The 72,089-nt window shown below is 39.4% G+C and overlaps 3 protein-coding genes across 3 annotated transcripts in view; 1 reads left to right on the plus strand and 2 right to left on the minus strand.

The window, feature by feature from the left end:
* crx (cone-rod homeobox) overlaps positions 1-478 on the minus strand; it is a 10,803-nt gene extending 10,325 nt beyond the window's left edge. Inside the window, exon 1 of the mRNA XM_012968359.2 lies at positions 235-478. The gene's annotated coding sequence lies outside the window, so the exon portion shown is untranslated. The remainder of the gene's footprint in view (positions 1-234) is intronic.
* Positions 479-32,330: 31,852 nt separating this feature from the next.
* Positions 32,331-43,784, minus strand: selenow1 (selenoprotein W1). The gene is made up of 6 exons (NM_001304786.1): positions 43,631-43,784; positions 42,179-42,203; positions 39,740-39,793; positions 34,699-34,773; positions 32,619-32,735; positions 32,331-32,526 (listed from the first exon to the last, which is right to left on the minus strand). The coding sequence occupies exons 1-5, from the start codon at positions 43,654-43,656 to the stop codon at positions 32,658-32,660; spliced, it is 258 nt and encodes an 85-aa protein (NP_001291715.2). The 5' UTR covers positions 43,657-43,784; the 3' UTR covers positions 32,331-32,526; positions 32,619-32,657.
* A 6,754-nt stretch (positions 43,785-50,538) lies between these two features.
* On the plus strand, positions 50,539-54,906 carry LOC100485697 (homeobox protein Nkx-2.1). The gene is made up of 2 exons (XM_002939393.5): positions 50,539-50,932; positions 52,769-54,906. The coding sequence occupies exons 1-2, from the start codon at positions 50,677-50,679 to the stop codon at positions 53,311-53,313; spliced, it is 801 nt and encodes a 266-aa protein (XP_002939439.1). The 5' UTR covers positions 50,539-50,676; the 3' UTR covers positions 53,314-54,906.
* Positions 54,907-72,089: the final 17,183 nt, after the last annotated feature.

Below are 72,089 nucleotides of genomic sequence, written 5' to 3' on the forward strand. Positions count from 1 at the left end.
CAAACACATTTATCTGAATAAGTAACCTTTGAGGTTTTGTTTCTATCCCACTCTGCTGACCCCAACATGAAAGAAGTTAATCTAGATCAGAGCTGCAGAGCTGTATTATCAGGGGTAAGGACTTTAAATCATTAGTCATAATTTTATCAGGATGGCTAAACCTCTCTCTTTTAAATCTGGATCAGATATCCTGCGGATAGAAAAGTGGAAGGGGAATGAGAATTGGATCCTTACCTCAGAGAAGAGTGGACGAGGAACGAGGAGTGCAGGTAGAGCTGGGCTTGTCTCTTGGCTTGGAGGGTTTGTAGCATAGGAAGCTACAAGGCGAGGGTGTCAAAAGAAAATAAGTATCACCAAAGATAGTTGGGTGTCCATCTTTAAGCCGAAGGGGTTGTGATGTCATGGAGCATTGTATGAATTTCACTGGTTAATATGAGGAGTGTGGCAGTGGCTGGGGGTGAGGGGGGTGGAGTAGCTTTGGAGGAGGGAGAATATACCAGGATGGAGGTGACATTGTCAGGATGCCCATCTTGGCTCGTGTGCTGAGTGTGTTGACTTAATCCTGCTATGACATGCCTGGACCAATTAGTGCTTATCCCCCTAGACGGGATGCTGACACGTTGGCTCCCTAGCAGGGCCTGGGGAATAGACAGATGTCCCTGTGGACCAATCTGGTCCCCCATCTCAGTGCAACGCTAAAGGGCAGGTGGTCGCTACTTATAACTTGTGGGTGTCCATCTGGAATAGATAGGTGCTGGTAGAGAATATTGTTTGCATTGGCAGACCCAGGATGGGCCCCTATTTTCCAGTCCTGTTCATCTTTATTATTACCTTTGTGTAACTTCCCATTCTATTTCACCAGTGTACTATAAACCCATCCTATACCCCAATCCTTTCTTCACTAAATATCCCATGACATGAAGGAGCTTGTTTAAAACACTTGTGTGGGCCTGTCTTTCTCTTCTCTGTACTCCACTAAAACATTGCTAAATCTTTTTTAATTTTTTTTAACTTAAATGAGAAATCTAGCCTTGTTTCCTGCATTTACTGCAAGGCTATTTTAATCACCTACCCTTAAATGTGCCATACCACGTCTCTTTTGCAAAAAAATACTTTTATATATATATAGATTTATGCTAGCTTAGTTATCATCCAGTACAAGGTACTACCTACTTTTTACAAAGCAGTCTATACATTTTTGTTTTTTTTGAAACCCACTTCTTTGAATAGGACTATGGGATATAACAGTAGTTTGGAGTTTTCTTGGTAATGGGTTTCTGTTTAATTAACCTCATACCTGTATATACATTTGCATAATTTTTCCTCACACACTGTACAGTCTTACAAGTTATCAGTAAAAGCAATGGTTTTATTAGCACTGATAGTCACATCTTTTCTTTGGATGATTTGCAGAGAGAATGTTACTTTTATAGATTAAAGGTGTAAGCAGCTAATTTATACTTTCTTAATAGTATCAATCAGGTCCCGAGTTCTCTTATGCCTGGGATTTTAAATCTATTGTTGTTGTAAAATACAGTTACAGGGTAACTGTAAAAATAAATACAGAAGAGAATAAAATGGAGACTCCCAGCAAACCCATCCCCTTGCCCGATTTTTCTACTGATAACTTTTCTAGATCATAATAACAGCTTCAACATTAAAGGACTGGATCAAGAGCCACCTAGAGTAAATAGCATGCTTTGGGTGAATTGTCACATTTAAATACTAAATATTCCATTTATCCCCTTATAGGGTGTTTTAGTTTTTTGAGCCCATGAGGACACATACAGTTCTGGCAGCCGGTCACAACCCCTGCAGCATGGTGTAGCAATGTCACTGGGCAGTGTGGTGTCTGCTTGCACATCCCAGGAAAGTCACAGATAACATTTCTGTAATGTAATAGAATTTGGTGGTAAAATGTATCTCGTTCTGGCCAATTTTCAGCACTTGCCTACAGGAACAGGTACTGGTAACACACACGGGTACTGGTACCATACGGGCACTGGTAATAGACACAGGTACTGGTAACACACACGGGTACTGGTACCACACGGGCCCTGGTAATAGACACAGGTACTGGTAACACACACGGGTACTGGTACCACACGGGCACTGGTAATAGACACAGGTACTGGTAACACACACGGGTACTGGTAACACACACAGGTACTAGTAGCACATGGGTACTGGAAACACACATGGGTACTGGTAGCACACACGGGAACTGGTACCACGCGGGCACTGTTAGCACATGGGCACTGGTAATAAACACGGGTACTGGTAGCACATGGATACTAGCAAAACAAACGGGTACTGGTACCACACGGGCACTGGTAATAGACACGGGTACTGGTAGCACATGGATACTAGTAACACACACGGGTACTGGTACCACACGGGCACTGGTAATAGACACGGGTACTGGTAGCACATGGATACTAGTAACACACACGGGTACTGGTACCACACGGGCACTGGTAAAAGACACGGGTACTGGTAGCACATGGGTACTGGTAACACACACGGGTACTGGTAACACACACAGGTACTAGTAGCACATGGGTACTGGTAACACACACAGGTACTGGTAGCACACACAGGAACTGGTACCACGCGGGCACTGGTAGCACATGGGCACTGGTAACAGACATGGGTACTGGTAGCACATGGATACTAGTAACACACACGGGTACTGGTACCACACGGGCACTGGTAATAGACACGGGTACTGGTAGCACATGGGTACTGGTAACACACACAGGTACTAGTAGCACATGGGTACTGGTAACACACACGGGAACTGGTACCACGCGGGCACTGGTAGCACATGGGCACTGGTAATAGACACGGGTACTGGTAGCACATGGATACTAGTAACACACACGGGTACTGGTACCACACGGGCACTGGTAATAGACACGGGTACTGGTAGCACATGGGTACTGGTAACACACACAGGTACTAGTAGCACATGGGTACTGGTAACACACACAGGTACTGGTAGCACACACAGGAACTGGTACCACGCCGGCACTGGTAGCACATGGGCACTGGTAACAGACACGGGTACTGGTAGCACATGGATACTAGTAAAACACACGGGTACTGGTACCACACAGGCACTGGTAATAGACACGGGTACTGGTAGCACATGGGTACTGGTAACACACACAGGTACTAGTAGCACATGGGTACTGGTAACACACACGGGAACTGGTACCACGCGGGCACTGGTAGCACATGGGCACTGGTAATAGACACGGGTACTGGTAGCACATGGATACTAGGTACTAGCACACACACAGGTACTGGTAGCACACACAGGAACTGGTACCACGCGGGCACTGGTAGCACATGGGCACTGGTAACAGACATGGGTACTGGTAGCACATGGATACTAGTAAAACACACGGGTACTGGTACCACACGGGCACTGGTAATAGACACGGGTACTGGTAGCACATGGGTACTGGTAACACACACAGGTACTAGTAGCACATGGGTACTGGTAACACACACGGGAACTGGTACCACGCGGGCACTGGTAGCACATGGGCACTGGTAATAGACACGGGTACTGGTAGCACATGGATACTAGTAACACACACGGGTACTGGTACCACACGGGCACTGGTAATAGACACGGGTACTGGTAGCACATGGATACTAGTAACACACACGGGTACTGGTACCACACGGGCACTGGTAATAGACACGGGTACTGGTAGCACATGGGTACTGGTAACACACACAGGTACTAGTAGCACATGGGTACTGGTAACACACACAGGTACTGGTAGCACACACAGGAACTGGTACCACGCGGGCACTGGTAGCACATGGGCACTGGTAACAGACACGGGTACTGGTAGCACATGGATACTAGTAAAACACACGGGTACTGGTACCACACAGGCACTGGTAATAGACACGGGTACTGGTAGCACATGGGTACTGGTAACACACACAGGTACTAGTAGCACATGGGTACTGGTAACACACACGGGAACTGGTACCACGCGGGCACTGGTAGCACATGGGCACTGGTAATAGACACGGGTACTGGTAGCACATGGATACTAGTAACACACACGGGTACTGGTACCACACGGGCACTGGTAATAGACACGGGTACTGGTAGCACATGGATACTAGTAACACACACGGGTACTGGTACCACACGGGCACTGGTAATAGACACGGGTACTGGTAGCACATGGGTACTGGTAACACACACAGGTACTAGTAGCACATGGGTACTGGTAACACACACAGGTACTGGTAGCACACACAGGAACTGGTACCACGCGGGCACTGGTAGCACATGGGCACTGGTAATAGACACGGGTACTGGTAGCACATGGATACTAGTAACACACACGGGTACTGGTACCACACGGGCACTGGTAATAGACACGGGTACTGGTAGCACAAGAATACTAGTAACACACACGGGTACTGGTAACACACGGGCACTGGTAATAGACACGGGTACTGGTAGCACATGGGTACTGGTAACACACACGGGAACTGGTACCACGCAGGCACTGGTAATAGAAATGGGTACTGGTAGCACATGGGTACTGGTAACACACACGGTACTGGTAACACACACGGTACTGGTAACACACATGGTACTGGTAGCTCATGGGTACTGGTAGCACACACGGGTACTGGTAGCACATGGGTACTGGTAGCACACACGGGTACTGGTAGAACACACGGGTACTAGTAGCACACACGGGTACTAGTAGCACACACGGGTACTGGTAGAACACACGGGTACTGGTAGAACACATGGGTACTGGTAACACACACGGGTATTGGTAGAACACACGGGTACTGGTAACACACACGGGTACTGGTAACACACACGGGTACTGGTAACACACACGGGTACTGGTAACACACACGGGTACTGGTAGCACACACGGGTACTGGTAGCACACACGGGTACTGGTAACACACACGAGTACTGGTAACTGGGAGCCCAGTAACAAAAGATTATTTCCTGTGAAGGCACGGCCTGCTGATTCATGAACAATCATTTTTTGCTTCATAATAGTTTTGCCACAGTAACAGTGGCATATATATCCATTTCACCATATTGTCATATTTACTCATATGACCTCCCTCAAAGTTTGCTTGAATGGGACAGATTTATCAAAGTGTGAAGTAAGAGCTCAACACAGTATGGGATTTTCCGAGCTGTATTTATAAAATGGTGTTAATAAATGTGAGAAGAAGGAACACAGGATGATACAGATACCTCTGGGCAGGTAAAAGGGTGCAAAAGATGGAGAAGGGAGTTTAAACTGTACTGAAGAAAATATAGAAAATCATTTAGGATCACTCTAATAGAGGTTTTCCAAATGACTCATCCAAAATAATTTCTGGGACCCCACTACCAGAAGTGACCAGTGCCCTCAAACACAAATAGAAGCTGAAAAAGGAGCTACACAGGCACAGGCATAAGTGGCACCATACAACAGATCCCACTTACTATACAGCAGATCCTGTTATGCCACAGTAAGTAGGGCAGATAAGTGCTTACTGCAGATATCACACCATATGGCCTTCAGGCTGGGCTTTTAGAAATATATGAGAGCAATAAAGCATTCACCCCCAAATCATCTTAACTGGCTTATGGGCTGCCCCACATCCAATTCTTTGAGTGCCAGAGAATAGTGATTTCCTTGAACTTGTAGATGCTAAGTTCAGTACTTGTGCGTAACCATATAGAAAATAAAAATGGAAAGAAAATAGAGTGCATAGATTTGCTCCACTGATTATCAAATTTGTTAGGGGCAACAATATTGCACAGGGCACAATTAAAGGAGGATTAACCAACAAATTATAGAAAAGACAAGAAGGATATCAAATAAAAGCAATGACACAACTTCTGCAAGCTGTACAAGGGCATGGTTGCACTAAGGCAGTGATCCCCAATCAGTGGCTTGAGAGCAACAGATTACTCACCAGTGGCCCCAAAGCAGGGAGTTGTTTTTGGATTTCTGGTTTGAAGGCAAGTTTTGATGAATAAAAACAATATTTACTACAAAATAAAGCCTCCTGTAAGCTGAGTGTGCATAGAGGCTACCTAATAGCCAATCTTAGCCATTATTTGGCTCCTCCATGAACTTTTATGATGCTTGTGTTGCTCTCCAAGTCTTTTCACATTCGACTGTGGCTCATGAGTTAGAAAGGTTGGGGATCCCTGCACTAAATCAAGCTGTGTAGGTTAGTGCTTGCACAGATGGGCATCTAATATATTTTTATTTTCTTAATTTAAATAAGCTGATCTAGTATCTATGAATGTTCGGCCAATGCTGCTAATTTGGGTCTAATTCACTTGATTCACATTTATGGCTCGCATTCATTGTGCAAGTACTGTAAAGCCTCTATCAGAATATCCATTTTGGAAAAGCTTTGGAGTACAGACTCAAGAAATACACAGTGCATGAATTTTTATTTCATTATAATCTATACAAACTATATATATAACCATATATCAAAGACACAGTAACTTTTTGCAAGAAAAACAGCAATACATTAAAGGTCGGCATGTTCATTTCAGAACTGCCTCATACAAACAGTACCCTGCCAGTTCTCCAATGCTTGTCCAGTTTAGCACTACTGACTTCCACTGCCAGTCAACAATAGGTCATGCTATGCTTCTTCTGCTGCTAAACTACAGATCCCTGCAATTTATGAAAGAGAGAAGCAAAAAAAAGCTGGGATTTGTATTTTATCAAAACAATATTATGAGATTATCTGTCGTGGCTAATTTGTAAGGCTAACAGAAGTATACAAACCCTTCAATGATTAATTGCCGTCCAAAAGAGGAAGCTAACTTATAGCTAGGAACAAGAGGTCCTCTGCATTCACCCATTATTAATATATATATATATATAGAATTTTAAGAGATTTTGTGCATTCCTAGCTACTAGGAAATGTCCTCCCCTTTCAACAAAACAATGATTGTTTGTCCATATATTACACTATTTTTAAGCTGGCCAACTACGTCAAAGTCATCCCCAGACTGGCCAGTCCTACACTCACTCATCTAATTCATTGAGAATTCTACTGCTATAACTTATAGCATCAGCTACAGCCCTACTGCAAGGACTTCACAGTGCATGATGGGAAAGGTAGTCTATCTGCATATGTAAGTGATGAAAGACTGTAAATAAGGATGTCACAGTGCATTATGGGACATGTCGACACATTCAAATACTGAAAGACTTTAGGGGTCATTTAAGAAGACCCCAGACACAAGTGTTAGAGCACGAAATGTTGCAAAATAGCACCTTTTTAGTGCTGATTCTGAAAGCACTTAAGCCTGGAGTTGCAAGTTACAGGATGAGTAGGAAGCAGGAGGCGGGAAGCTTATGTGCCTCCCCGAGCCAGAACCTCATGAATACAGCTATACCTGATGCAGGTGGCACTGGAATTATACAGAAAGTGCAGGTGTTTGTTCTCCAGACCTGGGCCTCTGGGCCAGCGCTCAATCCATGGGGCAAGGAGAATAGAATAACAGATAGAATAACAGTTACATGCTTACACAGGGACCAATTGTTGACTGTGTTTGTTTTATTAAAAAGCATAATGTACCTCTGCTAAAATTTATATCACTATAAGAAATTGTGGTGATCCAGAGCACCTGGCTGCCCTGAGGCGGCTTTTTGGATGCTGCCGCCCCTGCACCCCGTGCTTACCTTTCCAAGCATTGTCACAGGGCGAAAGGTGGACCGCATCACTAGTACAGACAACACAATTGCACTTTCTGCACTAAAATAGCACAAAATTAGTAGCAGATTTTTCTGCTCTAAGTTTCTCAAAGTTACCAGGAGCAGCTTTTTGCCACCCCTGGTTTCTCAACCCACCTTATAACAGTAGTGCCCCTGAAAATAAAACACCTTGGAGTTGTGTATCCGATGCATTTTCTACTAATTAATATTCACTTAGCTTTCAATATACACTACTATAGAAAATCATGCAAACAGTATGCTTTAGTAGCTTACAGCCTCCAAAAGTAGCCGGCACTCACATTATTGAAGACACGGAAGCCCTCTGTTTAGTTTTTTTGTGATGTCCCTGTATGGTGACATAGGATGCACTTTCTTCCTGCCACTGAATGAATTTGTCTTATGAGTCACGAAATGTAGGTCTTCTCAGAATAAACACTGTTATATATATATATATATATATATAAACACACACATATCAGAAACACAGAGTAAGTAACTGAAAACATGGCCTTGGTAGGATAAAGCATGAAATTGGAAATAATTAGGTTTAGAGTTATAAAGAGCCTTGTGAAGTTTGTAGATTGTTTTGGCAATCACTGGGTTAAGCTGTTCGAGGGAAGGCTGGTGAAAGGAACATGTTCCTTGTACCCTAATCCCTGGACGCAAGAGAACACGCGCTTTTAATTAAGGAAGCAGATTAGCCCCATCTGTCCATCAAGATCGACTCCTCATCAAACTGGGGCAGCAGCCACAAATGAGGCAACACTTTGTTAGGCAGCAGCTTGGACCTGTTGCTCCACTCACACTGGGAAACCAGGCAAGAGACTTGTTACTTCCACTGTGGAATAGCAAGGTTTGGTCAAGTTTGAGATGGCATTGATTTATCTAGGAACAGATACACAGCTGAAAGATTGCTCCCTAAATTAAATACTACAGATTTGTAAATAGTAACAATATGTACACTTTTGTTGTTAGGAAGGCAATCAAACGATACATTCAGTAAAGCTTGACTTGCACACATTCAATTGTTTCTGACATTGTTACTTTATAAAATCCCCTGCTTTTCTATTTCTAACTTTTCTATGTATCAACTCTTTGTTCATAACCTGTAACCAGTATATTTCTATATAATTTATATCTATTTTTTTATTTAGCTGTATTGGCTGCATCATATCCTGTATCATATTCAGATATACTTCCTGTCCAACCAGGGTCGGATCCCTGTTGCCGCTTCCCCTGGCCGCCAATGTCCTCCCCTAAAGCATTTCACTTACATGTACCCCTGCGGGGGGGGGGGGGGTGCGGGGGAAACAGCCGGCGGATGCACCTTGGGGGGCTGGTGGGCCCCCAGTCCGACCCTGTGTCCAACCCATCTTTCATTTGCAAAAATGTCTTATTATAACTCCTTCATTATTCCATTTAACATTTTTTATTTTATATCTCTGACTTCTCCTATACTTCCACTATACAAATCCTTATTTCATTTCAAGTTTCCAGTTACAAAATGCACTAAAAAAAAGTACCAACTACAAAATGAGCAAACATTTTGCCTTTATAAAAATGCCATACAGAAATACTTAAGTTTAGACTAATGACATACAATGCTTTTTGTTCCTCTAGAAAGGAAAACAATAATTTGCCTGAATCCACTGATAATATCTACCATTTAAGGTGCTCCATGAAACACTTTAACCTTTCATATGAAGCCAACAATAGCTTCTTATATTACTATCACTCCTTTGAATTCCTCCTATTGTCCAAGGTATCACTCCCTTTAACTCCTCCTTTTGCTCCATATAAAACTCTCCAAATATAAAGCCTACAAATAACTCCTGTTGGTCCATACAACCTTCTGACTTTTTATATAAAAAGTCAAACTCCTCAAATGTCTCCTACTGCTTCATATATATATATATATATATATATATATATATATATATATATATATATATATATATAAAACTAGAAAGAATATGCCGCACACTCAGGTCTTAGATGCAAAAAACAAAAAAAATGTTTTATTTGGATCAAGGATATATATACAGGATATCGCTATATCTCATTATATTACTACATACAATAAAGAATCTCTCCATTTACACCACGCTTTCGTCAACGTATAAGTATTTATATTACTGTAACTCATGTATATATCTGCTGAACCTTCCTAAAAATTTGTACCATAGATCTACTAAATTTATTGTATGTATTTAAATGCTCTGTATATACCGCATTGCCATCATATTCTTTTAAATCAACCTACAAAGTTCTACCTGTTGCTCACTATTTATATTATTTATTTATTGTTATTTATACAGTGCCACAAACTTCTGCAGTGCTTTGCAGAGATTATACATCAGTCCCTGGCCCAGAGGAGCTTACAATCTAAGGTCCCTATCACAATTACACATTCACTATGGTCCATTTAGTCAGAAGTCAATTAACTTGCTTGTACGTTTTGGGAGTGTGGGAGGAAACCCATGTAGACACGGGGAGACCATATAGACTCTTGCAGATAGTGCCCAAGAACTTACTGTAGGACCCCAGCACTGTAAGACAGACATGCTATCCACCGTGCCCCCTACTATCTTACTCTCTCCATAATTTGTACTGTTTAAAAAATATATAATACAATGTATATAAATAAATAAATGTGGCCAGAAGTTTCCAGACACATACCTGTCCAACACCTCATGCAGAAACCAAGAGTATTATAGAGGTTATATTGGTCCTCCCAATATATGTGTGGAATAATTGCGACCCTAGGCAACCAGGTCGGCCACCTCACCCCAGCACCCTCCCCCACACGTGTGCGTTCGCGCGCATGTGCAATGCTGTTGCAGGGGGGGTTAATTGCCCCTGCTGCGCATTGAAAAGTGGCAGAGGTAATGACAAGGGAGCATGGACTAGGGGTAAGCAGGAGAGGTATCTTCCTGACACCCCCTGCAATGTTGCACCCTAGGCAGGTGCCTCTCATGAGGATATGCAAAGTCACTGAAAAGTTCCATAATACGGTAGAAGGCCAAAAGCTAAATGACTTTATACAGTCATGGAACTGCAAGATGACTTCTAATATTAAGAAAATTTAATTAAATTATCAAATTATCAAATTAATTTGATAACAAAAATTTCTGTAACTCATGAGACATACGTGATATTACTAAGAACTGATTATAATTAATAAGATTACTAAGCACTGGTTATGTGATCTATTTTACAAGTTATTCATATTTAACAATTCAGGCGAGGCTCTGAAAACACAAACACATATATATTTATCACTTGTCTATAACATATTGCTCCTTATAGCACTTTGATATAATTCCAAATGTTTTCTGCCAGTAACTCCTCCTGTTAACCGATCACTTACCTTTTAAAGATATACTGATCTGTAAAACCTGACCATATTAATTCTCCCATTGTTCCATATATTCCACAATAACTCCTCTCTCTGCCTTGCTTAAGCTCTCCATATATCTTTTGTTACTATTAATTTACAACTAGCCCCTTTCTGTATTCCTAACTCCCCTATGTCTTATTGTTTCTGATTCATTTACAAACTTATTGCAAAAAAAACATTACTGTTCTGTATAACTTCTCCTTATATTTTATTACTTTTATAAATTCTCCAGTGTGTTGCTTGGGGTTGGGAGGCAAGGTCTGTCATGCAAGCATGTCTGTATGTGGCAAATGGCGAGTTAAGGTAAAATCTTGATAACAGACCTCCGTTTCGTAATTGTTCCTAGGGGAAAATGAATAGAGAGTTAGTGTGCTTGTTAATCCCATTCCAATAAAAGCCACGTGCTCCTTAATTACATGGCTGCAGAGCTGAAAATAACAAGGGCACTGCCGCCCCCTCGCTATCCACCTTAATTATAATACACAAGAGGATTATGGACCTGCTCCACTAGGGCATTTCATTTATGGCCATTCCCTCCTCATTAGGCAAATGGATAGAGAGAGACAGTGTAAGTATTCTTAATTGGAAATCCCTTGTCTTGGAATACGAGAGGGATTAAAAGCCGCATTGCTTGTAGTAGAAGAGGCATTAAACAGGAACCAGACATATGGAGAGGAGACATACTACTCCTCTGAAGGGACTTTAGCATGTTTTAGCTTCCTGTTGTATCTATCAGTGCTCCTATCCATCTTTTTGAAATACCCTTTGTGTCACTAGAGACATTGTTAACTTTTACATATACAATATGGGATCCTTTGTAATTGTTTACTAGTTACCAAAATAGACTGAATCCCCTCACCAACAAAAAATAACTCCAAAAATATTTTCTGGCACCCTCACCAAAGAACCATTGTTTTCTGAATCCCCTTACTCAGGCTAAAGATGCTACTTCCACTCAATGTCCTTAATTGATAACTCCAGACCTCTCAAGGAAAGCTGGCCATACACGTTCAGATTTTAGTCTTCTTCCGTTGGGATATCAATCATACGTTTTATTGCAACAATCTAAAACTAACATTCCGTAGGATTAAAGTCCCTAGGGCCAAATGATTGAATTAAAATGGCAGGTATATGGGCTATTGGATCAAGGGCCACATCAATGAGCCATTCGGGACCCGATTCGACAGGAAAATCAAACCTGCCCAAACAAGATCTGACCACTTTTAGGCCAGATTTCAGTCGGGTAGGCTTGTTGGGGGTGCCTACACATGGGCAGATAAGCCCAGATCGCCAGCTGAAATCTGCCCATATATGACCATCTGAAGGCTGATGGCTCAAGGAGAGAGTTAGTTGCCTGCACTAGAGCTACCATGGGCAACTAACGGCTCTGAAATGCCTTTTCACTGAAAACAGTAAGAGTTGCTGGTGGAAAGGCCTACACATTGCTTCAGTTTCCCAAAGTCGTGCAAAATTGCCTGCATGTGTAAGGACTTCGAAAAGCCAAAGCGATGCAAAGGCCTTTCCACTGGCGACTCCTATTGTTGCCGGTAGAAAGGCATTACGGATCGGTTAGTCTTCTGCGGTAGCAGACATCTAACGGGGGCGGCTAACCTGCTCCGTGGGCCATCAGCCTCACACACTGAGCTACACACACATTGAGCCACTTGTTGTGGCTACAGAAATATACAATGCTGCTAATTTACTGATAATTTTCTCTATGTGTGTTTTAGCAGAAACAATTCTCAATATGGACTATGGCAAGGATATTTTCTGGCATTGACAAGTAGCTGCAACTAAAGGTCCCCATACACGGGCCGACTATAGCTGCCGATATCGGTCCCTTGGACCGATTCGGCAGCTAATCGGCCTGTGTATGGGCAGAACAGAGCAGCCTGGCCGACCGATATCTGGCCTGAAATTGGCCAGATCTCGATTGGCCAGGTTAGAAAATCCAGTCAGATCGGGGACCGCATCGGCTCGTTGATGCGGTGCCCGAACCGACTGCCCCATAACCACAAATGTAATAATTTTTTTTTTTGAGTTTCTTGCTACCCGATATTGCCCACCCGTAGGTGGGGATATCGGGTGAAGATCCGCTCGCTTGGCAACATCGCCAAGCGAGCGGATCTTATAGTGTATGGGCACCTTATGTAGCTACGTTTGTATAAGGGCAGTAGCACATGGGGAGATTACTCTCCTGCAATAAATTTTCGCTGTTGCGGTGCAACTAATCTCCCCGATATGCCATCTCACCAGCAAGAATGTAAATTGCCAGTGGGAGGTCGTATGTGTCACCTCGGTCTTGCGAAGTTTCCTTGTGAGGAGTATGCTATCCCATCTGTGATTTACACACGGAGCAACAGTACTAGCAGCTACTTGTCATGACAATGCTGATCTTAAGGGTGAAGACACACAGAGCTACTTAGTAGCAACTACTTGTCATGGCTACTAAGAGCCAGAAAATACCCTGCCATAGACAACTGAGAATTGCCTTTGCTAAAACACATGTAGAAACAATTATCAGTAAAAGATCAGCATTGTCTATTTTAGTAGCCATGACAAGTAGCTGCTACTAAGTAGCTCCGTGTGTCTTCCCCCTTAGGGAGAAGAAACATGGCAATTAGTCCCCACAACTAATAGCAGCGACTTTCCCACCATAGAGTATGAGTCACTGCGACTAATCGCCCACATGGATTTGCTGCACAGATTAGTCATTGCAAATTTTTAAAAAGTCGTGGCTACTAATTGCCGCGTGAGTCTTCGCCCTTAAATAAAAGTTCAAAACAGCATGGAACGTTTGCACTATCTGCCACAGCAGGCACAAATCAATATATGCTGATAGCGGTAAAATCAAACACAAGTTGCATTTATCAGTTATTGTGTGCGATAATCTCATCACTTCATCACTGCATCAGTGTGCACAGCATCATAAGCATGCACATGTAGGCACAGCAAACAGCTGTTCTAGGAAAACATTTTCCACCGTGCCCCAACCATTTGGTGTAGAGTGGGAGCTGAAGCTCTATGACACATTTAAATCATACAGTTTTGCTTGAATGCTTTCTATGGCCATGGTTAGTTCACTTAAGCTGGACAAAAAAATTGATCGTAAGTATGCTTATTGGTACATGTATGGTGCTCCACTAGACCCAACCTAAGTTTATGTACAATGGGTATTGGTCAGTTCCATAATACGGTATGTTAGAAAATGTTATCTGCCAGTGTACTATGTCAGTCAGCACAGTGTATGCTTTCTGTCTGTTTGGTTCATAGGTCAGTCCATGTATGGCCACCTATATGCTTAAGCTAAAATGCCAATTAGCCGAACTTTATCGATTTAGCAACTGTATAGCATTATTATGGTCCACCAGTCACCAGATGAAGCCAGCTGACCTGGAGAAAAGATTTCTTCTATATTATTACAACTGCTGCTTACAAATAACTTAAAACCATTGATTTTAGGAGGTCAGACCCTCTAAACCTGAAAATGTGAAACAGAAGAGAATTGTTTAAAAAAAATGTTCTGAATCACAAAAGTGTAATCTTGAACCAAATATTCTGACATTTCCATTATTTGTAAAAAAAAAGGCAAACTATCAATTTGGTAAAACAAAGTTTCTCTCTAATAAGTATCAGTCACTCCAAAAGGAAATGGGTCAGTTGTGAATTGACTTGAAGTATAGTGGTATAGTATAGTAAACTCAAATATTATTTTCACTGGGCTTCAATAGTGAAAAATAGAGAGCAGTCAACTCAATTGAATCTGAATGAACAGCAGCAGTTTCCATTTATGCTGAGCAAATTACTAACTACTGGTAACATTTATGCTTATGGCACATGGGGCATTTTGACCACTGCTGCCCTCTGTCCCTTTTGCTTGTCACTGCTGTTAAAGGAACAGTAAAACCAAAAAATGAAAGAGCTTTAAAGTAATAAAAATATAATGCACTGTTGCCCTGCACTGGTAAAACTGGTGTGTTTGCTACAGTAACACTACTATAATTGATATAATAAGCTGCTGTGTAGCCACGTGGGCAGCCATTCAAGCTGGAAAAAAGGAGAAAAGGCACAGGTTACATAGCAGATAACAGACAAGTTCTGTAGAATACAATAGTGTTGTATCTGTTATCTGCTATGTGCCTGTGCCTTTTCTCCTTTGAATGGCTGCCTCCATGGCTACATAGCAGCTTATTTATATAAATTATAGTAGACTTTCTGAAGTAAACACACAGCTATTACCAGTGCAGGGCAGCAGCACATTATATTTTAGTTACTTTTATACACTTTCATTTTTTGGTGTTACTGTTCCTTTAATACTATTGAATTTTGGAGCACAAATAGCAGACACAGACAGAACTCAGCACTAAAACAGCAGTGTGCTATGAGCCTCCCAGTCCTGTGCCACAGAGAGCACAGTTGCATTCATTCACATAATATTCATCCTTATAGGAAATTATTTCTTTCTGTAAGTTATTACTATCAGAATATTGCTCTTCCTCCAGCTCACCATCACTGTTTGCCTCTGTTATGTCTTTTGCTGCTGTTATTTTTCTTTTCTTTCTTTTATTCTTACACTTGGGTTCATCCTGTTCTCTTTTACACAAATGTATTTTATGATACTTTCTCTTCCACTCTCTTTTTTTTTTTTTTTAAATCTGCGCCACACACTTGACTGGTGCTCTCCCAGCTTCCCACACTCACTCTGCAACACTAGCGAGCACCACCTCCTACCGCCTCAGTTAAAAAGTTAATACATGGCTGCAGGGGGTGAATCACACTATTAAATGCCTGCAGGTAGTATTTAAAGGCTATTGCCACATGGGGCAGTTTCTCAGTCTGTGCTTATATGTGAAACTTGCCCTTCGCTCCCTTCCGCTTCCCTGCCTGGCTGCAGACACAAGGAGGGGACTTCAGCTTGAAAATGCATATTCGCACATTTCTGCTCTGTGTGTTTGCACCCAGGACGACGCAGAGTGCAGACGCAACGAAGAGTGTATAGGAGTGGAGGGGCAGTTTCTCAGTCTGCGTATTAGTGCATAAGCATATAAACTGCTCTGTGTGGCAGTAGCCGAATATTATCTTGGTGCCAAAGTTATAAGGAGATTAATTGAGACAATAACAAGGCTGAACTGTTAATGCAGTTATTCCCTGTAATACTAGTTGGGCACCTACTGTAGCAGCCCAGACATAGCCATCATTCATTATAGTGATGATTTGACCCTTGGCACAAACCATTTTGCCAGGGATTATAATTATTAGTAACCTATATTTATACACTTATATATATTAAAAGGCACTTATTTTGCGCAGTAGCAGTAACCCATGGCAGTGCTCTTTCAGGAAAATATGTTAAATCCTACACAGAGGTACCTTATCACATTTTGTCTTAGCCAGACCATGCCACTAACTACCTTTAATGTTCACTGTTTCCCTGTCACATTGGGAATTTCTCCCAATAATGCAGCATAGAATCTGTGTGCCATTCCTGTTGCACAGTGCCCCTATAATACAGCATTTATGGTATTTAGCCCTAAAACATACAATTTACAGGGACTGGGAAGGGAGGGGATTCCAAAGCAAATAGGAGATGGCAGGACGGCTGTGTGGACAGCAGGAGCAGGGTATTAAATCCTGATGAAAATTGATTTCCACGTCCTAATCCCTATTCTCAATCTTATAGACTGCACACAACAGATATAATATACTTCACAATTATACACTTACAATTTAATTTGTCCAACTAGCTTAGAGGAAATTGAAAATTGCAATAACAAAGTGGATGGATCTCTCCCCAGGCTCCCAGTACCAAGTCCCCAGCAATCTCATTTGTAGTTTCTTAGGCTGTTTTATTATTTATTATTGTTATGATTATTACTTTGTAAAAATAAATAAATAAAAACAATGTCATTTCCCTTCGATATGTTATTATAATAATGCACATAATACCTGCTCCCCAGTAACAAGAAAGACATTAACATCCAACCACTGCACAGGGGACTGGGAAAAGTAAAATGGTTGGTAGTAAGCTAAGGGAAAAGCAGTATACAAGCTATTTTATTGCAAGGAATATACAAAGGGATAGGGCTGAATGTTTTCTCTTTAAGCTACACAGCAAGTGTGAATGCAGCACCTCACAAAAGTGCTCAGATCCTTGACTAATTCTCTCATTTTACTGAATAAGAAGTCATGCACTGGAATTGTATTTGTTTTTTTTATTCAAAACACCAAAACCCAAATTAGCTATGTTATATTGTTTTTCCTAAAAAAAGAAATATGCTGTTTCTAGGATCTTATATGTGAAAATTCTAAGTTCAATTGGGTGAAATCCAAGCACTTTAAGTAAAGGTGGCCATACACCTTCAGATCCGCAAATCCAGGCTAATTCGGTTGTTTGGCCCTGGGGCCAAACGATCAAATTAGAACGACAGGTATAGGAGAAGTCGGATCGGGACCGCATCAACAAGCCGATGCAGTCCCCGATCTGACTAAATTTTTTAACCTGCCCGATCGATATCTGGCCCATTGTTAGTGCCTCTACATGGGCCGATTAGCTGCCGAATCGGTCTAAGGAACTGATATCGGCAGCTAGAGTCGGCCCATGTATGGCCACCTTAAGATAGGGCTGATTAAGCTGCATGAAGGGGGGCTGCAAATGTTGGTTTAGGTGATTGCTATTAAAATTAGTAGTGACTAATTCCAAGCATCGTGGCAGTGGCATAACTTTGGGGGCTTGTGACCCCCAGCAAAATTTAAGCATGTCACCCATGAGTATGGTACAAGTTAGATGCATCCAATGCAAAATCCTGGGTTTGCTAAATAGATAGCAGAGACCAGAAAAAGTTGCTTTGATTCTTTGGCACATCATTTATTCCTTGCTCTGTATAGGTATAATATGTTTTTGCACTTTTCACTCTGGTTAGCAGTATGTATGTATGTGAAATGTAATATATTTCTAATTTTCTTGGTTGGGCCCCTAATTTTCTTGCAATTTTGTCCCATGTGTATATTTTTGTATGCAGATGTGATGACAATAAAGCTTGACTTGACTTGATCCACAGGTCCATGTAGCCGCACCAACAGGCATAGTGTCGGCCTGAGTGCAACTACATGGAGCAAAGATCAGCTTAAAAAAATGCAAAGGTCTGCATTTTCAGGCTGGTCCCTGCTCTGTACAGATGCACTCAGGCCGTTGCTGTGCCTGTCAGTGCCGCTACATGGACCTGTGGATAAGTGTGGATCCACTTCTCACTGCCTGCCAACAAAATAAAGGTGCGGAGAAGCAGACGGTAGGCTATATGTGACTGTAGCCTAAGGACTACTAGCACACAGGGAGGTCTTAGGCATGTAAGTAGCCCAAACACACAGCAGCAAATAGCCAAATATCCCCCACTGCCTTCTATGACAACTGATGCTTGGAAATCAGATAGAGCCTTAGGGCCGTGTTAGACGGGGAGATTAGTCGCCCGCGACAAATCTCCCTTGTCACGGGCGACTAATCTCCCCGAAAATGCCATCCCACCGGCTTGAATGTAAATCGCCAGTGGAATGGCATACGCGGCACCGCGATTTCCCGAAATCACGGAAATTTCCTCTCAAGGCAACTTCAGCGATTTCGGGAAATTGTGATGCCGCGTATGCCATCCCACCAGCGATTTACATTCAAGCCGGTGGGATGGCATTTTGGGGACTAATCTCCCCGTCTGCCACGGCCTCATCCAATTATACTTATCAACCTGGGATTAATCTGCCTGGAAAAATGGGCCACAATCACTCTGCAAAGCTGTGTATTATGAATGCCAGTGGAAAGCATAAAAATACAGATGCCTGTTGCATGTAAAAAAATTACTTTGTAGCGCAGCTGCACTAAAATGCAGATCAAATGGAATAGAATCAATCAGCTAATAGATTGACTGAGGTAGAGTTGTACTCAAAAATGCTTCTCAAACATCGGTCAAATGTATGTAAGTGCCCTAACTTCTATGATGAAAAGCAGTATCTGTCTGGTTGTTTATATTCACTACGCTGCTGGTTCTGACTTCTGAAACAATATGGCAGAATGCAAATGGTTAACGGCCATGGAAAAGAACATTGTTTCAGAACCAAAGAACAGAAAGGGATGAACAAATATTGCTTTTAATTGCCACCACATTTACAAATAACATTAAAACCACTGAAAATGTGTAATTAATGTATATTGGAAGGTTGCTTAGGATTCCATTTTCTGTCAATGTGCACAAGTGTTTTTGAGTTTTGGGACCCCTTTAAGATGTTTTTTAACATAAGATGTCACATTAAAAACTAATTTTGAGGTTCATGTAGAATTTTAGGTTTTCCAGTGAAGCTTGCATTCACTAGCATTCCTCTGGAATGGTGGTCTAGTAAAGGGCATGCATGTGGATGCCTTTTTCTGCCCATGTATTCCCATGTGCTTCCCCTTACATTGTGAGCACCCACTTGCAAGCCATTGCTGTCAGGCACAAATATTTGTGTTGATTTGGAAGGAGCAAAGATTTTTCCACAGTCACAGTGAATGATGCAAAAATGGGGAAGCGCGGTGTACTGCGGGCAAGAAAGATGGAACTTAGCACCTTGCCCACTTTAAATAATGAGCCATACATTTTTTGGCATTTTTGTTTCATTATACTACATTTATAACAAGTCTTTAGATATCTAATTAAATCCATTGTATAAATCAAGCATTAAAAAATGCAATTACTATATTTGTCTCAAATATTTCTGCCCAGAGGCCAGTCTATTCACTTGCCAGGTCTCTGCAGTAAAGGTGACCATTCACAGGCTGTCGTTAGCTGCAGACTCTGCCTCTCCAGACCAGGTTGGCAGCTTACTGATCCATCTATGGAAACAGAGTGACAGTTTGCTTTACCAATATCTGCCTAAGGATCGATTGGGCAGGTTTGAAAATCCTGTTTGGGGAAGAATTCTACAACTTTTTTTGATCATATGAAGATTAATAAGGCTTTTTTTGTGAAATGCTCTGTGATTTATTTCATGTTTACAGAAAGCTAATTTGCACTTAAACCAAACACAAATAGGGTATATTTGCCCCTACCATTACTATCTTTAATATTGTGTTTATTCTGTTATCAGTACTAATCCATAGACTCAATTTGCTAAGAAAAGTGTGTATATAACACACTTTTCTTAGCAAATTGAGTCTATGGATTTGGGGTTCATTAGCAATGCTTTTCAACAGAAGCAGGTTAACATACATTTTGGTGCAAATCACAAGCAGGTGAATGGACTGTTGCTGCAGGTAACCAGGTGAGTCGTGGTTGAATTAGAGTGACTTCAGCTGAATCTGTCAGTCGACATGTTTAAAAAGTGGGCAAAATAAAAGTGGGAGTCTTTCCCCAGCTAATGATAGTTTTTAGCAATTATAGTCTTTTTGCAAGCATCTAATGAAAGAAGGCATAATGCATAATAACATATTCAATGAATAGACCTCATACAGGGGCATACACCCTCTGTTGACTCTGCATACAAACACAATGGATTGCTCAACAGCAAAAATTTCCTATAGTTTTATGACTATGTGGCAACATGTGCTAAAGATCTAATTTTGCACTCAGTGGCCATACCCAGGGGAGAGGAGACCAATGCTGAATACTACAACTAGATTTGGTTTCTGTCCCATGGATACAGACCCTCAGGGAAGCTTGAGTTCAATTAAGATGTGCATTGTTGTACTATGGAATGCATAGAACTGCACCAAAATGCATCTGAGATTCTTGAGGTTACACATTCTAAGCTGACCGGGGGGAACTTGCAAAAGTTGGAGTTAGAAATGTTATTCAGTTTGCATATATATATATAGTGGTTTTGTAAACTTTAGGGTTAAATTGTTATTCCAGAACATTGATTAAGTGAGTTTAAAGTACTAAATTTTACCATACAAGCCTGGATTATAATTAACACCAAGTAGAAGTCGTGTGTTCATTTTTTAGCAACATTTTTCTGGTGCTAATAATGTCAATTCAATGGCTTTACTTTTCACCAATTGGGAATTTTTTGTAAATGAACATTTTACACCAATTTAACACCAAATTTGTGTTATTGCTTTTTTATTGCTCGGTCTTTTTACTAGGGACACTAACTGAATAAATTCTTCCTGCAAGAGAGCCTTGTTTATAATGATCTGTGCAACTCCACCTCTTTTATGCTTTTATAAGAGATCTAGTTAAAGGAGTAATCTGGTTATTATAACCTACTTAAGATTTGTAAAGTGCCAACAGTAAGGTATTTAAGGGTTTCTTTGTAACAAGGATGAAGTAGAAAACTACGTGTCTTAGTTCTAAACTGGTACATAGCACTGTATCCAGGGATCTCAATATCACATTCTCTGTTCATATGTGATACTCCCAATGTATTGTTTAATTCACTCTATTCTCTATAATCAGCAGGTACTTTTGCTTATGACACAATTATTTACTTTTAGTGTCTGTATATTCAGCAGCATTTCTTGTGACTGCACTGCTGACATGCTGTTATGATGCAAGGACCTACAGTCTCAGGACCTCTCAGAGCAGAATTCTGGTGAAGCCTTTTACACTCTGGGGGGTTCATATTCAGTATATTTGATTCAGCAGGGGTCTGAATCACACAATTATGTTCAAATTTCTATGACCCTGCTTCTCTTCTATCCTGTTTATGAACTCCCCTATAGTGCAGAAAGCTTCAGATCCCTATTAAGTGACTTTATTATAAAGTTAATACTGTACCCTAATGTAAATTATAAGGACATTATAATTATAAGAGGAGTTTTATATCCATATAAAGGCAAGAGGCAGAAGTAATTTTACAAAAGGGAGTGCATTATTTATTATAATACACAAGTTCCAGTGAGTCATGTGACAGAAATTACATCACTAAGCACTGATTATAACGGATGAGATTGTTAAGCACTGTTATATAGTGAATAAAGTACCCCCTATTGTAAAGTATAGGGATATTATAAGTCACTGAGGAGTTCCATGACAATATAAAAGCACAAGGCCGAAGGGTATACTTTATTTATTATAATATACAAGTTTTATTGAGTCATGTGACAGAAATTACATCACTAGGTTCCGTTTATAGGGATATTATTCACAGTTTGGTCCTGTAGGGAAATGACCAAACTGTATATTAAGGATATAATTTACAGAAAGCTTCTAATTAGGTTCCTAATGTCTAGGTTTAAGAAGGATGAAGAACTTGCATTGCGTGTGTACATTAGAGACCGACAGCAGATTTTGGTCAGGCGCCTTCTATGGCGCCTGATCAAAATTTTCTAACCTGGGCGATCGGCGAGTCGTCCGATATCAGCAGCTTCCTGCGATATCGGTCGACTCGCCGACTTGCCATACAGGCACCGAATATCGTACAAAACGAGGTTTCGTATGATAGTATCGGTGTGTGTATGGCAAGTCGGCGAGTCGACCGATATCGCAGGAAGCTGCTGATATCGGACGACTCGCCGATCGGCCAGGTTAGAAAATTTTGATCAGGCGCCATAGAAGGCGCCTGACCAAAATCTGCTGTCAGGGCTGAATCGGCAGAAGGAGGTAGAAATCCTATTGTTTCTACCTCCTTATCTGCTGTTTCAGCCCTGACTGTGTGTGGCGGATCTGACGATGAAACATCGTCAGATCGCCACGTGTATGGCCAGCTTAAGTCAGCTGTTGTGCTATTGGTAACCATCTCTTGCTGTACTCACTGCTCATGATCAAATTCCTATAAGTAGACTGAGTTTTTCTCAAGTGCTCAAAGCCATAGGGGGCAAAGGGTAGTATTTTCAGCATCGTTCCATCTGGCTCTGTTTTTGGAGAAGGTGCGTGGTAGGTTTCCTTAGGTATTTTTCTGCCTTTGTGTGGTCCTTACTACACTAGTCAGACGCAAACTCCATGTACACGTCATTCCACCTCCATTGCCTCGGGCTCCCCCTGCAGGGCTATCTGATTCAATTATGCAGGTTGATTAACAAGGACAATGGAAGACACTGGGACAATTACCATATCAATGGAGCTTATCAATACACACAATTAGGTAGCTAATTACCCCTTGAATCAGGAGCTGGGTGTAAGTAATGCATTTAAATCTGTGTATTTGGTGGGGGATATGAGAACATTGAAGAGTGATACTGAGACCAGAAATGGGTTAAACCCTCAGTCCATCTTATTTCATGTTTGGCAATTGCTTCTAACAAGATCTCAGTTAGTGAGATTAGATGCAAAAAGGAATAGCATTACATTGTGTATGGGCATGCAACCAGCAGCCATTTTTTTTTTTTTTGCTCTGTGAGGCTTCAGTGTTTGGCACACATAATGTGTGAATAAACTGTTTTAATGTCATACCTGTGTGGCTAATGGGCATCTCTGAGCACCTTTCTGGTCTCTTTTGTAGTACTACACTCATGCTTGTACGGTGGATCGACGAGATGTTCAATATCACAGAATTTTCAGATATTGGTCGTCTCATCAATCGGGCAGGTCAGAAGATTTTGATCAGGCGCTGTTGATCTGCATTAAATCTGCATTTAGGGCTGAATCGTCAGGTGGAGGTAGAATCCCTATTGTTTCTACTTTCATATCTGAGGATTCAGCCCTGAACATAAATAGAGGGAACAAACAATTTTTCCTACAACCATTGGTACAGGTATGGCCACCTTTAAGGGTGAAGACACACAGAGCTTTTCGTGGCTACTAAATTAGACAATTCTGTTCTTTTACTGATAATTGTCTCTACGTGTGTTTTAGTAGAGGCAATTCTCAGTATTGTCTATGGCAAGGTATTTTCTGATGACAAGTAGCTGTTACTAAGTAGCTCTGTGTGTCTTCACCCTTAAAGAGAGATGATATTTCTGCATGTGTTTTGGCTCCAAATGGGCTATTGCACCACTCCATGGATCAACATTGTGCTAAGTGCTATGACACATAAGGAGATTTGTCACCCCCCCCCCATGGCAAAAATGTACTACCAAGGGTAAAATGCCATCCTGTTGGCTAAGATTTGAATTGCCGCCAGTAAATTATATTATGCAATTTAGCTTAATAGCTGCAAACAATGTAATTTACTAATGCATTTTTAGCGGGGGAGACAAATCTCCCCATGTGTTATTGCCCTTAAAGCACAAATATCTGTGTAATTGTATTTACTCATCTTAGTGAGTAACTTTTTACAACGTTTTTGCACAAGACAGATGAGGCAATTAGTCAGCATGATTTTTTAAATAACTAGTCACAGTGCCTAATTATCCAGAACCCTATTAGTCGCCGCAATGCTACCTCCATTCTTAAACATGCAAGTCGTCACATGAGAAAGTACCAATGCGGGTACAAGTTATGGCTACTTTAGCAGTGGCGATTAGTCTCTGCGACTAATCGCCCTGTCTGTCTTTGCACTAAGATGTAATTACTTTCTTCTAATCTAAAGTGATGCCTTTGCATCCAGTAGAAAGAGAGCATGTATATATACATAGTAATAAAATTAAAATGTGCTAAGGGCGGGTGGGAGGTAGGTTTAGGGACAGTGTGCTGCACAAGGTGTTCAAATTCTTAGGAGGGGGCGCACAGTCCCCCTGGTTCTGACGACTGTTATTAAATCCCCCCTTAGGCTAATGACAGGCAAAGCTTTTCTCTGCTATGCACCCTACCTTTCCTGTGATAGTAAGTGCTGAGAGGAATGGCAACTGCCTGTCAGCGCATACTTGTGGCAGATATCGTCACCTAGTACTTTTTGCTACCTCTACTAATATTTGTATAACATAGAATTGCAATCTGGAATGAGCATGGATCCCTTCCCTCAATGTTTATACACTGAAAGAGAGGAAAGCCTTCAGCTAAACAGTATTCCCGTTGGTGTGCAGATGAACAGGCAATACTTACCCTTGCACTTAACAAAGGGCCATTTAGGGCTCCAAACATGTAATGTGACAATAAATATACTTTAGCAGCTAGATCTGCTGTTTCAGCTGCCTTTTTGTAATACTTTTCAATGCAGTGTCACCTTTAGGACAATGGCACACAGGGAGAATGCATTTCTTTTGTATGTGTGTATATTTTATTTATATAGCACTATTTTTGTATGCAGTACTGTGCAGCAGAACAGTAAATTAATAAAACAAATGGAGGCCATTACAATAATAAATGCAAAGTGTAGTTACAAACAAACACTAAGTACAGTTACAATATATACTTCTTTCAAAGAGACAAGAGGATGGAGATCCCTGCCCTGTGGAGCTTACAATCCTTTGGCACTAACCGGGGATCCTATTAAAACTCAAGTACATGTCGAGCAATTCACAGGTGTTTTGATTTGGTGGGTACAATATCCCCCTATTTGCTACTGCCTGCTGTGTCTATCCTTACTGTACTGATTACAACTTCTGCACTGGGCTGAATATTGAAAACAGTTAATCTGCTGCCCTCCAAAGGTGGAAATCAGTAATGTATATTCAGCTGCAAATGTCTCCTAAATACATAATAAAAAAACAACAAAACACAAATACAAGAGTATTGTAGAAATGATACCTATATTGGCTAACAATAAAAATACATTGCAAGCTTTCGGAGCTCTAAGGCCCCTTCATCAGGCAAAATACAAATGAGAACAGAAATGGCACAACATTTATACTGATAGATCAGAGAGAAGTGTTTACAAGCAATAAATTAGGAAGTTACAGATAGATAGAGATAACTTGTGAAGATAGTGAAAGTAATTAAGGTTTATTAGGGTGGATTATTATTATTAGGATGTATTTTTCTTGTTAGCCAATATAGGTATCATTTCTACAATACTCTTGTATTTGTGTTTTGTTGTTTTTTTATTATTATTTTTGACACTGGCTAACACGGTACTACAGTTTTTGTTTCCTAAATACATGTGTGCATTTGTGCTATTGGAATGTGTTTGCTTTTTAGGAAAAAAAGAGTCTTGCGTATCCTTTACCTAGTTTAACCCAAATGATGAAGCCACATTCATTCACTTAACTGATACTTCTGCCAGTCTTTACAGAGACAGACAGATCTGATTCACAGAAAGATGCATTTATATGGAGAGATTAAACTAAGCTTTTGTGTGTTCTGCCTAGCATAAGTGAACCTTTACAAACATCAAGCCAACCATAGTGTAAATACAATGTAAAAATAACATACAATTTATATAATATAGTATCTTTTAACTTACAGTCTGATATTGAATAGTTTTCTATGTGTTTCTAGACTATTTATAGAAGGAAGATGGTCAGCCAGACAACCCTTTAATGTAGCACCATGATAACACCCCAAAACAGGCAGATGAATACAAAATAAATCCCAGCAGAAAGGGACAAACTGCACAGCTTGAAATGGAGAAAGGGATATTTATAATCAGAGAAAAGCTATATAAATTGACTGAGAAATGCCATTACAGATAGGAATATATATGTTTATATTCCTTTAAAACTGAACCCATGTAAGGTCCCTGTAGATGGGAATAGTAAAAAGGCAGGTAGAATTGACTTCAAGAGGAATAACTGGAGCTGTGTATACTATATTTTGCCCAACTGTAAAGTTATTACTTGGTTAAACCTTAAGGAAACACTTGTACTCATTTAAGCAGTTTGTTCACCAAGCTGATGCCGTGCTGGCCAGTATCAGGATATTTCCATCTGACAAAGAATGTATTATAGGAAAGACTGGAGAAAATCCCTTCAGGAATGATGGCTAATCCTTAATGTTATAGGGGGGCTATGCAGCCCCAACAGAGTGACCCAAGCCACTAATTGCAGGTGTTTTCTCCATATTCATTACTGTACATAAGCAATAGAGGCAAGTTAAGAGAGAAAGAGGAAAAAGGAAATGGGAAGAGATGAAGAAGAAAAAATTTCACCTGGTGAGGTAAACGAAAAAAGAAATATGAAAGGAAAATTGGGGCTAATTAACAAAGGTAAGAGCTAAATTGAATCACCAATACCAATCAGATCTTTGCTTTCTTTTTGCTACTGCCACACGTGGTTGACTCTGAGCCTGTGGATAAACACAGGCCAAGAATCCGCCCCTATGCTCCCTAAAACTTCTTTTGCACCCGGGCTGATGGCCCTGGGTGCAGGCACATAAGCTTTTTGGAGTGTAGGGGCACATTTGCAGCCTGTATTTATGTAGGGCCCAGCGGGGCTGCAGCCCCAGGGCCTCGATCCCCCCAAGGGACCCCTGCCGTGGCCCCCACACAAAAGTTTTTTTTTTAGAGTAGGGCCGGAGAATCCCCCACATGTGGCATTGGACAAGCTTTTTAATTCCTTATCCTGCAGGTAAAGTCTCTTCCCTGAGGATTATATTTCTACTGCTACTGGAAATATAGCAGTTATCTCAGTCCCTGCTGTTAACTCGCTTTTTAAAGGATACTACCCACTTCTTCAGCCAGAACAGTGCTCTACTTTTGGCTTGCTCTACTTTTGGCTTATAAATGCCAGGGCTAAATAAATAACTGCCCATTAAAAAAGACCTAGTTGACATATCTGCCAAACAGCTGCAGTTCCACTCCCACAGGCACCACCTCACCCTACTATATCTGCTGTTTCACACTCACAGCCCCTTACCAAAGCATATTATTGGTAATATGCTTATTATTATAGAAAATCCAGCTACAAAGGCTGCACTATTTGTATTAAATTCAAAAGCAAGGGTGTTATGCTGATCAGCAATTTACTTTTGATTGAAGCATTTTTTATTTTTTTAAAAACATATGCACCATTTCACCCTACTGTACCTGCTTTTCCACAGCCACAGATCCTTACTAGATGCTGTGATCCTTACTGCTATAGGCACCATCTCTCCCCCTACTATACCTGCTATCCCACAGCCACAGTCCCTTCCCACAGGCTATTATTCCCACTGCTATTATAGGCACCATCTCTCCCTACTATACCTGCAATCTCACAGTCACAGTCCCTTCCCAGAGGCTATTATCCCCACTGCTACTATAGGCACCATCTTTTCCTACTATACATGCTATCCCACAGCCACAGTCCCTACAGATATTAAATCCATTACAACATGAATAGTATCACACTTCTATGTCTGCTGTCCTACAGGCATGGTTCCTTTTGAAAGGACATTATTCCCACTCTAGTTACTGTGCTACTGTACTTGCTTTACCACTGTCTAAAACAGTACAGGGCTTGGCAGCTGGGCAGCCACTTTGACCCCTCTGGCATGCACCTAGGCTGCATCAGAAAAGACGCATTAGAAACAGCAGGGGAGGGGCAGGTACTCCAACTAGAAGGCTAGACAGAAGAATTACGTGCCACCTTTGTGCCCTAGGCTTATGCCTTTTCTGTCTACCCCTTGTTCCGGCCCTGGTCTGAAAGTATTGTGGCCCTGTAATATTTGCAGCTGCACTGCCTGCACAGTCAAAAGATACATATGTGAGGCATTAATGAGTTTTGTTTGTTGTGTCGCTTATTTTGCAACTTTCCTCTCAGACAAAACATGAAAGATTACCTACTTGAATATGGATATATGTACATAAGTGCACATATTAGTATCCACTTAGCCTTAGTGAATACTAGGACAGGCTGCCTCACCACAACCTGTGTAATCATGAGCCTGTACCTTTGATTCACTGTTCTGTTTTGCCCAAAGCAATCTTCCAAGCAAATTGTGACCACAAATACATTCTTTACAGTTATGATTTCATTGAAACCACATATAAAACCCTCTCAGCTGTATATTTGTATTTAGAGATAATATATATTTTGTGCTAGAGTTGCCAGACTATGAAGTGCAGAAGAAAATGTTATTAAATAGATAGACAACAACATAAATTGCCTGCAGCAGCACTTGTTGGTGGGCCTAGGAAACACAACAACACAATTTCCTATCTGCGATAACTGTCAGTTTTTGTTTTTGGTGCTCCACTGTGGACACTTTGCCTTTCTTGTTTTCGCTCAGTGCAATATTTTGGGCTTTCACAAGAGGTGTACATTGTGGATTTAAAATGGATGTTTAGTTGGTATAGAAGGTATCGGTCTATTACAGTAGGCAAATAGTTTCATTTGGTATTGTTTGAGCTTTTTAGAACCATTTACATGTTATGTTTGACTGCTCTTAAGCTTGGTTCTTTGGCTCAAAATTCTGCAGGCCTCCAGGCCTATGTACAATAGTGTTAAAATACTTTGTTTATAGGAATATGGCTCTGCCTTAGCTAGTCCATGCTCCTCAGACCTCAGCTTGCCATAATTTCATGCCACATCACCACCATAGAGCTTTTGACAGGTGCCTGGAGCTTTAACTTAACCTTTTTTTTTGACTTGACAAGTTACAAGAAGCTAACACTGAAAACAAAAGGTTAGAAGTTCGCCCAGGAATAATAATCCATAGCACCCAATCAGCAGGTAGCATTTACTGGTCACCTGTTTAAATAAAAGCATCTTATTAGTTGCTATGGGTTACTGCTCCCGGGCAAACTTAGGCATTACCCCATATGTAATAAAAGGCACAAAGTTTGCCCAGGAGCAGTAACATGCATGTAAGAAAGTTGCATGTTTTTAAACAGGTGGATGCTACCTGCTGATTGGGTGCTGTGGATTATGGATGAAGTTATAATTTTTGCTGTAGGAGTGAATCTACAGGCATAGTCATGGGTCTTAGACATTAGCTTATATGTAATAAAAGGCACTAAGACCCATGAATATGCCTATAGATTCACTCCTACAGCAAAGATTATAACTTCATAAACTGCAAAATATGCTTCCAAAATAACCTCAGAGTATGAAAGCTGGCACACATTGGAATCTCACTGCAAATGCCAAAGGAACCAATTAGCTAATGGTGGCTGCTGGAACATCTGATAAGTACTTAATTAACTCTAAATATATGGAAAACTGTCTATTATTCATGGTTGACAACCAGTCACACTTGCTAGTAATTCTAGTAGGCAATTTATAGTTTCTGGCACCACCTTGTGGTAAACGTTATGTAAGACATCACTGCCACGTAATCCAGGGAACTAATAATACTGGAAAGCAATCTGCTGTTTTTTGCAATATTATCTATAGCTATACCTCTCTACCAAATAGTCAGAGTAACAACCCCTCAGCAACATTAGGATGATCATATACATCTATCTGAAGACATGACTATAGGCACAAAGAAAAGATTAAGTGTTTTTGCATTCTGTACATATATACAAGTTAACAGTGAATATAACATTTCAGCTAATTCATTGCCAACTATTAAACCCTATTGTTAGGCACTGAAGGCTATTTGGTAACATTCTATTGGATTTTGTTAGTATGCTTAGTGGCAAGGGTTGCCATTCCATCCCACGGATAACTAAAACTTTCCACTCTGTTATTATTCCTTCCTATTGATAACATTGGTACTAGCCGGGCAACAACCCTATTGTGACAGTTATCTGCCAAGAAAACTTGTATTCAATCACTTTAACAGACTTATTTTAGATATATATCATTGTTTGGATAGGGTCACAACTGAGGTCACAGAAAGAATCATGTTGATTGGTTGCGTGCAGGCGGCCTAGATATTCTCCAGAGACAAACAGTGTTGCTAGGGAACTAGACCGCATTTATGAGCAAGTATGTTCAGATGACATACTACCAGTGGCTTCCCTATGGTTAAAAACATATCAGAATTGGTGATTGTAATACTCCTTTTAAGTTAATCCTTAGAGATTTTTAATAACACACTTTTATATTAAAGGTTTGTTTTGCTTAAGGCAGTGGCTGAAGATGTATAAAAGCATAAAGACATTTTAGTGTATATTATAATCAATTTCACTACCATTGAAGCGGCTTTCTTTTATATGCAGTGAGTAATTCCTTTACACCAATTTATTCCTAGTACAAAAACAAAACAAAAAAAGAAAACAAATCTACTATTTTTGGATTCAGCCAAACCCTGAATCCTTCATAAAGGATTTTGCAGAATACTGAACAGAATCCCAATTTACATATGTAAATTAGGTGCCACATGTGCAGTGAAAATCTTTAGCTTCTGCGTTTGTGTGTTTTTGGTTTTTTTTTATCACATAATTTTAAGGATTACAAATCCTGCTGAAAAAGGCTGAATCCCGTACCAAATTCTGGATTCGATGCATCCCTAGATAGATAATCGAGGTTACACAAATGGGTTATAAAAAATAAAGCAGGCTACTAATACTCATAATTGGAACATATTAAGCACACAGGAGCATAAGTAGAGTAAACAACCTGTTACAGAATAACATTTTACATAACTACACAAGATGATGCATTTATTTTACTACTGGTGATTTAAATTAATCCTGGTAGGAAACACAACTATGTACATTTTCCCATATTTAAACCAGATCACTGCATGTAAAGTGTTTCATATGAGGTTATACCCACTTTTCTATATTTAAAGGTATTTTACGACACTTTATTGCTAGGGGAGAGAGTCTCTGGCAGCCAACAAGGCACATGTAAGAGAAACTTGGCATTACTTAACTTTTGTTTGTTTTTTTTAAACAGTCACTTCGTAAACATTATGTTATATGCCTAATATCTGAAAAGCAATGAATGGAATATTTAAAAAAAGAATAAAGAATTCCTTATAAGGTAGCAGTTTACAGAAGTCTAACAAAGCTGTTAAACACATCACTGTAAAAACAGTTACTAAGGGCAATTCTGTATTTGGAAATAATGTACTTACCTCTATAAAACACTAAAGCAAATAAGGAACTCTTCAATTAATTCTAATATTTTTATTTATTATAATAAGGGGGCAGTATTTCCTATAGTACACTTGTGCTCTATATAGATATTATCCATGCTGTAGTTGTGCTCAGTATTTCTCACTAACTATTTTCTTACCACTGACTTATTCTGCTATTGTTTCTAGGCAGATACCTACTACTGGATTTCCTCTGACCTGGTGCAAAACTTTCACACAGAAGGCACAGCCTAGACATGGCATTATGGCTAACTACAGAGATGGAGGAGAAAGATAATCATTCTATTTGATCTTTCTGTTGGCGTCAAATGTGTATCTAACACTTAATAGTTGGACAAAACCAGTATATGTGTAGAAATACCCCTTTTGACTATTATTCTAATTCATCTGTTAAGATAAGCTTATATATTACCCATACATTCTTGTTTTTCAGTGCTAGAAATATCGGACACTATTAGCAAAGGCACATTTGTACCAAGACAAACACTATTAGGAGTCAAATGATCTTTATTACACAAACAAAATGACAACCATTTTCAAAGGTAAGCATGAAGTAGGCAAGTCACTTTCTTCATCCTAACATACCACGCAGTGACATCCGGGAGTTGCCATGCCCAGTGAGCATTTCAGCCTTTCCCATCATTCGGCATTCGGTTAAGATAAAGGAAATGAAAATCTAATCCACCTTGAGGAAATAATAAAAACACAAAATGTTAAGGCTAGATGCAGAATGAACCAAAAGCTAACAGAAGAATAAAACACTATAATCTTGCTCACCTATGCTGTCATTTACAGACCATGTCAGCCAAACCCCCCTCACTGTTTAAGGGCAGCTTCAATAGCCAGTATTATTTTCTGCAGTTTGGCATCGTTATCCACATAGCCATCCCCATTCTGTAGGACAAACATTTCAGAAAAGGTTATCTGAATCCAAATTTCAATATTTCAAAGTTGTTAGTGGTTTAAAAATCTTTACACAATGAAAAATATTACTATCTATACACAAGCTGTTGGATGGGAAAACGGTTTCTTTCAATAGGAGATGAACATTGCACACCTTTATAACCACACCCATGGGTACAGTTTTGAATAGCTCCACCTAAAGGCAAACAGTTATGCATCCCGAAAAAAGGTTCAGAACAGTCAGGAAAGCTGAGAAATCACTAAACCAATCGAACCGATAGATTCTCCAATTTTGTTCTATAATAAAACTGCCTCATAAGCCATATTTTGGGTTTTAACTTAAGTCCTAAAATATGTATTTTATTGATAAAATAGGGCTACAGGGCTATTTCCCTATATATATATATAGCAGGCCTATCTGCTTATGCCTAAGCCTCTTATTTTATGGACGTCTGGATTAGTGTACCCTGGAGGCAGAAAGAATAGCAGCAATGTTGGGTCTCACCAGTGATATATGGGTAAGTAAAAAGTAGATGAATGTGTTCAATATTAACTTACGGCTAGTGGAATGGAGCATTAAATTCCTATGTTTTATAGAAATGATTAGTTGTCCTTTAAAAGGCATGCTTTTATCAGAGACATTATTAAAGAAAGGAATCATCCCAGTAGCACTAACAACAGTGGCCAACATCCTCCTACCTTCCCCTTTAGCAGAAATCATGAAGGTCAACTGAACCAGAAAGGCTTGAGTTACTTAATTTAAAATGCAGAGTCTTGCTTGGTCTTCTCGGAAGACAAAATAACTTGTCAAACCCAGAGATCAATACACCTGACTAAAGCTGTTTGCCTGATTGTGCTGCAGTCATTTGCTACAAAGCATTGAACAAATTCTCTAACTAAGTTAGAAAGAAAGAAGCCTTCTTTCACAGGCCTAGCCTACTTTTTCACTTTCATGCCTATGATTAAGTGCGCACGCGCACGAAACGCGTCAGGCACTCTGTTTTTAAAGATACAAATAAAGATTGTAAGCTTTTAAACATCTCACGGCGATCCGGTGTGTGCTTCAAGCTGTATATGATTGGAACTAGCCTACTTTTTAACAGAGATTCAAGACAATTACCATATTAATTGCTACAAAGCTACTTGTATCACCATAACAGCTAGGTGCTCATTGCCATTCACCCTGTCATCAATTTACAAAACGCTCAAACATCTACCCAGTAAACTAACATTTAAAAGAATCCACAAAGAAAAGGAGGACTAATGAATAATGAGACTGTTTTTAATTTCAAGTTAAAGGAGAAGGAAAAGCTAAGTCACTTGGGGGTGCCAAAATGTTAGGCACCCCCAAGTGACTTTAATCATTTACCTTGTACCCCGGGCTTGTGCCCGTTAGGAGAAAACTGCACCAGCCCAGGGTACCTGTAGTGAGCGCTTCCTTCTTCTGCGGCAAGTTCCTAACATTTTGGCACCCCCAAGTGACTTAGGCTTTCCTTCACCTTTGAGAGAACGCCACCAGGAATTTGATTCAACAGCTCTCTCAACCCAAAGAGTTTATAAAATGTGGCTCAGGCCTGTAAGAACATTTGTCTTCCACCAGATGGCATCATTACACTGCATACTTGTGTCGGGCAGGGCTGATTTTCATTTACTAACAACACCATTCAGAAGATGTAGTTATATCACCTAAATGGTGGTTAATAACTGAAATGATACACCAACATAAAATTGTTTTCAAGAATATTGGGAAAGACAGAGTTGGGCTACCTAGAAACACAAGTCATTATATTCATATAATATGAGGGGTTGTAGGAAAGTTAGTGCACCTTCTGGGATATTTCATGTTGAGAGCTGCTGCACTATAGCATTTATGAGCAAAATGAGACTGCTTTGTATCTGCTGAAAAGCAGCCACAGGCCACGTGTTCATTACATTACCCTCAGTCATTTATTACCTTTTTTGAGTGCACCAGCTTTCCATTTATGCTCACTTCAAACCATCCAGTCATTCTTTCGGTTCCTTCGCCATCCTGTCATAATATATATAAAAAAAAAAAAAGCCAGCAGCCATTTATAAATCTATCAATCAACAGAATCATCACTACACAATCATGAAGGCAAATTTAATTCCCAAACTAGATAAATCTGCTGTGAAGAAACAGATGATCAGTTTTTATGGATTATTTAAAGGGACACTACATCATTAAATAATCAGGTATTAATACTTACTTTTGTTTTAATGTCTAATTTGCTCGCTAAATGGAACCCCCCCCCCCCCCCCACCCCGACACATTCTTAGTTGGGTTTATTTGAAAAAAAAAAAAAAAAAAAGTGCAAGAACGCCATCTGAACTGCCAAAAACAAGTATTTTCGAGAACCAGCCGCTATGCTGGCATTCAGTCCCTCCCTGTGCCTGCACCCAGAGCCACTGCCTTGGTCAGGGTGCGAGTATGCAAGTATGCATTTCAGCACCAATATCCACTCCAGGTGCAGGCACAGGGAAAGCCAGATGCCAGCATAGAGTGATTAAATGCAGGCCTGCCTGGCATTAACCTTAAGGATTATAGTATAATGCAACCCCTCACTAAAACGTTTCCATTGTTAAGTGATGGATTTTGGGACTTGATGTCTCTCTGCTTTCTATAGTGGGTGCTGCACAGATTCCCTGAAAAGAAGAGGGACTTCCCAGAAACCATCACTTTACAATGGAGTAACATGAGCAAGGGGCTGCATAACACTGTGGAGTTAGGAAACTGTTCAGTTTATCGTTCCCTTTAAATCTGTGCGATCAGATATTATTAAAAAAATACATACATTAGATACATTAAAAATACATTTCTATTTATCTTTTGAAGTTTAGATCGTGTTAATGTATGTTTTTTACATGAACAAACGAAATGAGCTCATCCCACACTTCATTTACAGTGTTATTTATATAGCACTGACATCTAAGCAGATTTACACATTTAAGAGATTACACATCATTCACATCAGCTCCTGCCCCAGTAATGCGTAATGTGTAATGTCCCTATCACATTCACACACAGTAGGGTCAATGTCATCAAGAGCCAATTAACTTGCCTGTATGTTTTTTTGAGTGTGAGAAGAAACCCACAGACACAGGGAGAGCATACAATACGCTCATCTGGGATATCAGGAGTGACCAATACTGCCTGCTTGTGTGCCACAGGCTGATAGCATATGAATCTACTAGCTTTTCATTGAAGCACAGACCGCAGGATTAACCCTTTTACTGCCAGCCATTTTGGTCAAAGCGGAACTTGTATTGCCAGACAGTTTTTGAACATTTTGCACTGTTTCACTTTAGGGGCCTTTCCTCGGGGGGACTTTTAGTTTACCAAGGAAAACAATATATCGTTTTTTTCAGAACAACCTAAGCTTTCAAAATATGGTAGAATTTTTGTGTAATTCCAATTCTGTAACAAGATATAGGCTTCTAAATGTCTAAAAATGCAAAAAAAATCAAATTTTCCATAATATAATCACACATACTAGAAACAAAAATTATTTTATGCATGAATATACAACTGATTTGGAAAGTCCCATGTCTCCTGAACGTGCCAATACCAAATATATATAGTTTTATGGAGATTTCTCACTTGTATAGGTCAAAAACTCCCAGCAGTACACTACCAAATTCCCAAAGCACTGCTCCAAAAAAACTGCATACTTTGGATTTCAAGGCCAAAATTCCACTAACAGAAGGTTTATCCCAGAAAATTGTACATTTTTGGAAAGAACAGATTCTGGGGAATACAGAATAGGCACAACTGTCTGTCTACTCCAAACTATCAAGTCGCAATGCTTTCCTAAAGTTATTGGTTTTTATCAAAATTTGTGATTTTTTTTAAAAATCGCTTCAAAGCTTCTAGTCTATAGTATCTTATCTCCTACAGGTCATAAAGTAACCAAATAAAACACCCTAAATATGAATGCCTGGGGTCCACTGAACAGTTTGATGCCCAATATGTATAGGTTTACCTAAGTATGTGGCATGTAGGGGCCCGAATGTGAACATACCCCATATGAACTGTCATTTCTGTCATTTCAGCTTCTGCAAAATCAACACATTTACATCATTATATGTGGGATAAAGCTAGTAAAAAGTATGCTCACCCCAGAAAGTCATATATTTTTGGAAAGTACACATTCCCCCGAATCTAAAATGGGTACCTATGTCTTTCTACTCCAAAGTACCAAGCCGCACAGCTTTTCTAAAGTTAGCAATTTTGATGACATTTCCAAAAATCCCCTCAAAGCTTCCACTTTGAAGCATCTTATCTCCCACATAGCATTAGGTACCAAGATAAAACACCCTGAATTTGAACGCCAGGGGTCCACTGAACAGTTTGATGCCCAATATGTATAGGTTTACCTAAGTATGTGGCATGTAGGGGCCCCAATGTGAACATACCCCCATATATACTGTAATTTCTGTCATTTCAGCTCCTGCAAAATCAACACATTTACATCATTATATGTGGGATAAAGCTACAAAAAAGTACGCTCACCCCAGAAAGTCATATATTTTTGGAAAGTACACATTCCCCCGAATCTAAAATGGGTACCCATGTCTTTCTACTCCAAAGTACCAAGCCGCACAGCTTTTCTAAAGTTAGCAATTTTGATGACATTTCCAAAAATCCCCTCAAAGCTTCCACTTTGCAGCATCTTATCTCCCACATAGTGTTAGGTACCAAGATAAAACACCCTAAATTTGAACGCCAGGGGTCCACTGAACAGTTTGATGCCCAATATGTATAGGTTTACCTAAGTATGTGGCATGTAGGGGCCCCAATGGGAACATACCCCCATATGATCTATCATTTCAGCTCCTGCAAAATCAACACATTTACATCCTTTATGTGGGATAATGCTACAAAAAAAGTACATTCACCCGAGAAAGCCATATATTTTTGGAAAATACACATCCCCCGAATCTATAATGAGTAAATATTTCTTATTGCTACAAAGTACCAAGCTGTAAAGCTTTCCTAAGTTTGCAGATTTATATGACATTTCGAAAATCACATAAAAATGTTGCAATTTGCCGCATTTATCTCTCACAATTTCTTGATAAAGATCAGATAAAGACAAATCACCCCAAAAAGGAACACCAGAGGTCTACTGAACAGTTTGATGCCCAATATGCATAGATATACCAAAGTCTGCGGTATGTACTGAACCCAAAATGAAAATAGCGCATAAGGATTTCTCGCCTGCCAGCTCAGCTTTTGCACACAGAGCCCCCTGTCAGTGTATTATGTGCCAAAACTTCCCCTAACCATACAGTGACCCCCACAAAACCATATATTTTTGGAAAGTACACATTCTGACAAATCCAACAAGGGTAAAGAGTCCTTTCTACACCAAAGTACCAAGCCGCAAAGCTTTCCTAAAGTTATCGGTTTTTATGACATTTCAGAAAATCGCCTAAAAATGTTGCAATTTGCCGCATTTATCTCACACAATTTCTTGCGTACAAAGGCAAGTCACCCCAAATAGGAACACCAGAGGCCTACTGAACAGTTTGATGCCCAATATGCATAGATATACCAAAGTCTGCAGTATGTACTGAACCCTAAATGAAAATAGCGAATAACGATTTCTCGCCTGCCAGCTCAGCTTTTGCACACAGAGCCCCGTCAGTGTATTATGTGCCAAAACTTCCCCTAACTATACAGTGACCCCCAGAAAACCATATATTTTTGGAAAGTACACATTCTGATGAATTCAAAATAGGTAAAGTTATTTTTGTACACCAAAGTTACACCTGGCAAAGCTACGCTAAAAACAGATCAGGAACACTTATATAGGGATAAAATGTGATAAAACCACAAAAATTGTGCAAATCAGTGAAACAAAATAAGTCACATGACAGTGTAATTAGTGGCCAGAATATCTGATCCAATAGTTACGCTGTCAAAATAAACAGTTTTTAGGTAAAAGAAAATAAAAACAAAGTGGTAAAATGAAAAAAAAAAAAAAAAACGCAAAACAAAAAAAAACCAGTGTTTGTGTATACATGTGTGTACATGTGTAAAAGTTGTGTGATAGTGTGTAAGTGTGTATATGAGTGTAAATAAGTGTATAAAAGTGTGAAAAATGAAAAAAAAATAAATAAATAAAAATAAAAAAATGCTAAAATGTGTGCTGTAAGTGTGTGTAAATGTATGTAAGTGTGTATAAATGTATGTAAATGTGTGTATAAGTGTGTAAAAGTGTGTAAAAGCAATAAAAAAAAAAAACTCCTTACCTGTTCCTGAAGACCCGATCGCTCCTGGCTCAGTTGGGCCGGCGCTGGGGGAGAGGGAGGAAGCAGGAAGCAGCAGATGCGATGCGATCGCGTCTGCTGCTTCCTGGAGGGTCCTGCGAGTGATCGGCTCGCAGGACCCTGATGACAGCCCCCCTGGCACATTGCCCAGGGGGGCTGTCATTGTTAGAAGCCCTCTGCAGCGGCGGCACATGCCGCCGCTGCAGAGGGCAGCGCTTAAACGCCAACGACTCTATGAGACACGTCGTTGGCGTTTAAGCCCTTTTACTGCCAGCACGTATGCCATACGTGCTTGGCAGTAAAAGAGTTAATAACAGACATACTGTTGGCACACTAGAGGCATGAAGTCTTGGAACTAGTCAGGGCCAGATTATTTCTGTGCATTTTTATGCACATGCTCCAAAGCATGAAAACAGCACTTATGAACCAAGCCCCTGCATACCAATGGGGAGGGATAATAATACATTGTAATTGTACTAAGGTGTGTTTGGACTACGTTTGCACAAAACTGCATGTTTATAATAAAACAAGCTTCTTTGTTTGCATTTCTTCCAGTCGATCTTCATTAATGCCCCTTGTTCTACTGTAATTATTTGGTTTGGCTGCCAGTCCCCAAAAACTTATTCTAGGCCTCTGTAAAGTTGGTCTGTTTGGCACTGGCAAAGTTTTTTTTTCAGGGTAAAAGAGAATGCTGTACTTACAATGCTCAGCTTGCCTGGGAACCGTTGCTCCAGTTCCTTCTTCAGCCGCCGAAACTACAAGAAATTAAAAACCAATATTACCACAGGGTTTAACAACTTTTTAACCTGTGATCCACCAAAACAGTTTTTGACAAGAAAATACTTCAAATTATTTTGAGCATTTTGTCCCTGTCTCCCAAGTTGTTAATTGCGCAGTCTGACAATTTCTTTTTGTGCCATTTCCCTTTTAAAGATTTCAAATCTTCACCTAAGTGATCTAAAAGTAATTTCCAGTGAGTAACCATAACCAGGGGACAAGGGCATCTACAGCCATAACCCACTAAGTTTGCTTACAGTGACGTTCTTAAACTATGCAAATATGGGTGTGCCCCCTATACTAAGCAATATTCTACAAGATAATATTAATTTAAGATTCTAACTTTTAGTGGCAAGACTGGAATCCTATGTAAAGTTCTCCATCATTATCCTGAATTATCCTAATGAGGTAAGAGGTTTGTCCTCTATGGCAGTGCTGTCCAACTTCTACGGTGCCGAGGGCGGGAATTTCTCTAGCATACATGATAGAGGGCCGCTAATGGAAGGCAGTTTTGACCACTCCCCTTTTTAAACCACATCCACTTCAAACCACACCCATTTTATCACAAGGGTGGTAGTGCAGCAAAAACCCAAATGCTTGGTCCTCACTGCGGGGATATGAACTCTTAAATCCAAATGCCTCCTCCTCACCTGTGGATAGCTCAGCAACCCCCAGCACATAAATACACAACTTAGGAACCATTTAATGGCTATTTCCAACTACTAACAAACTCCCAGAACAAACCCCTGTCAGGTTCACCTCCCACAGGCAGAGTATGGCACACATATGCAGCACTCTGCCTGTACTATGCTGCCTGTGTGTGCCTTACTCTTCCTGCCCTACCCTCCCTATGTGGGCCATACTCTTCCTGCCCTACCCTGCCTGTGTGTGTCACACTCTTCCTGCCCTACCCTGCCTGTGTGTGTCACACTCTTCCTGCCCTACCCTGCCTGTGTGTGCCATACTCTACCTGCCCTATGCTGCTTGTGTGTGCCATACTCTGCCTGCCCTACCCTGCCTGTGTGTGCCTTACTCTACCTACTCTACCTGCCCTACCTGTGTGCGCCATACCCTCCCTGCCCTATGCTGCCTATGTGGCATACTCTGCCTACCCTATGCTGTCTGTGTGTACCATACTCTGCCCGCGTGCCATACTCTTCCTGCCCTACCCTGCCTGTGTGTGCCATACTCTACCTGCCCTATGCTGCTTGTGTGTGCCATACTCTGCCTGCCCTACCCTGCCTGTGTGTGCGCCTTACTCTACCTGCCCTACCTGTGTGCCATACCCTCCGTGCCCTATGCTGCCTATGTGCTATACTCTGCCTGCCCTACCTGTGTGTGCCATACGCTGCCTGTCCTACCTGTGTGTGCCATACCCTCCCTGCCCTATGCTGCCTATGTGCTATACTCTGCCTGCCCTACCTGTGTGTGCCATACCCTCCCTGCCCTATGCTGCCTATGTGGCATATACTGCCTAACCTATGCTGTCTGTGTGTACCATACTCTGCCTGCGTGCCATACTCTGCCTGCGTGCCATACTCTGCCTACCCTATGCTGTCTGTGTGTGCCATACACACAGGCAGCATATTCCAGGCAGTACATACAACATCTGAGGTGTCAACAGGTGAACAATGTGGGTGATTACAGCCTGAGCTTGAGGTGTGAACACTGCAGGGGTTGAACAATGTTGGGATTAAAAGGTGTGAACAACACAGGGAATTACATGTTTAAACAATACAGGGGTATTACAGCCTGAATCTGAGGTGAGAACCATGCAGGGGGCCAGGTAATCTCAGTACTGATACCATTTAAAGCTTACACAAAGGTAAGCCATCAAAGAAGCCTGACAGGTGGGGGGGCCACACAGAGGGGCCGCCAGTTGGACAGCACTGCTCTATGGGATATCACTTAGGGAGAGATTAGCAAACAAACACCAATATACTTTATTAAGATGGAGTTTGGCTTAAGGTCCCCATACACAGGCCGATTCTAGCTGGCGATATCGGTCCCTTAGATTGATTCGGCAGCTAATCGGCCCGAGTATAGGCACTGAAATCGTCCAGATCTCGATCGGCAGGTTAAAAAGATCTAGTCGGATCGGGGACCACATTGGCTCGTTGATGCGGTCCCCGGACCGACTTTTCCTATACCCGTCGTTATAATTCGATCGTTTGGCCCCAGGGGCCCACCCGTAGGTGGGGATATCAGGAGAAGATCCGCTCGTGCCCGTGTAAGGGGACCTTTAGATATGGAGTGAACACATTTGTGATCTTAAATATTAAATATTATTAGAACTAAGGCTAATCTTTTAGGCTAAGAGCTACATAAAGAACCACTGGGGGGAAATAAACAAAAACACTCACCTTGGACAGGTACCCTCAGGCACCACTGTGATAGAAAGGGAAAAAAATGGACAACAATTACATGCAGTTTTTTTTAAAACTGATTAACAGTAAAATATTGGGATATCTTGAGGCAATTAAACTTTTTCAAAAGCTGTGCACAGTTGTGTCAGTATATGCATGGTACACCATGGAAGCCATTCTGACAGACAAATATGCATAGTTAGAATAGTTTGTATCTGTACCCAAAAGCTGTTGGTAAAAAAAAAATGCAACTTTTAAATCAGAGATTTTAAGTTTCTTAGCTTTGCATACAAAGGAATAATTAGCCATTTTTAATCCTTTAGGGTCTCTGTTCAACAAAAATATATATAACATTGTGAAGTTACTTAAAAGTTTGAGGGATATTATTTCAGGGCCAAAATGCCAATAACAAAAATACCAATCTGCATTTTAGATTTTAGGATCTCTACAAGCTACTTGTCTTGGGTACCCTAAATTTTCAAGTTGCTTCAGAAAATCAAAGCAATGCATAGGCCTTTCCACCAGCAATTCCCTTTGTTGCCGATGGCTAGGCATGATTAGCCACCTGTGTACTGTGTCTCATACCACATGGTACTTATTCCCTGTGCATTTATATATATTTATTGTATTTATTATATCACTTGTCCTCTCTGTGTGTAATTTTGTAAGATTGCACAGCGCTGTGTACCCTTGTGGTGCTTTATAAATAAAGTTATACATACATACTTGCGGCAATTTGGCTGAATCACAAGATTATGAAAAGTGAGGTAATTTAGGGTGATGGGACATTTTGTCACAGCAATGTATGTATATCTTAATTTATAAAGCGCTACTTATGTACGTAGCACTGTACAGTAGAATACATTAATACAAACAGGGGGTTAAAGATAAAGGATAAATACAAAGTACAACAATAAATACAAATAAATACAAGGTACAGTTGCAAAAAGTCAGAAACACAGAGGATGGAGGTCCCTGTCCCGTAGAGCTTACAATCTATATGGGAGGGTAACTTACAGACACAAATAGACAAATATAAGTGCTGTAGGTCACAGTGGGTGACACTACAATATAAGAGCCAGTTCCCAGATCAGGTGCTGGTTGAATGCTCCAAAAGGTAGTCTTTAAGTTTGGTTTTAAAAAATAAATCAATAAATCTTTACTACCACAAGCAAAACGGCTGCAAAGATTTATCACAGGCAGCAAACACGTTGTGTGTGCCATTACCCTTAAGCCAAGTTGGAAGTTTAACATGTGCTACATCATTCTGCCAAACAAACAGGGCCCAATTACGTAAGGAAATCACGTTACACTTCCAAAACACTATGCAATTGCCTCCGTCTAACCTAATACACATTCACACTAAGGACGTTCCCTTAGTTAAGCAGTCCTACATACACAATGCCAGGGACACCTATGCCTCCATTTATTCCTCATTGCCCAGCTTACCAGTACACAACGTTAACTTTCACCATAGTGTCAGGCATGAAAAATCCTTGAACGTATCCCACACAGCGCAGCGTCTCACTCAGGATCCAGTTACAGCTCAGCTGGCCCCACGCCCCCTTTCTTACTTCCTGACTGGAATATACCAATGGTGGAGGGGGATATCGCTCACCATGCAACACAATCAAAATGTAGTAAATATAGGAGTTATCTGTGTAAATTATTTCGTACAAACTGCAGCATGTGGTAATAAGTATAGCAAAAAAAGATGTGGTGAGAAGAATGGAACGATCTGCATATTCTGACACAACCCAGTTACGATTGGAATGTTCCACCCCTTCCCATAGACTGAGTGCAACCAAACAGAATGTAGCATTTACCGATTAACTTTTTAAAAACGGACATATGATTGGTTAATTTGGGTTAGAAGACCCGAACACATTTTTGACCTCATTATATTACCCACAAAAAGTCATAACTACAGTCTCCAATGATCTCATGATCTACTAAATGCTTGTAGTAAGTGCTATTCCGTTTAAGCAGAGTCTGAGAGGGAGCTCTCAGTGCTGGTGGCCATGTTGGGACACTAAGCTTAAAGGAACAGTTCAGTGTAAAAATGAAACTGGGCAAAATGGATAGACTGCACAAAATAAAAAAATATTTGTAATATAGTTAGGCAAAAATGTAATCTATAAAGGCTGGAGTGAGCAGATGTCTAACATAATAGCCAGAACACTACTTCCTGCTTTCCGCTCTCTAACCTCTTAGTTAGTCGGTGATTTTGGGGGGGGGGGGGCACACAGACATAACTGTTCAGTTAGTTTGTGAGCAAATTACATTACATTAACATTTATTTATAAAGCGCCAACATATTCTGCAGCGCTGTACAATAAGTGGGTGCAAACTAACTGAACAGTTATGTCCCACATGGCCCCCCTCAAGTCACTGATTGGTTACTGACTGCTAACAGTTTAAAGAGCTAAAATCATGAAATAAAGTTCTGGCTATTATGTTAGACATCTGCTCACTCCAGCCCTTATAGATGACATCTTTGCCTAACTAACTATATTGAAAACATTTTTTATTTTGCGCAGTCTATCCATTTTACCCAGTTTAATTTTTACACTGAACTATTCAAGTGTCCAAAAATGTGCATGCGTGTGAAATGTGAGGACATATGCACAAGTGAAAATTTACTTTAGGCTGCACTTTTAACCACTTGACTTTAGCTACACCAACTTAAAGGAACAGTAACACCAAAAAATGAAAGTGTATAAAAGTAACTAAAACATAATGTGCTGCTGCCCTGCACTGGTAAAAGTTGTGTGTTTACTTCAGAAAGTCTACTATAATTTATATAAATAAGCTGCTATGTAGCCATGGAGGCAGCCATTCAAAGGAGAAAAGGCACAGGCACATAGCAGATAACAGATAAAACACTATTGTATTCTACAGAACTTATCTGTTATCTGCTATGTAACCTGTGCCTTTTCTCCTTTTTCCAGCTTGAATGGCTGCCCCCATGGCTACACAGCAGCTTATTATATAAATTATAGTAGTGTTACTGTAGCAAACACACCAGTTTTACCATTGCAGGGCAACAATGCATTATGTTTGTATTACTTTAAAGCTCTTTCATTTTTTGGTGTTACTGTTCCTTTAAGGTCACAGTCACTTTTTTTTCCTCCTACCTTACAAAATGTTAATATATTTGTATATCCTGGCCATTTAGATTGTAAGCTTGACAGGGCAGGGACCTTTATCCTCCTTTTTATTTATTATCATACTTTGTATTACTCTATTATTGTGATGACCCTTTGTTTTGTATGAATTTATTGTACAGTGCTGCATACATAAGTAGCGCTTTATAAATAAAGATATACATACATACATTTCCCAAGCGAGGCTGCAATACTATATACAGATAAACCAATAATACAGTCTAAACATGCAGTATTTCCAAGATTTGTTTTAAGAAAAGGTATAACATTTACCTTTTGTAATAATAACCCAGTACACATTGTAGTATAAATATAATGCCAGCTTCATATTTAATGTCCGCAAAACACACGGAAGAAAAAAGCCAGTGGGGTGGGTTCAGGGGTTCGGCCGAACCCAAAAAAGTGGGTTTGGTGCATCCCTATTAATAATGAGCACTCAGTTGCACAAGGCCGTTATAGTTATTGCCTGATTCAGTGCATCTCCCCTGAGTGCAGGATATAGAACGATAGCTCAGGAGAAATGTCAGATTGAGAAAAGCAGTGAAGCAGGCGCTTACCCTGTCACTGTGGCACTATACTGACGTATTCAACTCCTTGTAGAGCCCAAGCTGCTCAGCTGGCTGGTCTATTCCTCACACATGCCACATGGGTAAGACTTTGTTCACAAAGCTCTTCAGGAGTACAAATGGGCTTGGCTCCAACTTAACTACCTCCTCTTGGAAAGGTTCCCTCAGATACTTAGCTTCATAAAGTTTTCATTGTAGTTCAGCTACAGCTACATTGTAGCTTTGTAGTTCAGCTACATTGTAGTTTAACTTGGTAAACTTCTTCATATTATATCAGGGTAATCCCCTCCCCTTGAGTGGTACAGGCATCCGCTTTCTACTAAAACCTTCCATTAGACACAAAAATACGCTTGACATATTGACACAAATGTAATGGCATTATAAGAGGAAAAAAATGCACTTATATATGCCCCAGTGTGTCACAAGAGGCAAATAGCCCCATTTTTTCTTTGCCCACCTTTGCTACCAAAGTGTCAGACATTGAAAGTCTTGTACTTAGTAGAAGCCCAAGATTTATAGCATTCATACATTCATAAATTTCTTTGTGGAATTTTTCCTTTCACATACACATTTTACTGTAGTGAATGCGTTAAAGAACTGCAGCCATGCATCCCTAAATTTTAAATGTGATAACCTTGCAAAAAAACCATTGCAAAAAAAATTAAAATTTTTAATTGACGTGTTGTAGAGCAATTCCACTTGGGGCATGCTCTTGTAAAAAGTTATACCAGATGAAAGGTCTAATGTTGGTCCTGGTGGATCCTGCCAGAAACAAGAGGTACTCTGCACTCACCCATTATTAATATATACAGGTATGGGACCTGTTATTCAGAATGCTCGGGACCTGGGGTTTTCCGGATAAGGGACCTTTCTGTAATTTGGATCTCCATAACTTAAGTCTGCTAAAAACCATTTAAATATTAAATAAACCCAATAGGCTTGTATTGTCTCCAATAAGGATTCATTATATCTTAGTTGAGATAAAGTACAAAGTTCTGTTTTATTATTACAGAGAAAAAGGAAATCATTTTTAAAAATTAGAATTATTTGCTTATAATGGAGTTTATGGGACATGGCCCTTCCGTAATTCGGAGCTTTCTGGATAATGTGTTTCCGGATAAGGGATCCCATACCCGTAGTAATAATATATAGGACATTAAAGGACTACTGTCATGGGAAAACATGTTTTTTTCAAAATGCATCAGTTAACAGAGCGTCTCAAGCATAATCCTGCATTGAAATCCATTTTCAAAAACACAATTTTTTTTTATATTTAGTTTTGAAATTTCACATGGGGCTAGCCATATTCTTCATTTCCCAGGGTGCCACAGTTATGTGACCTGTGCTCTGATAAACTTCAATCACACTTTACTGCTGCACTGCAAGTTGGAGTGATATCTACCCCCCTCCCAGCAGCCAATCAGCAGAACAATGGGAAGGGAGCAAGATAGCAACTCCCAGTAGATATCAGAATAGCACTCAATAGTAAGAAATCCAAGTCTGGCTTGGGACTCCAGTTACACGGGAGCAGGAGAAATAATAGGTTATATGAAAGCCATTCTAACGTGTAGTGCTGGCTCCTTCTGAAAGCTCAGACTCAGGCACAATGCACTGAGATGGCTGCCTACACACCAATGTTACTAAAAAAAAATACATTTGTTGGTTCAAAAATAAAATTTGAAATGGTAGAGTGAATTATTTGCTATATAAACAGTGTAATTTAGAAATAAAATTATACCATAAAAATAATGACAGTATCCCTTTAAGACATTCTGTGCATTAAGCTACAAAGAAATGCTCTCCCCTTTAAGCAAAACAGGGATTGTTTGTCCAACATACTTCAAGCTGGCCAACTACGTCAAAGTCATCCCCTGCTTGACCAGACCTACACTCACTTTCATTTGATTCATTAAGAATTCTACTACTTCATTATACACTTTACAAAGGAACTGAGTTTTACCTGCAACTTGCTTGCTTTCGAGGTTAAAACCCCCATATGTTTGCCTTTTTATTGGCCCCATTGGGATCACCTGGTGAATCCTGGGCAATTGCCCCTTTTGCCCATTTATTAAAATAGCCTAAATGAATGGTTGAATGCTGCTGTGCATAAGCTGTCTGCAAATCGCCCACATTAGCTTTTTGCATTACAGGTCTAGGTATCAGGCACATGAGACTCTCTTGTCACCTTGTTAGCACTGATTTCCTGAACCTACCTTTACATTTCTTCTGTGATTATATAGCGCTGCTTTTATATGCATTCAGTTAGATACATTTTAATGCACACAGCATTGGTCAAACATATCTGCACTCATTGTCATTGCTAGCTTGATTAATATTTAGACACTGGTGTGTTTGATATATGGTGCAAATTATGGGCCTGAAATTGGCATCAGTACTTTATGTTCCAAGTGACTGATGTAGTGTAGCTTTGACAATTCTAAATTCTGCATTCCTTGGCAATTGTGTAACCTGAGACTTACAGATCTGGGTGGAGCTATACTAGCGGAGAACTTCTTTTATGCAGCGCTCAAGTGCAGTAGAGTTAAAGACCCACTCTTCCTTTGGCCTTAAGGGGGAATGACCAGTACACACAAATGACACAATGCTCCATTCAGTACTCTGTAGGGAAGGCACTTCCCTATAAACATCTCCCTACTATTAGCGCATTTTGGCTCAGAGAATGACTAACTATAAACGCATAATTGAAATTTATACGATTTTCTTCAAAGAAGGGCTTTCCTCAGTTTTACTAATAGTATACACTTATTTCTTAATAAGCACATCACTACCTGTTAGGGACAGACCCATAAACATATTATTCACATTACCAATTTTCTGCCTTAGGACACGCTATACCATAAACTAGAAACCCTGTAGCTCTATCAGAGACCCCTACATATAACGCTTGCTGTTATTAATTCAACCTAACACTAGGACAGATTAACTATAAATGTAGACTTGCCATTAATTCTCACGTAACATAGGAAGCACAGTCTTTATTACATATGATGGTCCTGTACATGACAGGGAAAACTGATCCTTTCCAGTTTTATACCTGTGCTCTGTGTATAACACTGTACGACAGAAGGTTTACTGTAATGTATTTTATAGACTCCAGCCTCTGGTTCCAAATGAGTATCTCAGCCTACCCGAAGAATATAACATATATCATGTAAGTGTAATGTTATCTAGAATGCTTGGGACGTGGAGTTTTCTGAAAAGGGGATTTTTCTGTAAGTTGGATCTCCATAATGTGCTCAAAAATCATTTAAATTTTAATTAAACCCATTTTGATTGTTTTGCCTCCAATAAGAATTATTTATATCTTAGTTGGGATAAAGTACAAGGTACTGTTTTATTACTACAGAGAAAAGGGGAATCATTTTTAAAAAAATGAATTACTTGATTAAAATGGAGTCTATGGGAGATGGCCTTTCTGTAAATCAAAGTTTTCTAGATAATGTGTTTCCACAAAACAGATCCCATACCTGTACAGAAATGCCACTGCTTGTATTCTGGCAAACTGTATTATTGTGAAGCAAAGTAATCTACTAAAATGCATTTGTACTGCTTTATTCACTAAAGGTGCTGCCCATCCTCAGTTGCTTTTTCTGTTTACCTGTAAAGCCAAACAGCCAAAAAAATGCCAACATATTTGCACGAATGCATTAGCAACTACTGTTCTAGAAGGAGATTCAGCTATGATTTCTGAAGAATGTTAAGCTTCAAGTCTTTCTCTCTTTCTTTCTTTCTTTCTTTCTTTCTTTCTAAAGTGTTCAATTGAATTGCTGTACTTGGAAAACAAAGAATAAATACAAATTAAGGACTTGCATGTTAGACTAGTTATACACAAATATATATATGCATATATAATTGCAGAACAAGAATGGATCGCATCATACAGGACTTATAACAAAATCCGTGATTTATTAGGTGTGAAACAAAAAGAACTGAGGTTTTGGCCACAACTGCAGCCTTTCTCAAAGTCGCCAAAGGAACAATAAAGCTAAACTTAAATACCCAGTGTGGTGAGAAACCCAGAGAGTGACGTACATACATGACATATACCCTTACGTGATATCCATAAAACCAATAACATTAACATTTATAAAAAGAAAATCAAGTATTATTTAAACATGTGTATGCAATAAAACAATCTAAACAATATATATAATTGCATGTAGCAGTAAATATATATTCATTTACACACACACATTAGAATACATTACTTATAAAAAATAAAGCATTTCTTTCTAGAGGCAAGAGCAAACAACAGTATTGCAATAATAATAATAATAGAAATAATAAAAAGACAATATTAGTCTATTGTTTACTGATGCCAAATTATTTAGCTACTTTCTGTATTAGACACTGCATACATTTAAGTTCGTGTAATTTTGAAATTGCCCCTTTACACAAAATACTTTTTTTATTTACTTTTACTTCTTCTCCCCTTTTACTATTAAAGAAGGAATTTCAATCCCTTTGTTGTTACACAGTGATCGGTAGATAAATTATATCCTATTATCCCCATTGTTATTGGAGAGGCTCCTCCTCTCCGTCCACTTGTCCTCTTTTCTGTGGCGTCCCCCCTCAACCTCTTGATAAGAGGTGTGTGCTGAAACAAGACCAAGTATTTGAGAGTAGCTTCAGCCTCAAGAAGAGTTCTGACCAACCCACAGTCAGACTGCAGTTCTGCCACAGGGCCTTATATTTTTTAGTTGCTCTTTGACATTGGAGGGAACTACAGCTACTAGCCTTCATGGATGACCTCAAAGCTTTCTCCTTGGATTCCTGTTTAGATGGTTATGGGCCTTTGGTGCAAATGCCCCACCAGACTTGCTTGCAACCACCTATGGCACCAACTGGATTTTCTATGACCCATTGCCTTCCTCAAAACCCTATTAGGACTTGTTGCCCTGGGACATACACCAATTCCGGTGATCTACCAAGCTACCAAGATAACATCAGGAACACAGACTGGTATGGGGGAAATCAGGACATGCACTACCCACCATGTAAGTAAAGGATATCATTCTATAATCCTTATTATAAGGTTTCACTTTTAACCACAGTGACTATATGATATAAGAATTATATTCTTTTTACATGATTTTTACAAGCTACAAGCGATTACATTTAAAAAATATATTTATTTTCTTTAAAACAGAACGCAATCAACAATCAAATTAATGTAATTTTGCTACTAAGAATAAGATCCCATTGGTGATATTTATGTTATTCTATATAATGTACTTTGAAAGGAAACGTAGGATCATTCAAATGCTGTACTGTCTCACTGGAAAACAATGCAAATTCCCTGGTTCAGCTTTCCTTGACATATTATAACCTTTTGATAAACTCACTAGAAAATAAAGTTTGTATTTTAAAATAACATATCTGCTACAACTCCTTTCGTTATCATGAAACTGTGAGTTGGTGGTCTCTCCCTGATACAATACCTGCAATACAGCATATGCTCTTTGCTGGCTGTAAATTGAGTCCCACTTCAATATGAATGTAATATTTATTGGATGGTGCCAAATTATTTTTATTTGCGCATTAATACTAATACTTCAGTTACCCGCATACTTTTTGTTATAAATAATGATGAAACCAGAAAGGTTATATGTAAATGGATTCTAATTTTTATGACTAATCCCATTGTTCTTCGTCATTAGTTATCAAAGGTACCTTCGAAGAAAGAAGATAGCCTTGTGTAATCTCTGTCTGTATTGTATTTTCTAAACACTATTGTACCAGACAGACAGTTATTTACTAACTGAATAGGCTTATAGAAGATTGTATCTTATCTCTGACCCACTCCACTGTTTGAACTGAGATATAGATGACCCCCACCAGACAGAAAGCTCTATCAAAATGTCAAGCAGTAATGTATAATTAGTAAAAAAAAATGCATTTCATTCAATATTATTTTTTAATAACAACATTATGAAATTATATATTATTTAAATATCATATTTGACGTATTTGTTAAACTTTAATGGTCCTTACATGTTAGTGATGTCATATTAGCCATAAATACAGTAAACGTTTTTTAATATGAAATAAAACAGGTTAGTTAAACATGATATGTGCAGTCGTGTTGGTGGAAGCGCATAAGAATATAACCAAAAAGATAAAAAACATATATAGTGCAAATCAAAATGATAAAAAGTTTGAAGAAAATTTTTTTTTTTTTTTTTATGTACTATATAACGTGAGTGCTTAATCAAAACACCAAGACTAGATAAGGTGACCCCAAACCTGTATATATTATGACACTAATTCGATATCTGCTCACCAGAACAGCTTATATAGGAGCATGTAGAGTTATCCCAACCGGGCGTTGATTGAAGAGGGTTCAAATGACACCATTCATATAGGGTAGGAAATGAAGCAAAATATAGCGTAAAATCGTTTAATATAATAAAATCCTGCGCAAATGCAGGCTACTTACAATGTAGTAGTAGGTATAAAAACACAGAGTAGAGGAGTCAGTGGTAGCCCAACGCGTTTCGCATGCTCTCTGCACGCTTCCTCAGGAGCTTCATCAAGAAGCGCTGGATTATGAGTGTTCATTCACTCCATAAACATTAGACTAGTTAAACATGATACTAAACTAATGGAATAGATAACCATTGCAGGAAGTGCTTCCAAAAAAGTATCTGTTATAAAGTTATCTCCTTACATTAGTTTTGTTTTTAATATTTCATATTACAACAGTATTAACCTTTAAAATGATTTTTATTTAATTTTCATATTTTTGTCTTTGAATTACATTTGCGAAAGGTATTTTAAATAAGTAATGTAATACTTGAAGAATTTACCAATATTATTTCTTTTTTTCTAAGTTTCCAGAATTATTACTCCATCTGGATTTAATGTTTCAACTGCAGGATGTTTGGGCTACCTTACTGAAGGACCAAAACATTCCCTGTATCTGCAGCACACATCCAAGAGAAAGCGCAGAGTCCTGTTCTCTCAAGCACAAGTGTATGAGCTGGAGAAAAGATTTGAACACCAAAAATACCTCACAGCTCCAGAAAGAGAACAGCTGGCTAAACACATTCACCTCACTCCCAACCAGGTCAAAATCTGGTTTCAGAACCATCGCTACAAGATGAAGAGGCAAGCAAGGAACCATGATCCTTTGGCTGAAGAGGAGGCTAAGTCTTACAGTGTGGAGTCTAATGGCAGCAAAGTAGCCTGTGGCAGCCCATGCACCTCTGTTGAGGATTATGGACCTGCCGAAATTAAGTTGGACTATAAAGGGTCAGTCCAGGAACAGCAACTCAACACTCAAGGCATACTTTTAGGACAGGACTTCCTTAATTCAGCCTCAGATCTTCAGGATTTTGAGAAAGCCAGTCGAAATTTAATGTTCAAACCCTGGTGATTCAGATTTAAGAGCCTGATACCTTTTTGTTACATATGTCTGATTCTACAGTTTAGCCCTAATACAAGTATCCCCTGTTAAGACCAGGGCCAGACTTACAGAAAAGAGACTGGGACAATGCAAGACAGATGGAGTTAAAACCTAAGAAAACACTTCAATCCACAGCCCATTCAGCTATTTCTAAGCTACAACACCCAATATACTCAACAACCTTCACCTTTCATTTAGAGTTGTAATTCAACAACAGTCAAAGAACAATATGCTAGTCATCCCTTACATAAATATTAAAAGAGGTAATCCATAATTACACATTGTAATGATATTTAAATTGTATATGTTTGACCAAAGGGTACCAGTGAGTCTTAGGTCCAAGGTCAACTGTCCTCATTGCCTTACTTACAACTATTCTGGTTAAAATAAATAAACAAAATAACACAGAAACAAAATGGCATTGCTTTGACAATACTCTAGGTGCTGTTATGGTTGCCTTAGTTTGCTGGCTGGAGAATGCACTTTAGCAGCATACAAGAAACCCATTTAATTCATAGTTCAGCTATCCCAGTTTAGCTTTCTTTTATGCTCCCACTATAAAATTCTATCCTAATGAACAGATTGTAATTTATGTTTGTTCAAACAACTCATAAACTGCCATAAACATAACAATTATGATCTAGAATAAAATGACCTGATAAGCAAGGTTGCAGGGTGCGAGAGTAATTCTAGGTAACTATATAGTTCACTTCACTGTTTTAGGCAAAATCCCCATTCCTCCTCTCTGCATAAAACATGCTATGCAGCAATGCATTTTAAAAATACATTTCTTTTGTTCTATATATATTGCAAACAAAACAATGTAATTTTACTATTAAAATCTAATTTCTATAATCATTATATTAAATAAGCAACATGTATGTGATTTATATAAATGGGAACACGACTTTTTTTTAGCCCTAAAAGCACTTCAGAGGAGTTATGTTTAAAACGAAAATGTTTTTTTCTTGATTTCACTACTTTTTGTAGTCTTAAATTATAAGTAGATACTTATACTGTAATTTAGCTTTTTCCCTTACACTTTTCTATCTTTTTATGTGCCCTTTGTTTTTCTCTGAAGCATTGTTTGTATTTAATTACTAAGTAATATACATTATAGGATCAGCACAGTCCACACAAATAATTGCCTTATATTTATTGTAACAATGGCAAAAAATACATTCATTTTTATTGCCAACATTAACATTTTAAAATATTTTTTTCTTGCAACAAGAACACTATTTAAATGTATTCTATTTTGTTATAATAGTTTTACTGTTATGTGAATATTAACCTACTTTTTTTGCAATAATATTATACTTTTAAATACAATTACATCACTAAAAGTAAAAATGAATATATTTGTTTTCCAAAGACAGATTTATGATTGTGATCAGGAAATTTCACATTGCCTATAAAGCTCCTGTTAAAAAATATATTTATTACTTTATGGCTATTTTTTCTGACTCTTTCAGTGCTGTGTAGTTAGTTATTCAAAGGGACAAAGAAATCACATTTTTTAAACTGAATAAAGTGTTTGAATATAAATTCTAAATGTAATTTTACTGTTGTGTGTTTCTCCTTTTTTCTGTAAAAAAAAACTATTATTTATATATGTATATATATATATATATATATATTTTTTTTTTTTTTTTTTTTAACTCAGCATCTCATCTATAATTTTGAGCATTTAAAGCTTAGCAGCGCCGCACTGAGCTGTAACACCCCAACAAAACATTAAAATCCTTCAAAATGTAAAAAGAATTGCAGGAAAAATAACAGTGCAATTGAATATGGGTGGGAGGAAGCTTAACAACACAGAAAAGATCCTTTCTGCACTGTGATGAATAAAGTTGCGGCGACTGATCTGCATAGCTAATCTGCGTAGTTAATCGCAGCAACTTCTATTTTAACCTATGACAGAAAAGTCACTGCAACAAACTTTTAAAAAAATTGTGGCAACTAATCAGGGCGCCCTGTGTGTCTTCGCCCTTATAGTAAAGTACCCCCCCAAAAAAACCCAAATACTAACAATTAATAAAGCCCCCCCCCAAAAAATAAACACTAACAGTTTTTAAATCAACTGTATAAGTAGTGACTACAATATTTTGATATTTATGACACTATGCACACATAAGCAAATGAAAAATATTTATATTATTTTTGTTTTAATGTACATGTCATTTTCTAAAGTTGGAGCAGTCCTAATTTGTATTGCAAATCAAGCCTGTAAGCTTAAGACAAATTGTTTATATGGAATAAAGCTTGGCACTTATCAGGACTTAATTAAAGCAAAGTTGTTGTTTTTTTATTTTATGTGTAATTATAACCAACATTTAAACCCTATTTAGGGTTCTTGTCATGGTCAAAACATTGGTTAAAATTATACATAGAATCAATCAAACTTTTATTTTGTTGTAAACAAAGCTGGCCATAAATGGGGCAATAAATGTTGACCAAATAAGCAGCTTATTGGTCCTTGTACATGGCCCTCAGGACATGTTACACAAGTAATTGATGCATTGATGTGGTCCTCTTTAAAGAGTCTCCTTAAGTCTCCATTATGATTCATAATCAAATTTGAGGCATTTGACCTATTATGTTGGTAGCAATTTCATGCAAAGGTCCACATGTTTGGCGAGCTTGCCAAAAAAGCGTTTTGATAGATAGATGATAGATAGATAGATAGATAGATATATTATAGATAGATAGATGATCGATAGATAGATAGATGATAGATAGATAGATAGATAGATAGATAGATACATACATACATAGATACATACATACATACATACATAGTTACATTGGGTTGAAAAAAGACCAGAGTCCATCAAGTTCAACCCTTCCAAGTAAACCCAGCACACACAACCTATACTTAACAATCTATACCAGGGGTAGGGAACCTATGGCTCGGGAGCCAAATGTGGCTCTTTTGATGGCTGCATCTGGCTCGCTGCGAAATCTTTAATAAAAAAAATAACGGGGGCGTGACCTGCGCTCGGTGGATAGAAGACGTGTTCTAAGCCTTAGAACACGTTTTCTATCCACCGAGCGCAGGCCACGCCCTCCTCTACATCGCATCCACATCAGGCATCCTTGGGACCCACCTTACCTTGCCCCACAGCATCCACGGACAAACATATTGTATGGCTCTCACGGAATTACATTTTAAAATATGTGGTGTTTATGGCTCTCTCAGCCAAAAAGGTTCCTGACCCCTGATCTATACACTCACATATATAAACTATATATAAAAAGATTAATACTAACTGTATGTATTAGTATCACAATAGCCTGGACTATGCTTGTTCAAGAACTCATCCAGGCCCCTCTTAAAGGAAAAGTAACACAAAATATTTTCAAGTAAAAAATCGATTCTACCCTGCTCCAATAATTGCCCTATCCTGAACACCATTTATTATTTTGAATGCTTTATTAGAAAATACCTGCTAAAACTTGGCTTCCGGTCATTTGAAATAGGGCGATATGGCGGTGCAGAAGAAGCAGAATCCACTATGCGACGATCAATTGATCGATTCTAGCCCGACTCCTTCCTATACAGATGGAAGGCTAGGAGGAGAAGTCAATGGTCACATAGTGGATTCTGCTTCTTCTGCATTGCCGTATCGCCCTATTTCAAATGATCGGATGCCAAGTTTTAGCAGGTACTTTCTAATAAAGCATTCAAAATAATAAATGGTGTTCAGGATAGGGCAATTGTTGGAGCAGGGTAGAATAGATTTTTTACTTAAAATATTAAGTGTTATTTTTCCTTTAAAGGCATTAACAGAATCTGCCATTACCACATCACTAGGAAGGGCATTCCACAACCTCACTGCCCTCACCGTGAAAAACCACCTATGCTGCTTCAAATGGAAGCTCCGTTCCTTTAATCTAAAGGGGTGACCTCTGGTGCGTTGATTGTTTTTATGGGAAAAAAGAACATCCCCCATCTGCCTATAATCCCCTCTAATGTACTTGTACAGAGTAATCATGTCCCCTCGCAAGCGCCTCTTTTCCAGAGAAAACAACCTCAACCTCGACAGTCTAACCTCATAGCTTAAATCTTCCATCCCCTTTACCAGATAGAAAGATAGATGGGTAGATAGATACTGTTGAGATTTAAAAAAAAAATATTCATAATTATTATTACTATTTTAAAATCAACACCCATTTTTAAAACATATTTGCAAAGTTATCATAGATTATAAGACATGGACAAAGCAACTATAAAAATAAAGTAAAATGTGTGAATGAAAAGCTATCATTTTTCCTAGACATTTTAAAATTTTGACATTTGGAAATATTGAAATTACATTGGCTTGAGGTCCAGTGATTGAAGATTTAAGCCTAATGCAGATCTGTGCAGACCGTTGGGAGAAGACTGCATCGTCGTGCTGATGCAGTCCTTATCTGACTAACCTTTATATGGATGATTTTCAGCCAAATATCTGTCAGGCAGTTCATGTCATCTTTGTCTTGGTCTGAAGAGGTAGAGTTGGCAGATTTTTTAGGACTGTTAATGGCTAACTTTAGGGACAGAACAAATTATGCATTTAGTATTCAGCACTACTTGGAGCACATTCAAAATGCAGTGAATTCTCACTGGTTACTTTCTATTGCTGTAAAACATGCTAGTGTGTTTATAGTGATAATCACTGGATTTGCTTGTAGCACTCCTCAGTGCTGGGAATAAAGCTATGGCAAACCACTGCATATTTGGTTACTTGTGTATTGCCTACATATAAAGCCATCTTCACACAGCCACCTTCACAGACTTCACTGAAAGGAGAGCCTTAGGGATTCAGCTCAGATACATATTCAAGGGAAAAGCTGCCAACATAAAACTTCACAAATTTTCTGTGCACCATTGGCTTTAGAACAATATCACATTGGGCATTTTGATTAATGAAACCTAAATAGGGGGAAGTAGTAAGTATTAGTATAGCATGTGCCATAGACCTACTGCCACACATTGAGATTAGTAATGCTGGGAAAGGGTTTATTTTTGTTCAAACTGCAATTAGTCTTTTATGCTTCAAAGAAAATAAATAGTTTATTTATATTTATAGCCAGCTGCAAGTATTAACCAGCTACTAATTACACTGTGTGACATAAGCCTTATCTTTTCTCTATGGAAGCAGTAGTCCTATTACAAGACACAGATGGAAGTAAGAAAGCATGTATAGGGAAGTACTGAATATGGTTTATATGTTGCCATATATGTATAATTAACCTAAGGATAGGCACATTGTGGTCTGAATACATATATGTTGTTCCTTTTTTATAAAACAATAAATGCTTACATCACAGATGGTAAGACAAAATTTGAACAGTTCTACACATTAGTTGCAATTGCCTTCACAATGCTTCCTTGAGTAGCTCGTCATGTTATAAATGCTGAACTATTAAAACTGTCTCATGATTAATTATTAGATAGATAGATAGATGGATAGATTTAGAGAAAGAGAGAGAAAGAGAGTTTATAAGTATCTGCACTCACATGGAAAAGCTCTGGTTCATTCATTTCCCCTCCCCTCCCACAACCAACCAGTGCTTGTTCCACACCATTTTATAATGTGTAGATGTGCACTGGGATCTAAACATGGGAATACTTGCAGGAAAAACTGCAATTGTGATGCTACTCTATGTAACATTGACATTAACATGTACTTTATTTTAATATTATAGAGAATGGTACCAAAATATAAGTTGCATCTATTATTTTATTGTGTTTTAATAAATGCCCCACAGTTATCTACAAATATTTATTCTGGTAAATATTTTGTTTTGTGCCAGCTTGGTTTTTTTTAATAAACTGAATGCATACTCATGGGGCATAATGTACAATTAAACCCATACAGTGGTGCAAGTCACCGCTGACCTTTTTTACTTTTTACTGCTTTTCCTTAAATCCTTCATGGAGTCATGGATGATTGTGTAGTTCTTGCAGGTCATGCACAGTGATTTCAAGTGGAGCTGATACAAACCAAAGGAAAAGATTTTTGAAATCTGTAAAGCCAAAGGTATTCGTAGAGTAAAATGGGGACACATATTTTCTTTCATGGTTAGCTATATATTTCATTTTAAGCTCCTTCCCCAGACATCCTCTCCTTCTGGACCCCCATGTCACATTGTCTACTATCCCTTCTGATACACCATTTCATAACTATAACAGCATAACAGCTGGGTAAGTCATTGTCAAACACATTCTTACACGTTTCACCCAACCACCAACTGGTTCCCAACCAGATTTCTGTTTAAACACACAGCTCTGTATCTGCTGCATCTAATGCCTGAGAATGTAAACTCTATAGGAAATGGTTGTTAATAGGCAATAGTTCTAATGTTTTTGTGGTATACTGCCCTTACACCTGCATCAAGCACCAGATCATGTCTGAATCATGCCTGATTTTGCAGACATTTAAAGCCCTAAAGTACATTGTTAGTGCTGTAGAAGGCTATTATAACCCTGCAAACTGAAAACATTAACTAATCATGTGTTAGGTTGTATGCAGCACTATGAGACTTCACTTTGTATACAAACCCACACTGAGTCTATTCTGCATGGAACAATGACTTTGGCAAAAGTGATCAGTCTATTCTACATGTGACTCGTACAATCTATATAAAGCCTTAATACCTTGTGAAATGAATATGTCTGTACACTAAATAGTAAAATATGCAGAAGCAGACACAAAGTAACAGCCACTTTTAGTGAAAGTAATGGATTTAATCTGTCCTTTTAAGGTTGATTAATGGTGTACTAGTCTGTGATTTTGTTTTATGTGAACAAACACAGGAGAACTTTCTGTAATTATTTCCCAATTGGCATGATTCAACAATGAGTGCATACATCATACCTCTCTACATTGCCTCATACAGGACACCTCTGGCTCCAGGCCACCTCAGTGTAAACATCATAATCCAGCGTGTCTCTGATTTTCTCTTTACTCACATTGGAATGCACAGAGTAAAAGCACAAATGAAAGAGCTTTGCCCACAAGACCAGGACAAGGAGCCAGATCTCCTTGTTAAGGTTTTTTTTTTTTCAGCCTTATCAAAGTGAGCAAACTCCATTTGGAGATGTGACTGACATCATTCCTCCCTAATACATGGAGATTTGGGTCAATATTGACTTGGGTGGAGATAGCCAAGTTGTCCAGTTATTTATTCTTAAACCAGGTCAGGGCTCCGGCGCCAGAGTGTAAGAAACTTTCCCGACCTTGGTAGTTGAGCAGTAATAGCGTTTGATCCTGCTTGTGCAAATGTAGGAGTCAAGGAATTACTAGAGTAAATTGTACCCAGTGTTCTCTCCCTCTGTCTTAAGCTCCTACTGCTGGCAGACCTTCCTAAGATTTCAAAGTTATCCCCAGAAAACATAAAACCTGGACTCCTTATTATAATTATTAAAAATGGGGGCATGGTAGTACTTTTCTTATAAGTCTTCTACAGAATAAATTCAAGAATTCTGAACAGACCCCCCCCCCCCAAAAGAGGTGTAACATTTGCAAGTATCCCCCCCTCCACAATGTACCACCCACCATCACCTCAGTGATTTCAGTGCCACCAGGTCCAATGCGGGGCAGTTACCCTCCACAGTAGATACACCACTGAAGCTGAAGGTTTTCCCTGACTATACTGTAGCACTGGCTACATATGGGCCATATGAATAAATCATTAGCAAACATAGCTTTACACAATTGCTATTTGTATCAACAATAAGACTGATTTAGGGATCCCTGTTTTCCAGGGCATCATTGCCTGGTCTATTAAGGAGCATTTAATTAGTATGATCAGGAATAAGGAGTAGGCAGAAGAGGCAAGTGCCTAGAGCTCAACAGTGGGGGGAGGGGGGTATTGAACATGTAACTCTTCTGCCTTCCCCTTAAGTTCTGGGAATTCGGTGCGAAAGTTGCATGTGGAGGGGGGTGGGGTAGGTTGAATGTCAGGTTTAGATCATTGCATTAAAATGTACAATCGAACGTTCATCGTAAAACAACTAAAATCTAAACATGTATGGAGTCCCATAAAGTGTGTTTTTAACATTTGCTCACTTCTGCAATCAAAAAGTTTTGGTCAACCTAAAACTTACATAGAAACTAGTGTGGCTGGTAATACTATGGAATATACACAATTTCTCTAACCGCCAGTTTTTATGCATACAATAACGTACATACTTTTGTCATAAATTCCAGCACTCGGAACTTTTAAATTTGGAATTTATGCGAAAGTGGAAGTTTGTTTGTTTAAATGCTGAAACCTTATAATTTTACACCATGTTCCACACTTTTAATATCACATTTAATGCACAGCTTCTTAAATATGCTCCTATAAGTGAAACTATAGCTTGCAAGGTCATAGACTGTAACTTACTAATGTCGTTAAAATTAATCAATATATTTTTACAAGTTTGTAAATACTTATTTAGGTGCAATGAATCATGGATTGTACCTTGTGCAAATCCCCTCTGGGCTTAATCACCAATGGATAAAAGCTATGCATGACACGGGCTTAAAGTAATGATCTCCCTGTTACAACATCCGGTATTGATATGAACAAACTCAGCACTATTCATTATTTGTGCTTGTAATTCTGCAGTAATGCCTATTCACTCTCACTTCATTTAATTAATTTAAAAGCTGTACTGCCAAGGGAATAAAAATACATTCTAACCTGTACTAACCACATTGGGCATCGTCAGAATACCTGCCTGAATACCAAACTGGCAGGGTCAGGGGGCCACCATACACATGCTGACACTCAGCTAACAGAATAGGGAATGAGCTGTAAAAATCTTATAAATAGCAGGGATTTGCACTGCTAATAGTATGACTGAGAAGCACTAGGGTTATAGCATGATTGTAGCATAATTGTACACATAGTGGAAATAGGCATTGCCAGGGGAAGAGAAGCACTTTGTGAGCTGAAATGATAGAAATCAATTGTCAACAGCCACAGCTAGGATTCTCTATACATAGTTGGGTTGAAAAAAGACCAAAGTCCATCAAGTTCAACCTCTCCAAGCAAACCCCAAGGCACACATATATACCCATACTGACCTATCTATACACTCACATACATAAACTATATATACCAAAATCAAGATTTTAGTATCACAATAGCCTTGGATATTATGCTTGTTCAAGAAATCAAATGCATATAAGTATATAAATCATCCAAGTCTATAGGTTTTGTATGAAAAAAAACAAACAAAAAATATATATACATATATTTTTAGAAAAGTGTGCTATTTGGGGGGTTGGTCCCAGGAAATATGGAATCACGCAAAAAACACCATTTGTCTACCAGGCTTAGGTTCTGCTATGTGCCCTTGCTAAAGTTTTCTTGAGTCCAAACTTTGTTTTGTGTATACTTTAAGTTTAGACTTGCTTCATAGGATTATTCATTAGAGATGTAGCGAACTGTTCGCCGGCGAACTAATTCGCGCGAACATCGGGTGTTCGCAAGTCCGCAAATTTGCGAACTTTTGGCGATGTTCGCCATTTTGGGTTCGCCATGTTTTTTTTTGCGCTGCGTTTTTTTGCCTCGTTTTTTTCGCTTCAGTTTTTCGCCTTTGCGTATACATAGGAATAGCTTGCGGTTTTTATTTGGCGTTATTTTTTGGCGTTTTTTTGGCGTTTTTTTTACAAAGTATTTTTCAGAGAAATTTTTGCCCTTTGCACCCTTTAAACAACTTTAAAATCAGTTTTCTGGCTAGAAATGGCTTTTCTAGGTTTTAAAGTTCGCCTTCCCATTGAAGTCTATGGGGTTCGCAAAGTTCGCGAATATTCGCGTGTTTTGGCGAAAGTCCGTGAACGGGTTCGCGAACATTTTTGGCGATGTTCGCTACATCCCTATTATTCATAAGCAGAACCCTTTCAGAACACCCCAGGTGCTATTCCATTGTTTCTAAGGGTGGGCATTTATAAACAATCATGCATCACGTGAGTCATGCAAAAAAATCACAATCCACTGTACAAAGGGAGCAGGCCCCACCACAGCCATGGGGTCTACTCGCTTGGTAATTATGCTATTTGTATAGCACTGTGGAATATGCAGCATATATAAATAAAGGCTATTGATTTTCAATTGGATTGACTTTATCATGTCATACATAAAAAGGTCTGAGGTTCTCCAGGAAGACTGGTGATAATAAGAATCTCTTTGAAGTTCATGGCCCCCAGCCTCCTGTCAGGTAGCTCCAGCCCATGTGCTTCTCCCTATGAGTCTATATGTTTGACATGTTTCTGTGAAATGTTTTACTTCTCTCAGATCCCTGCAGCCTGAAGAGCATTTACCTCCAGTTCAGAGCACTGAGCAGCCATTGTCTGTGAGTTGTTTAGTACAATCGTGTCTGACATGGCTCATTTCTCTAACAAAAGACCCTCTTGTACCTCTTGCATCTGAAAGAGAGAATGATGCTATTAACTGCAAAGCTAGGGCTGCAGTGCTTACAAATAGTATACTGAACCCAGTGCCCAATTCCCTTGTATAGCATGCTTTTAACTCTAATTTCCACCACATCCTACATCTTGTTAAATAACAGGATCTTACCTCCTCTACCTTACACATTCCTTTACAATATAGTTTAATATCTTCCTTACACTATACAGTACACAGTCAGATTTCCTGTAAATTTAACTGTAAATTCAGACTCTGATTTCCCAAATATAAAACAGGGTCTGTTTTCCTCCACACTGTATAACAAAGAGACCTTCATTTACTAAAGTAAGTGCACGGTCCAAGCATGAAATTAAAAGCTCGCATCCAATACTGAATTTATATCTGTGCCCTAGGAAAGACTACCACCCACCCCCTCCCTGGTCAAATTGCTGCATGCGCAGGATGGCCTTTGTGTTGATCATTTGTGCTGAACATAAAGAACAGGGATAACCCTCCTCCTTTTTAGACCTGCTGCAGGAAAAAAAAACATTATATACAGTGGTGTGAAAAACTATTTGCCCCCTTCCTGATTTCTTATTCTTTTGCATGTTTGTCACACAAAATGTTTCTGATCATCAAAAGCCGTTAACTATTAGTCAAAGATAACATAATTGAACACAAAATGCAGTTTTTAAATGAAGGTTTACGTTATTAAGGGAGAAAAAAAACTCCAAATCTACATGGCCCTGTGTGAAAAAGTGATTGCCCCCCTTGTTAAAAAATAACTTAACTGTGGTTTATCAATTTCAATTTTCAATTTCAATATCAATTTCTGTAGTCACCCCCAGGCCTGATTACTGCCACACCTGTTTCAATCAAGAAATCACTTAAATAGGAGCTACCTGACACAGAGAAGTAGACCAAAAGCACCTCAAAAGCTAGACATCATGCAAAGATCCAAAGAAATTCAGGAACAAATGAGAACAAAAGTAATTGAGATCTATCAGTCTGGTAAAGGTTATAAAGCCATTTCTAAAGCTTTGGGACTCCAGCGAACCACAGTGAGAGCCATTATCCACAAATGGCAAAAACATGGAACAGTGGTGAACCTTCCCAGGAGTGGCCGGCCGACCAAAATTACCCCAAGAGCGCAGAGACAACTCATCCGAGAGGCCACAAAAGACCCCAGGACAACATCTAAAGAACTGCAGGCCTCACTTGCCTCAATTAAGGTCAGTGTTCACGACTCCACCATAAGAAAGAGACTGGGCAAAAACGGCCTGCATGGCAGATTTCCAAGGCGCAAACCACTTTTAAGCAAAAAGAACATTATGGCTCGTCTCAATTTTGCTAAAAACATCTCAATGATTGCCAAGACTTTTGGGAAAATACCTTGTGGACCGACGAGACAAAAGTTGAACTTTTTGGAAGGTGCGTGTCCCGTTACATCTGGCGTAAAAGTAACACAGCATTTCAGAAAAAGAACATCATACCAACAGTAAAATATGGTGGTGGTAGTGTGATGGTCTGGGGTTGTTTTGCTGCTTCAGGACCTGGAAGGCTTGCTGTGATAGATGGAACCATGAATTCTACTGTCTACCAAAAAATCCTGAAGGAGAATGTCCGGCCATCTGTTCATCAACTCAAGCTGAAGCGATCTTGGGTGCTGCAGCAGGACAATGACCCAAAACACACCAGCAAATCCACCTCTGAATGGCTGAAGAAAAACAAAATGAAGACTTTGGAGTGGCCTAGTCAAAGTCCTGACCTGAATCCTATTGAGATGTTGTGGCATGACCTTAAAAAGGCGGTTCATGCTAGAAAACCCTCAAATAAAGCTGAATTACAACAATTCTGCAAAGATGAGTGGGCCAAAATTCCTCCAGAGCGCTGTAAAAGACTCGTTGCAAGTTATCGCAAATGCTTGATTGCAGTTATTGCTGCTAAGGGTGGCCCAACCAGTTATTAGGTTCAGGGGGCAATTACTTTTTCACACAGGGCCATGTAGGTTTGGATTTTTTTCTCCCTAAATAATAAAAACCCTCATTTAAAAACTGCATTTTGTGTTTACTTGTGTTATCTTTGACTAATAGTTAAATGTGTTTGATGATCAGAAACATTTTGTGTGACAAACATGCAAAAGAATAAGAAATCAGGAAGGGGGCAAATAGTTTTTCACACCACTGTATAGACACCAATGCCTTGGGCAAGTACTTTCTAGTGCCTATATACCCCCTGCAGCTAAAATGGCTCACACCTAGGGGCTGATTTACTTACCCACGAACGGGTCGAATGGAGTCCGATTGCGTTTTTTTCGTAATGATCGGTATTTTGCGATTTTTTCGTATGTTTTGCGATTTTTTCGGATTCTTTACGAATTTTTCGTTACCAATACGATTTTTGCGTAAAAACGCGAGTTTTCGTATCCATTACGAAAGTTGCGTAAAAAGTTGCGCATTTTTCGTAGCGTTAAAACTTACGCGAAAAGTTGCGCATTTTTCGCGTAAGTTTTAACGCTACGAAAAATGCGCAACTTTTTACGCAACTTTCGTAATGGATACGAAAAACTCGCGTTTTTACGCAAAAATCGTATTGGTAACGAAAAATTCATAAAGAATCCGAAAAAATCGCAAAACATACGAAAAAGTCGCAAAATGTTCGTTTTCAAGTCGGAACTTTTCCAATTCGGGTCGGATTCGTGGGTTAGTAAATCAGCCCCCTAGTGTCAATTTACCAGTTGTGCCTATTAATACAGTACGGGGTTTCCTTGGCCACTAAGTTTTCCTTTGAAACAAATTAAACAACTTTGAAACAAAAACAACTGAAGGAAATAGATTCATCTCCATGTCCCACTGGTGTAACGCCTATTTTTTGTGGGTTTACTGGTGCATAAGTTACTAACCAGTGAAAAATTTCTGTTTTTTTGCAGTTTGTACAGCTTAGTAAATAATGCCCAGAGTCCGTAACTATAGAGAGGGAGGACCCTGCAGACACAGGGACAGAGCAGGGGAACAGGGTTGCGAGTAACATGCAATTTCATGTGCAAACTGTGCACAAAAATTTGCAGTTGACCCAAGATTTTGCGTGCGTAATGAGCCACGCACAATATGATGTGCTGGGTGGGAGCTAAAAAAATGTTACACCACTAATGCTCCACACTGTACATCTGTTCTTCACTACAGGGTCTGATCTCCCTCCTTATTGTACAATACAAGTTGTGTCCTCTACCACATACTGTGCAGTACAGATCTTTCCCTACTGTACAACTGAGAGTCTTAAGCTAGCCACACATGTTAAGATTTTTAAAAGATCTTTTAATCATGGTAAGACCAAGCTCATTCTGAAACAATTGCTTAAAAGTACGATTTTTTGTCGTACGATCGTTTTTTTCAATTCGTTCGGTACTCACTAACCTTACAATATTTTTACGGATTTGTTGGATAACACTGAAATTGGTCGATAGGGAGAGAAAAATCTTAATGTGTTTGGCTACCTTAATTTTAACCATACAGTACATGTCAGGGCCATCTGTACCTCACATTGTACAATACAGGGACCCCCAACTGTGCAATACCATACCTAATCTCCCTAATCTGAGAATCACATTGACAGAACAATACAGGACCCGATCTCTCACATTGTACAGTACAGAGACATTAATAGGTCTGATCTCACTATACCAGAATAATACTGGATTCCCCCCAAACTGTAAAATACAGAGCACGATCTCCCCTACACTCTACAGTACAGGGATTGCTCTTCTTCTCCTGAACAATGTAAATATACAGACTGATGTTACAACTCTGTACAATACACTGTCTTAGTGACTCCCGCACTGTAAATATACGGCCTGATCTCTCCCATACAATACACAATACAGAATCACTTTCCCCTTTGCTGCAAAACCTAGTTTCTAATTTTCATGCCACTGTAATTCTAGAGTGTCATACAGGTTTTCCATGTGTGTTTCCCCTTCTCCCAAGTAAGAAATTCCAGGTTGGATATCCCTAACTATGCAGTATTACATATGATCTTTGAATGTGATTCTGTGCTACACGCCCATGTAATACCACAGGGACATTTTGCTTTGTTGACATTTCATGCTACGCAGTCCATAAGAGTGAGACACCTTGAATGTGTGTTTGGATAACAACTGTTATGTTAGCTGCCTGGCAACCGAGCAAGTGGCGCCGGACCATAGAGAACAGGCTGAGTATAATGGTGCCGAAGTGTGGGGGTGGGGGTGACCAAGGAGAAGATAAAAGGGCATGAAAGGGGCGCTTTCCACTTCTGCTAGCCAGCCACCAAGTATTACCATGGAAACATGATGAGAGGGCTAGAGGGGAAAAGCTTCAGCCCAGAGAGTAAGGAGGGGGAGAGAGACATGGAAGGGTGACTGAAGAAGTAGGGAGGGGAGGGAAGTCAGAGAACTGGAGAAGGTGTGAAAAAGACAGTGGAAGTAAATGAGAGATTTAATAAGACAAGGAAATGTAGTGTACGGCATGGGATGGGGTGAGAGACGCAAGGAGCAATAAAAAGATGGGCCATTGCATCAATGCAATAGAACTGCACAATAGGAGGCAAAATGGTATTTGATACTGTTGTGATGTCAACAAAGGAAATGAGGATCTTTTCACAAGGGCCTACATTCTAGTGATAGGTATCTGGCAGACTTTCTGATTTCTGTACTACAACTCCCCCCAGTAGTCCGTGACATTCAACTATTAGTGGGGTGCTAGGAGTTATGGTTCAACAACATATTATGGGTCACCTGTTGCCCATGCCGGTTCTGAAGTGAGGCAGTAATAATCCCCTGATGAAATGATCAGGTTTTCACTACAGGGAAGAGAGGAAACTGAATTTTCCTAGCACTCTCTGGGACATGCAAGAAGCCCACAGGCTTGGGGTGAACCACCTGACAAATATTAGCTCACTTGTACAAAACAACTCACCTGCCAGCATAAAATACTTTCTCTATGAACAATATAACCCTTTGTTTTACCAGCAAAACCTCTTCAGTCTCAAGAGCCCAGACACATATAATGAAATGGGCAATGATACCTGCTCAACCCCACCCACGGTAGCAGGATGAAAGCAATACAAAAATACAGAAAAAATGACAGGATATTCAATAGATTCCTGCACAAAAACAAGGGTACATTCAAATCAACCCTATCTCAAAAGAAAGTGCAAGAACTATGATTTAAACTGACTTTAATCTGTTGTAAGGGCATTGCAAAACTGGAACATCACTGAAAACAGCCACTAGAGTTACTAAACCTGCACCTATACACAATACGGCACAGGCCAATTGTATAAGGGTGAAGACACATGGAGCTACGAGTAGCAGCTACTTGTCACGGCTACTAAAATAGACAATGCTGATCTTTTAATGATAACTATCTCTACGTGTGTTTTAGCAGAGGCAATTTTCAGTATTGTCTATGACAGGGTATTTTCTGGAGTTTAGTAGGCATGAAAAAGTAGCAGCTACTAGTAGCTCTATATGTCTTCACCTTTAGGGTGAAGACACACAGGGCAATTAGTTGCTGCGACTTTTCAAAAAATCGTGGCAATTGATCTGCGCAGGGAAAACTCGCGCTTCTATTTTACTCTGTGGTAGAATAGTCGCTGCGATTAGTCGCCGCGACTAACTTAATTAAAAATCGCAGCGACTAATTGGCCGTGTGTCTTCACCCTAAGAAGTTCTGCCAACAAGTAAGCCCAAAATATGCAGCCTGGTGCAGCCCTGCCCTGAAAACTCTCCTCATCATGCTATAGAGGTTATATATAAATAGAGGCAACACTAGGAGCAATTATGGGCAAAAAATTGGGCAAAATTTTTTTAAAACAATTTTCCCTAGCACTTGTACCTACCGGCCCACTAAAGGTAGGGCATACTTGTGCACAAAGAAGCCCTTATCATCTGGCATAATTACAGGTCTCCCTTTGTGTGTTCGGCAGCCGCTTGTAACGTTGTAGATGATTTCTCTTGCCTCCACTGAGCAGCAGTCTAGTAAAGCGCTACCCCTTGATAAATGCAGCTTGTGTGACCCTTACGTTGTACTGCAAAACTTTTATACCTCCAGCACAGCCCATTGAGATTTATGCCGGAATGTAGCAGATAGAGTTATGCTGGATTGTTGGAAAACAATACATATGATTTGTGCATATTTCTTCACTTTATACCTTGCTGTTCTTAGTTAGTAAGGCTAATGTAGAGTGAAAGACTGGACATGCTGGAATTGTGAGCAAAATAAAGACTGTAAAGCTCATTTACTAAACCAACTTTAGCAAATTTGCGAAGTGCAAAATTTGCACAGAAATTGCCATGTTTTTACCTACAGTGCAACATGTTTTTTTCATAGAATTTCAGGCAAGCACATAACAGAATGTGTGGAAACTTAGAAACAAGTTACCAGTACAAGTGCAAATTAGCACCCACTTTGGTAAATCATGAGCAAGTTGTGGTGCAAGTTTTTGAATCTATTTGTGAATGGCATCACTCTGGGTGCACAGTGTCCATAATGGTATTAGCTTGAGATGTGACGGTCAGTTGTGTGTGTAGGCAAACACACTAAGGAAACCTAGGAAGTACCACCTCAATGCAGCTGGTTATTGCAGGAATAAATTCCTTTTGTGTGCCCTGTGGCTTGCACTTGTGTCACTGCGCACAAATTCCAGGAATTAATCATAGCATGCTTAACAGGCACATTGGCACAGCTTACAAGTTATGAGAAGCATGTATAAGTATCTTTGATAAAAAGTATTAAAAATAGTGCCCAATTTTTTACTTGCCGGTTTGTGCTTAATGGTATGTAGGGCTCACTTACCAAGAGCAACTGCAGTTGTGCAAATTTGATGCAGTTGTTGCTCGAATATAGAAAATTCATGATATCTAAATCTTCCCCTTGGACTTCCACATAGTTGTGTTTAGCACTATGACCTCCATCACATCTCCTGTTCCAAACCTAGTGCAGGTGTCTATTAATGCGGGGGCACCATGGAGCTACTGTCACCTCAAATGTCCAGGGTCCCCACAGTGCCCTATATAAAAAAGACATAACATGGTTATGCTAAAAGAATTAGGTGTAGATGTAATTTGACGCAGTGCCAGAAATGATTACATCCCAAAGCAAAAGATTACAGTGCACCCAATTCAAGCTGAAGCATGAATGCATATATTGCCCACAACTGCATCAGGCACATCGGCACCTTGTGGTCACCATTAAGATGAGATTTCAGAAAAACGTGCTTCACTGTGGGAAAAAACATGGCAATTTGAACCTACGCTGCGCTGGCTCTTGTAAATGAGCCCTTATGTCTGATATATAATCTATATAAGTCATAGGTACCTGAATTAGGTGCTGATTTAGTTGCTTTCATTTTTATTATTATATTGGGGTGAGGTACTGCAGTATTGAGTGTAATTTTTTAGCTTTTCCATCAGGAATAGAAGACAACCCTCAGAACTCGTGCATATTGCTGAAATAAAATCAAGCAGAACCTTACAACCTATTGCTACACTGGACAAAAAAACCCACAGGAAAGTTTAAGTAAAACAAAGTATAACAACTAAAACAATTATATTCTCTTCAAGCAAATTGAAACTTAGCATGTAGCACATTCAGTCAACCCACTGGGGTTCAAAATGGGCCCTGGCATTTCAATGCCATCTAAATATGCTGATATTGATTACAGTACTGCAGGTGCATTGTACATTTTGGGTGGGCAGCTTAGGACTGTACAGAGGGGAAAACAGGATAAGGCTTGGAACTTAATTAATTCTGAGATTGATGAAGCAAAGTTTACAGTAATTTCAAATATGCAATACAGGTATAGGACCCGTTATCCAGAATGCTGGGGACCAAGGGTATTCCGGATAAGGGGTCTTTCCATAATTTGGATCTCCATACTTTAAGTCTACTAAAAAATCAATAAAATATTAATTAAACCCAATAGGGTTGTTTTGCATCCAATAAGGATTATTTATATCTTAGTTGGTATCAATTACAAGGTACTGTTTTATTATTACAGAGAAAAAGGAAATCATTTTATAGATTCTGAATTATTTGATTAAAATGGAGTCTATGGGAGACAGGCTTTCCGTAATTCGGAGCTTTCTGGATAATGGGTTTCTGGATAAGGGATCCCATACCTGTATTACGAAAACTTATGGATATATTAACAGAAAGCTGCACAAACCTAATTTGCCATTTTCAGAAGTTTAAAGCAAATAAATACAAATGACAAGCGTCATAATAATGCCATTAAACGTTCTGCCTATGAATTAGGCCAAAGTTGCATGGAAATATAAATACAAAAGATTTGACACCTATAAGCCTCTACGGTGATTA

Source organism: Xenopus tropicalis, chromosome 8 (assembly GCF_000004195.4).
Source record: "Xenopus tropicalis strain Nigerian chromosome 8, UCB_Xtro_10.0, whole genome shotgun sequence".
In the NCBI taxonomy this organism is placed as follows: Eukaryota; Metazoa; Chordata; class Amphibia; order Anura; family Pipidae; genus Xenopus; species Xenopus tropicalis.

Bases quoted from the DNA above. Each gene is read 5' to 3' on its own strand.
- LOC100485697 (XM_002939393.5), top strand. From the start codon at position 50,677: ATGGATGACCTCAAAGCTTTCTCCTTGGATTCCTGTTTAGATGGTTAT. The intron at 50,933-52,768 runs GTAAGTAAAGGA...TTTTTTTCTAAG, and splicing joins GGACATGCACTACCCACCAT to TTTCCAGAATTATTACTCCA.